The sequence below is a fragment of the Podarcis melisellensis genome (assembly GCF_964234715.1).
Source record: "Podarcis melisellensis genome assembly, chromosome: 12".
Classification (NCBI taxonomy): Eukaryota; Metazoa; Chordata; class Lepidosauria; order Squamata; family Lacertidae; genus Podarcis; species Podarcis melisellensis.
The window spans coordinates 15,766,117-15,837,950 of NC_138544.1; the positions used below are offsets into that span (position 1 = coordinate 15,766,117).

Consider the following 71,834-nt stretch of genomic DNA (forward strand, 5'->3'; position numbering starts at 1 on the left):
TTGTTTTCAAGGCTGCTGGTCCCTTATTTTCAAATCTGTAAGCTGACAGCTATGAATTAGGGTTTCCAGTGCGAGACTCCAAGCAGCCTTGAACTGCAGCCCTCTTCACTTTGAGAAATGCAGCAGCGGTGTGTACCTATCACACCCGGCAACGGTTTGTCACATGCTCAGCCCACCCTTCACCCAACAGCTCAAACCTGTTTGGTGGTTTTGGCGAAGATACAGCAAACCAGCCCAAGGTCACCCTGCGGGCCAACCCAAGCTCTGCAATGCAACCTCAACCCCTCCCCTCCCCCATACCAGTAAATACTTAATTACCACTACGTAAACCTGCTGTTTAAGAGTTGTCGCCTTCTCCCCCACCCCACCTTCTCTACCTTTAACAGTTGCCTGAAAGACAGATACTTTGGCTGTGAGCCCTAGAAGATCTGCTCCCTGCCTTACAGGCTTTTTTTCCCACCTGGCCTGGGAGGACAGAGCCCTGACTGACTCCAGCCACAAAAAAGAAGGCTGCTGAACAGACTCTTGGCCTGTCGTTATGGCTTCTATTGATCTTTTGTAACTTTATTTCAGCTCTTCTTATAAATGATGTGGAAATTGTTCAGTTGGGCTGTGCACTTTTTGATGTATGTTTCAGTTTGGCTGTGTGCTTTTTGATGTTTCCTTTATTGCTGTGAGATGAGCATAGCTGTCAACCTTCCCTTTTTTTGCGGGAAATTCCCTTATTCCAGCGCCGTTTCCCGCTGCTATCCCAGATTGTTAGATATCCCATAGACTGTCTCCGGGACAGGTGAGGCTGCTGATCCCTTATTTTCAAATCTGAAAGTTGACAGCTATGGAGATGAGTGCCACAACCCCAGAGTCGTCCGTGACTGGACCTAATGGCCAGGGGTCCCTTTACCTTATCTTTGGTTATGTTTGTATTGATGTGATTCCCACCCCCGCCTGCAAGTCTCCTTGAGCATGGGTTGAATTATGGAAAGGCGGCATACAAATAAAATGATGTATGTATATATGCCAGGGGTGCCAACTTTAATCAAATATTAAGGGAGGGGGACGACAAATAAGCCCTGCCCCTAATTGATCACATGACAGGGAACACACCCACAATTTGAATGACAATGTCCATCAACCTGGGGGAGGGCCCTCACATATTTTATTGGGAGGGGAGCAAAGGGACCTCAGCCTCCTAGGAGCTGGCTTTTATGTATACAGTGGTACCTCAGGTTAAGTACTTAATTCATTCCGGAAGTCTGTTCTTAACCTGCAACTGTTCTTAACCTGAAGCACCACTTTAGCTAATGGAGCCGCCGGAGCCCGATTTCTGTTCTCATCCTGAAGCAAAGTTCTTAACCTGAAGCACTATTTCTGGGTTAGCGGAGTCTGTAACCTGAAGCGTCTGTAACCTGAGGTACCAATGTATATTCCAGGGGTGCCAACTTGAACCAAATATTGGGTGGGGGGGCAGGTAAGCCCCGCCCTGCATAATTGATCACATGACAGGGAACACACCCACAATTTGAATGACAATGTCCATCAACTTGGTGGGGCAGCCCCCCCAAATTGGGAGCGGAGAGCAAAGGACCCCTAGGAATTGGCTCCTAGGTAGATATGCTAAGCATCTCTCTCTCTCTCCCCCCCCCCCTTTTATTGGGAGTTACTGAGTGGTTTTTGTTTTTATTTCGATTTTGTGTTTTGTGTGTTTGTGTCGAGATTTTATCCTGTGAACCAGCGGGTGTAGGGCGGTATAATAATAATAATAATAATAATAATAATAATAATAGTGATGATGATGAATTTGAGCACACGTCTGTGGCGGGAAAAGGCACGTCGGGAAGAGGACGTCCTCCTCAGCTCCGACAGGCCAACCAGCGGACCCAGCCGCCCTGGCGGCCCCTCAGAAGCGGGCGGCGCCTGTCACCTCCCGGCGCTGAACGGAGACAGGAGGCGGAGCGGGAGGCGGCGGCCCTGGAGCCTCCCTCCCGCCCCCTTCCCATGATGGCGGCGCGGCGGCGGCGGCGGCGGCGGCCGGGCCAGCGAGCGCGGGAGGCGCGGCTGCGCAGAGGTGCCGCCCCCCTCGCCTCACACTTGAGCGAGCGCGCGAGCGGCCTCTGAGGCGGGCGACGGGCCGCCGCTGCTTCTGCCTCCGCCGCCGCCTCTTTCCTCACACGGCGACCAGGGCGGCAGCGACGATGGCGGGAGCTCGGGCAGCGGCTGCGTTCCCCGGCAGAGCGGTACTGGCTTCCCCGTCGTCCTCTCCCTCGCCCGTCGTTCTTCTGAGGGACTCGCCGCGGCGGAGGCAGCGCCGCCTCAGCGCCGGGCCCGCCCGCTGAAAAGCCGCGGCGGCTCTTCTCCCTCAGCCGCCGGGTCCGGGGAAAGGAGCGAGGGCGGCGCGCTTTCGCCTACCCCGCCCCGCGCAGGGCAGCAGCCGAGCCTGAGAGGAACCGCAGCCAGACGGCGACGGCGAGGAAAGGCGGGCCATGGGCGCCAAGCAGAGCGGCCCGGCCGCCGCCAATGGCCGGACCCGGGCTTACTCCGGGGGGGACTTGCCTTCCAGTAGCGGCGGCGGCGGCGTCGGTGGCGCCAACGGGCGGCCGGCAGGCGGCGCGGCGAGGTACACGCACCTGGCCCCGGGAGGGCAGCACCACGCGGGGCCCGGCGGCTCGGCCAGCGGAGCGGTGGCGTCGGCGGCGCCCCGGAGCAGGTCTCTAGGCGGGCCGGGCGCGTCCGGGGCTCGCGCGGCTCATTCTGCCTTCAACATCCCCAACAGCAGCGGCCTCTACGGCTCGCAGGACTCGGTCAGCAGCACCCCCGAGGAAGGGGGCAGGGAACGGGCCGCGGCCGGAGGAGGAGGCGGCGGCGGCGGTGCTGGAGGAGGAGGACACGGCAGCGGCGGGCCCCGGCTCGTCATCGGCTCGCTGCCCGCCCACCTCTCGCCTCACCTGTTCGGAGGTAAAGAGAAGGCGGAGGAATGGCACACGTGTGGATGGGTGGATGCGTGAAAGAGAGGAGCGAAAAGGGGGTCGGTAGAGCGCGAGGCTCTAAAGGAGATCAGCGTCGTGGGTTCGAGCACATAGATGTTTGCACTGCAAAGGGGGTTGGGCTGGATGAGCCCCGAGGGCCCTTCCGACTCCTACGATTCTTACAAAATGAGAGTTGACAGGATCGTAGAGTTGGGCTGGACCCTGAGGATCAACTAGTCCAGTGCAGGAATATGCAGCTGCCCCGTACCGGGATCGAACCTGCAACCATGGATTTTTGTTGGGGGTGGGGCAGACCTTTGTTAGGAGTGCCAGAACCCAGTGGCGTAGTGTGGGGGGGTGCAGGGGGGGGCCGGGCGCAACATCTGGGGGTTAGGGTTAGGGGGCGCAAATCCACAGGTTAGGGGGCGCAAATCCACAGGTTAGGGGGCGCAAATCCACGGGTTAGGGGGCGCAAATTACTTGCCTTGCCCCGGGTGCTGACAACCCACGCTACACCACTGCCAGAACCTCAGTTAGTTAAGGATTTTTTCTTGATTTGGGGAGCAGCTGCCCCCCCCCCCATGTTTGCAACCTTGACTTCTCAGCACCATGCTCTAACCAACTGAGCTAGTGCTTAGTCTAGACCAGTGGTTCCCAATCTTTTTTTGGCCACGCCCCACCTAAGCATCTCTAAAATCCTGATGCCCCCCCATATAATTCTTATTATTCTAAAAGTGAACTCCTATTCACGTGGAGGAAGCCTAAAAGGCCATTCACTGTTAATAACTCATTCTCAAATTGCCCCCCCCTTAAAAATCAAATTGCCACCCTGTGTGCCCCATGTTGGGAACCAAGATTCTAGAGCGACATTTCTCACCCACCCATGCCGAAATGTGCTTTATTTTTGAGAGTGGGGGACTGCTAGTTTGGTGACTATTAGTTAGGGCTTCCTGTGACTTTGTGCTTGCTGTTTTGACTGTACATCTTCTCTCTAAACGCCTCTGGTGGTAGAGCCACCCTACGCACATGTGTGTTGTAGTGGATAAAGTGCTGAACCATGGACACCCAGGTTGAAATCCTTTATCAGCCATGAAGCTCACTGGGTGACTCACCGCCTGACCTACCACGCAGGGTTGTTGTGAGGAGGAAATGGAGAGGGGGAAAACCCCCATTGAGCTCTTGGGAGGAAAGGTGGGATATAAATGTAGCTGTCATAGGATTGTAGAGTTAGAAGGATCATCTAGTCCAACCACCGAATCTCAACCGAAGCATCAATGGCAGTTGGTCACCCAGCCTCTGCTTAGAAACTTCCAAGGAAGGAGAGTTCACCACCTCCTGAGTGAGTCTGTCCCACTGTTGAACAGCTCTTACTGTCAGAAAGGTCTTCCTCATGTTTAGTCGTAATCTCCTTTCTTCTAAAGTGAATCCGTTGGTTGGAGTTCCCAGCCTCCTAAGCAGAATAAAACAAGCTTACTCCCATCTTCCATGTGACAGCCCTTTAGATACTGGAAGGTGGTCTCCTCCGTCTCCTCATCATGTAAATGTATACAGAGGAGTTGTAAGTCCACTTGACAAACAGTAGCAAGGTTTCTATTGTGGGGGATAAGGCTGCTGCTGGTTCCATATATGGTTTGGAATAAAACCCACAGAAGTCAGTAGGGCTTGCTTCCTGTTAAGATTGGCCAGGTTTGCAGACTTAACAGCAGCACAGCTCTATGCATGTCTGCTTTGAAGTCTCACTGAGTTGAGAGAGACTCGCCCCCCAAGTAGGTGTGCCTAGGATTGCAGTTTAAGACAGTAATCCGAAGCATACATAGTAGGGAGCAAGGTCCATGGAATTTACTTCTCAGCAGATGTCTGGGGGGTTGTTTGTGTTCTCACCTAATGGCAAGGTGCTTTGCATGGATTTTGCTTGCTAACTTCATCTGAAGAATGCTGCAACGTTTCACTGTTTCATCGACTGATGTTCTCCTTTTTGTGCTTCACATATAACACAACGTTACAAAGTGGGCAGGGGTGTATCTCACAGATTTTTGCTGCTTCCCGCTTCTTTGAAGTAACTACTGAGAAGTTTTCTCTTAAATTCAGCAGATTAGGGAAATTCTTTTGCTCTCTGATCAGTGTGTTCTTCTGCTTTGTTGGTTTGGATTTTAAAATGCCCTTGAAACAGGAACTGGAAAAACTAACTTTCAGCACTATACAATACCGCAAGTATTTATTTGGCCCACAACTTCAATAGCTGTTAGTAGTTCTATAAATTTTCCTGCCAACCATTTATATAATTAGGACTTAATTGGATAATGTATTTGCACATCCATGCAGTGTATTTAAATCTGACCAAAGTCTCTATTTAGATGCTGATGCAAGAATAGAAGCAGTTTGTTTCTAATTTTATGTTAATGAATTTGGAGGGTGTTTACATTTTTTTTAAAAAAAAGGTTTTATTGGAGTTGCGGCAGATTTGAAACAAAGTTTCTGTTCATAGGCAAAAACATCCAGATGGGGTAAGAGCAGTTCTAGTGACAAAAGTTGTACACAGATCTAATTCTGTAGTGTAATTATATAGAAGTGTAAACTGTTGAAAAGAGGGTAAAATTGAAGATAGTGAAAGATAAAAACTAATTGTGCCATTTTACAACAAAATCTTATGTGCATATATACGGTACTTGGAACGAAATCCAATTGAGTTCAATAGGAATTCAGCTTAAAAAGAATATTGGTTTTAAAAATCTACAAGGTAGCTTGTTATAATTAATATGACATTAATAAGAATAGGGCAAATTTTGGTTCCGAATTCATGCAGAAATACTACATTTTCTTGCAGCCCTATCTTTATAACAGTTCACCTAGCCTGGGGATGGGTAACATGTTGAACCAGTGAATCTCTATTTGGTTGTGTCTCTGGCTTTTAATGGTGCTGACCTGTGTGAGGTCTCTAAAACCATGATTGTGTGTTGAGGAGTCTGTGAGAAGCCTGTATGATAGCAGTCTTGTGTAGGTTTGCATAGGAGAAGCAGCAAGGTGCTTGTTTCATCTTGTGAGCAAATAGGATGATGCAAAATTCATGAGACTGTGGGGTTCCTAGGATAAATGATGGTAGGTGCAACTGGCTGGGTCAGTGTTGCAGCTATGTTTTAGGAAAGACCCCTGATCAACATCCTAATGTCCAGAATGCTTTTCCTTTTTTTAGAAAGAGAAAATATATAACCAGAAAATTGATAATATAATATAAATACTTAACCCACCAAAATTGGGCAATCTGTATAGGTAGGCAGTCTTGCTCTGTGCATTGAGCTGCTTCGTATTGTAGTGCTTTGAATTTCAAGGTTTTCCTTCTAATAAAACTTTGGGATGTAATTCTGTACATGTATATGCAGAAGTGCCATTTTATTCAATAGGACTTACTCTCAGGTGAGAGGTATAGGACTGCAGACCGAGGGTTGCTTATTTTAATGTAGTATATCCTTTCCCTGTAGGCATAAAATAAACGATCAAAATGTAAGAGTTTCAGACAGCAGCTTTTATGCTTCTTAGCTATAATATAACTGTTTTCTTGTAGTTTTCTGGTGCATTGAACTGCTTTAATGATGTGTAAATAACTGCTTCTTAGGATATCTTGTTACAGGAGATATCCTTATTTTAAAGCTTTTGATAAGTGGGATAGGATTGTTCAAAAGTAGATCGGATGAAAAGCCTTTTCAACATCTGCTGACCACATACATGTGACATAGTTATTCAATAGATAGATTCTAACGTTGGCTGCCTGGCTGTATGAAGACAAGCAATTTAGAATTCCACTTGCGACTGTGTTGGTACATGAAGGCTCCAATCTGATACTTAGGAATAGAATTCAAAGTAGAAGCCTCATTGAACTCAATGGGGCTTCTGAAGCAACGTGTTTAGGATCTTACTGTAAGCCTATGTTCGAAGGAGCAGTTTTATACAAACCCTTCTATAATAAAGTGATAAGTGTGTAACTCGTATTAGAGTGTTTCTGTCAGATTATTATTTTCTGCATTGAATAAAAGTTCTATAATTTTCCTCAATGTGTGTGGAGCAGCTTTGCCATGAAGGATTCCCCATTTTGAGGGATGAGTGTAAGGATGTTTGTTTTTAAATTTGAGCTGGGAATGGAAAGGGCAGGGGGCACTACTTCTGACTACTTAGAATCAGCAGTATCTTGTATCAAGGGAAGTTGTAGTGCTTTCCTACATATTCACAGGTATTGTGATTACTGTATGAGTATAATTGTGCAAGTACCACAAGCATATGCTCATGCTTTTAATGGAACTTCACATCTTGCGATTTAGATGTTACAGCACCCATGTGAGCACTCTGAAAAGCACTTCCTTTTTGTGGAAACAGTAGCATTTTAATGAAACTGGTGCCCTAGTACTAATATTTGTACAATAGCATAGCAGTGCCTATTCCCTGCAAGGGAGTAAGAATGAAATAGGCCTTTAAGCCTAACTTAAAGAGAGCAAATAATTGAAGTTATGCAGGGCTTTTGGAAGAAATAGAATTGGAAAATTTTCTAACGCCCCAAAGAATGATCTAATTTAGCATGCTTATTTTACTTGTATTTTATCAACAAAGGCTACAAAGTTTGAAACTGCTAAGCTTTCCTAAAATTTATTTGCAGTTGGCATCTATTCATTGTTATAAGAATCAGAAAATTTTCCACAGAAAAGTAAAGGGCTGGAAAAAGTTTTCACTCCACCCCACTCCACGTCACAGAAAAAATGTATTCAAAATAGGATAAAACTGCAAGTTTTCCCAAAAGGTTTTAATTGAGTTCTTGTCATTCTAAAAAATAGTAGGATTTTAACTTTTTATTCTAATTAAACAGTACCTTTATTAAACTTTTGTTCCCTTGTGTAAAGGAGATGTGAAAGAATCCTAATGGGAATAATGCATTTTACACTTGTTCTGAATAATTTTCATCAATGTGTAAAATAAATCAGCACCTTATATCTCTTATTCTTTGGGACCAATATGATAAAAACAGTTTGTACTTTCAGTGAGTCAGAGGGCACAAGAGTGCTCTTTTAGTTAAGGTTCTGTCATCATAAGCCTCAAAATTCTATAGCTCATAAAAATGACATCTTGATTTAATAACTTGAAACTTGAAATATAGGGAATACCTGGTGAAGTGTACAAATGTTCCAAGGTTAAAACAGTTCCAATAAAAATTTCCAAAGGTACATCAAGTTTAAAGGTGCTGCAAACTGACAACTTACTGTTTACTCCAATTTTCAAACAGGCATATCATTACTTTCCAATTTTGGTGAAAACTGCTGACATTCAGGGCACTGAGGGAAGCACACTATTTCATTGGTTTGGTCAGGTTATTAAGCTTTTCCTGCTCCATTAAACCTATGGCAGCAACTGCTGGCAAAGTTGCAGTGCATGCTGAGATTAATTCTGAAGTGATTTCTCCCCCACCAGACTTCAGTGTTTGCAAACAGAGTCGTCTAGTGGATGCTATGTGCAATGCCTATTCTTTTATTTGTGGAGTGTGGCAAGGTGGTGCAGTGGTTAGACTGTAGTACACAAGGGAGAGACTTCCTGGCTTGCTGGAGCTGCTGGACATGTTCATGATTCTTTTCCGGTTTTTAGCATACAGTGGTACCTTGGGTTAAGTACTTAATTCGTTCCAGAGGTCCGTTCTTAAGCTGAAACTGTTCTTAACCTGAAGCACCACTTTAGTAAATGGGGCCTCCAGCTGCTGCCATGCCGCTGAAGCACGATTTCTGTTCCCATCCTGAAGCAAAGCTCTTAAGCAGAGGTACTATTTCTGGGTTAGCGGAGTCTAAAACCTGAAGCATATGTAACCTTAAGCGTATGTAACCGAGGTACCACTGTAACTGCAGGGATGGTGACTATGGCACTGTATCTCTCTGAGATGCATGCCACGCCATTCATTGTGGGTTAAACCACAGATCCTAGGGCTTGCCGATCGGAAGGTGGGCAGCTTCGAATCCCCACGATGGGGTGAGCTCCTGTTGCTCAGTCCCTGCTCCTGCCAACCTAGCAGTTTGAAAGCACATCAAAGTGCAAGTAGATAAATAGGTACCACTCCGGCGGGAAGGTAAATGGCGTTTCCGTGCGCTGCTCTGGTTTGCCAGAAGCGGCTTAGTCATGCTGGCCACATGACTCAGAAGCTGTATGCCGGTGGCCTCAGCCAGTAAAGCGAGATGAGCGCCACAACCCCAGAGTCGGCCACGACTGGACCTAACGGTCAGGGGTCTCTTTACCTTTAGAGCAGAATGAAGGCAGAAAGGGCAGCACAAAGTTTCAGGTCTCCAGGTTTGCTTTCCAGGTGGTGGGAGAAGGAAGTGGAGGGATCATTGCCTTACACTGCCTTTCTGCAATGTAAGGGCTCTCATTCCCACCCTATGTTTATGTTGGGGTAGGACAAGAAAGTATGGATTGGGGGCCTCATGCTGCCTTTCTGAAGGCATAAATGCAGTAGGTGCACCCTGCTCAGTGTTTCCTTCCACTGTGGTGGGGAAAACACGTGAAGGTCTTACACTTGGGCCTTACACTGTCAAGTTGTGATGCTCCATAAGGTGATACAGGACGAGGACAATGTGGAGCATCTTTGCTGGTCTCAGGCACTTGTACCTTCCCCTTTGGATTTCGGCCAGAAAGACCAAGAAGTGGTTTGTGCATGGAGACTAAGTTGTAAGCAAGCAAGCACAGTTCTTGACATTGCCCATCATCATTGATGATGAGGGAGCAAGTCTGTTAAAGCATTGCCTTTAGCTTCTGATTTACCAGCTTTTGGGGGCTTGGCCAGTGTCAGATACACTTAACTCTGGGTTTAAACTGACATATTTTTGAGTGACATTAGTTCTGCTGTTCAGAAGAGCTTCACCTTTCTCTCGACTTGGCTATACCGCTCTGTGTGCCCCCCAGATTTTTGTGAGGGAGAAGTCTTGCTGAGCAAGCAGATGTCACAACATTGTACGTTGGATTCTACCCTGCATCTTTTGCTTTAATAATTGCTTTGGGTTTGTGCTACAAGGTAGCGAACAGTAATGTGCTATTCAGCAGAGGACTGCAGCTTTAGAAATTTCATTTTCTTTAAAATGGAAATGGCACTTGACTATTCAGACTTGAGTTTTTCTTATTTTTGTGTCATTCCCTACATTACCTTTGCAGTACAATGTAAATAAGCAGTGTTGTAATTTTAATCACAGGATTTTATCGTACTGCTTGTTTTTTACATATGAGCTTGTAGTAATTCATATGGTAATGGTAATAAAATTTGTCTTGGTGGTGAGTGAGTTGGAGGGCTGCTTTTAACTCACCCAAGCTTGACTAGGTGGGGCTCCCAGCAGTTGCCTTGCGTACTGCGAACATACTTCTGGTACATACTGTTTTTGCAAGCTGGAGTCTTAAATTAAGTGTTCTTCTTATTTTTTAAAAAGGCGTTATGCGACTTGGACTTTGATTTGCATTGCAGCATTAAGTAAAAGGTTTGCTAATTAGACAGTTAACTTAAGTTGCTTATAGGGGTTGGTGCTGAATTAATTGTTTCTGCAGTTAATGTTGAGTTTGACTGCAGTTAATTTGTGGTTTACTTTCTGTAATTACTGTATAAGAAGATGATTTAAAAACCAATATTTAAGCCTATATGTAATTGAAACTATATGAGTAGCTACTCATGAGAGTTAATCTACAATTATTTTCATGATATATAGGGTTTTTTAAAATAGAATCCGTACAGTTATTCTTGTAACTTTATTTTATTTCTGCCTTGTCATGTTCTGAGACTTTAAGAGGATAACTACAGCACTATTTTAAAATGTGACTATTTCAAGTCTCCAAATTATTTGAGTTTTATGAGAAGATATGGATGGAAGACCTGGAGGAATCAAGCAAGATAGTATTCAAATTATAGCAGTGATCCAAAGCATTGCGGGAAGTGTGGTGCGTCCCCCCCCCCCCACCTTTTTAAATTGAATTTAAAAAGGCAAAATAGACATGCTTGCCCTAAGGGAGGAATTATTCTTGTTGACTTGGGGGAGAGTGTGATGTCTTCTTCACCTCCTCCTTGTTCATATAAAGGGCAGCATGGCAACAGTGGCTAGATTCCCACTCAGCCCTAAAACTTGCTTAAAATGACCCCGGATAATGCTGACCTAGTCCACTATCTTTCAGCTTAATATACCTTTCAGAGCTGTTGAATAAAATAGGGGGCAATATATATGCTGCCTAGAGCTCCTTGGAGGAAAGGAAGGATATAAATTTAATAAGTTATTTTAAAACAAAATGAGTTAATGTTTTTCCTTTATTAAAATAGTCTTGATTTCATACATTGAGAGTGCTACTGTAGAAAGAGCTCCAGATGGATTTTGTCATATTGACTATCCTGGCTCTCATTCTAAGTGGCTTTGGCAGACCATGATGTGTTAAAAGATCTGTTAAGGTAACACTTTTCTCCTTTCACCAAATTTCCTGTTCTTCTCTTCCCCCTTAAAAAAATATCCATGTCTGCTAAAACTGCTTATTTCAAAAACTAAAAATCCCAGGAGGTGGAGACAGAAGCACTCCTAAAATATTTTTTACATTTTATCTAATGGGATTTGAGTTACTTGGCAGTGCAGATATTTCGAGAAGTTAGAAGTCAACTACTTTCATCCCAATCAGAAGAAATACAGGTGCCTATCTATGAGTGTGGGAAAAGTCATGGAGATGTTAGATTCTTCCCCAGTGGTTGCTATACAGGTGGTTGGGTTCATGTATGTGTAGGTATTACGGTACCTTCTTTGTTGGCCTAGAGTCTAAATTAGAGAAGTGTTCTAATAGTGTGGCAGCTTTGGGGAAATGCAAAAACCTCATAAGCTTGCCCTAGAGCATAAAAAGCACATTTTCAGTTCTGGTGTCCTCTCTGTGGAATCAACCCTGCTCCACCCTTGTATTAAGGCAAGCAATAACACTGAAATCATTTCTGTCCTTGCCAAAAACTCTCTTATTTTTTCAAGCCTTTGCTGGCCATTTAATACCAGTTTGTTAATGTCATGTCTGCCCTGGCCAATTGGCTGCTTTTTTGGTATTGTTTTTTTAAAAACAGTTCACTGCCTTGTGATTTCAAATGAAATGTTGTATATAGAATACACAAGCACAAACGGATGTTGACACTATGTGTTTGTCTCTATTCCTGCCTTTTATTGTATGAAATGAAAATAATAGAATACATAAATGCTGTTTCAGACAGTAAAATCACAATTTAAGATGGCAGCAAATGCTATCATACATACCTTGATCTAAAGAATGGAAGAATCCCTACCTACTCTCAAAAGCCTACAGAAGTGAGTGTAACAATTTTGCCAGCAGGACTCACACTAATTTAAGAAATGGAGATGCAGGGAGAAAGCATATACCTGTCTTTATGTGTGCCTGTTTGTTCCCTGTGAGCTATGAATGAAGGTCCTTGTTGGAGCTAGGAGTGCCACTTCCTTTATACTCAAATTTTAGGCTTCCTTTCTACTCCTTGGGTCAAGTCATGCCAATGGAGAGGGGAAGTGGAGACCTTGTGATAATGAAAGCCCTTCAATAAGCAGCTAGTTTATCTCAGAATTCCCTGCCTGCTTGCTTTTCACCTCACCCATCTTGCAAATTAAGTGTTTGAATGAAAGTGTTTGAATGAAAGGCTGTGGCTGGAGTGGCTATCTTGTGTCCTCTCTGCCTGACCATTACCTAGATGGGCCTCCATTTGCAAAACAAGAAATATCCTTCAACAAATAAGAACTTTCTATGTGCATACAAAGACTTAAGTTTGGAAATAAGTTGTGTGAGGAAGAGGTTTTGTGCGCCTCCTTGCGAGTTTTCACACCAGTGTACTTGCCTATGTATTCTCAGTTAGACGTTCAAGAAAAATCCTGCAATCTTTTAAAGTTGAAATGTTCCAGGATATTGTTCTGAGAACTCAAGGTAGACCAATGAAGAAAAGGAGTGGAGCTGAAATTAAATTATTTAAATAGATAAGCAGATGTGTTAGGAATTCAAATAGATAAGACTATGTGTGGTAGAAAGGAAAGAGACAGGGCCTTAGTTTTTAACTATGTAAGAATGTTATTTTTGCAATTGGCCTGGCTGTTTAAAGGCACAGTTACATAAATCCTAATAAGTGAATTTATATTTTGTGAATATGTTGTGTTTTAAAGAACATTGTGTATAGGGTGGAGTGGGACTGGAAACATGAAGGCCATGAAACCATTGTTCATTTTTTACATCTGGAATTCCTGATAAATTCTTTAAAATTAGGTTTTTTTCCCTATTTAATGTTACTCCTTAAGACATGGTTGAAGACCCAAGCTAAATTCCTTTTAAATACATTTTTTATCTCACTTGACATAAATTAGAATAATTCCCACAAAATTGTAGTTCATGAAAGAGCATTTAGCCTAATTTATGTCCAAAGTGCTTCATATTTTGCCTGTCGCTGCTTTCAGCATATGCTCAATATGCTGTGCAGTTCTGAGTCACTATTTTTACAATACTGTATTCAAAGTTATTTTTTCCTTCTATGGAAGCTTCTGTTGGAGACAATTAATTGAGTTGCTTTGGGAAACTGTACTCCCAAACCATCAAATAGTAGATTATTGTCTCTGCACAAGAAAATCTGTTTCTAGTAAAAAATGATGTAATGAAAATATTAATATGGGCATGCTTAGGTTTCTGTGGGCTCCTAAAACCTGTAAGACCTCACACTGGTTTGTCAGAAGCTTTCCTTAAATTAGTAAACGTTTGTGCCATTTACTTAAGCACATCTTTGTATGTTTGAGAAAAGCTAAAGTAAACCTGGTTTGTAACCTAAATTGAAGCACTGCTGCTGAAACCAGTATTTCTGGAAAAGACAGGAAATGTACTGGAAAATACTCTGGGGTGTGGGAGCTTTGATCCTGGGTTCCTCTTGTGTCAGATAGAAACTATTGCACCATATTTGAGTGCTTCATCTCTCCTGTCATCTTAGAAATGGACTTGCTTGGGAGTGGTTCTCTTCTTTCTTCCATATGCAGCCCAGATACCTATTAAGTCTTGAATAGTTCAGTGTAAATAGGCTTTGGAGGGGTAGGAGCTGAACTTTCTTAAGGCCTTATTCACATGTTGTTTTATAGGGTCCTCAAAACAGTAGTTATTATGATTATAACTGTCGTTAACATCAGTCTCTCTGAAGTTTCCATCAATTTCTCTAGGTTTAAGATGCTTTTGCAGGGACCACTTTTATCCTTCACTGAGTTGTTAAACTCTTGTGTTTTAATATTGATCCTTCTGGGCTTTTGTTCTTACACCGGTAAAGAAGTATCAATTAAAAGAACTGTTCTCATACAACTTTCTGTCCTGGTGTGCACTCTTCTTAGACTAGTAGGAAAGAAGGATAGGTGTAGTTTAGGAGCCAAGAACTAATGTACCCATCTTTCTTTGTCCGCTGCTGTGGCTGATAGACTGCCAATGCCCATTTTGTGTTTCTGCTTCTTTCATATCTACTTTCTCCATACGTACTGATCCCCATGCTGGAAAAGGGCAATAAGGCAGACTATCTATCCTACTGGGTTGTAGCAAAACTCCATGGATGTTGGAGACAGGGTGAGAGAGTTGGCTTTGGTCTCTTACTATCAGCAGTGTTGCTTGCTGTCACTCTGTAGTAAGAAGGAGAACTTTCTAATTTCAGAACCCAACATTTTTGCTATGTCCTGGCCGAAGGGAATCCTGCACACAGATCCTCCTCTCCCATTCTGGTATCTACCTTCATCGGGAACTGAAGTAAATATCATAAATAGTGTGTTATAGTGCTATATTTCAAACTGTTTGAATTCCTCCATGTGGATAAGGCAGAACATCACGTGCATACTTTCCGGTTACAACCTCTTTAACTGGTTCTTCACAGTACAGTAGGTCCACATCTTACGCTTCTTTTTCTTACATAATCACAGTTTTAGATGAATCACAAATAAATACATAGTAAAGAGGAGGGAGACCTTAGCTTATCGGGCTCTGGAGGCTCTCGCAAGATATTGCGGGGCCATCTGAAGGGTTTTCATTCACAGAAACAGCTTTTTAAGCCATGCGCTTTGCCTACGGGGCTCTCAAGTGGTAGTACAAAGCCCTTGTGGGGCTGTCCAAGACATTGTGAGATCTCAAATGGCCGGGACGGTTCCTGGGTTCATTCTGACTTTGCATGCTTTTGCCTTTGTGGACTCCCGGATATAACCCCAGTGCTCTCCAGGTGTTGTTGGACTGAAGCTCTTGTTGGCTCCATCCAGCATGGTCCAGTGGTTAAGGATGGTGGGAGATACATAGTCCAACAACATCTGGGGCCCCCCGCGATGGGGTGGTTGGTCTGCAGATTGAACTTGCAAGCCTTCTAAGCACCCTTGCAGCTATATTATGAGGAAGTCACTGTGGGCACTTCCTGGCTGTATGTTTATGCATGGAATGTGGCAGAGGATAAGGATTGTGGAAAACATTCTGCATCTTGGGTTACCAGAGACCTAATGGTCATGAAACAAACTGGATGATAAGTAGAGTGCAGGATGTAGAAGATGTGCTGCAAAACTGACTGAACATGAGTGAGAACACAGGGCCGTGCCTACTGCATAACAGTGTAGATGGTGAAGAACACCCACTTTTCTGCTTTCTTTGCATCCTCAGTGGAATTTTGTTTTGTTTGTTTGTTTGTATTCTTTGGGGTCTGCTTACTTCTGATCTAGGCAGTGGAATTCTAGATCCTGTGGGATCCTGCTGTTATTTGTTTGCAAGACAATTCGAGGACTGCCCTTGAGGCTGACCCAGAAGCTGCAGTTATTGCAAAATGTGATGGCTCGACTGCTCACTGGAGTGGAATATCACCATCATATTACGCTACTGCTGAAAGAATTGCACTGGCTGTCGTTTAGCTACCAGACTATTCAAGGTGGCAACATTGGTGTACAAAGCCCTATGCAGCCTGGTACCAGAATATCTAAAAGATTATTTCATCCCCTACATACTCAACCTATCACTGTGTTCTGCAGGAGAGGGCATCCTTCAGATATCATCCTTATCAAGAGGTCCATTCTGCACAATGTCTGAATCAGGCTTTTAGTGTGGGCACACCTACCTTCCCATTGTATATCAGACAGGTGATATGTCTCTTTGGTGCCTGCTAAATACATTCCTCTTTCAAGAAAGCTTAAAAAACACCCAAGTTGGCATCTCTCTTGGATTTGAATTGATTTTATGTATGTGCTATTTCTAGTTCAATCTGTTTTGAATATGTTATACTGCCCTGCAAATTGCTGCTGAATGCCTCATGGGAAATGAGTAAAAAAATGAAATAATAAGGATTTGGCTCTATGACATTGTCAATGTGGTTTCTGATTAGTTCCATTTATGCCTGGATAATGTGTAAAATGATCCATTATAAGAAAACTTTTTTTTTAAGCCAAACACAACAGAATAAGAATGTGTCATGTGCAAGAGAGTAAAGGATTAAGATGTGTGCTCTGATACAAGGGTTTGTCAGCATTAAGAGAAGAACTGCTTATTAAAATCTGCTGAAGGGCAGTACCACAGAAGTATTGAAGTAATTGCTTCTGCTAATGACTAAAATGAAAAGGAGAATAAATTTCTTCCTTTAGGATGTTTCATTTCGGGGGAGAGTTAAATATTTTTCCTGCTGTGAACAAGAGCAGACATAACTTCTTTGCAACCTCTAGCCCACCCTTCCCTCCAGTGCCACAAAGCATTTCCTTCCTCTGCTATTTGCTTTGGTTGTGTTAGGGCTTCTGTGCCATCTATTTCATGACAACCACAATACCAGCTAGATTATTAAAAGTTCTGATTACGAATATCATTAGCCTTTTCTTTTGAATCATAGCGAAACTAAGGGAGCTGTATAACAGAACTGTCTTATTTCAAGAGAATGCCGTGAAACGTCTGAGTCCAGTTCCAGTCAACAGTAGAAGGGTGCATTGTCATTTTCCAGAATACTTATGTCCATAGACCAAATCAAAAGAAAACTGAAAGTTTTAATTTGTGCAACTAGGAAAGTAAGGGAGGAAGCTGAAGCACTGGAAGTGGTGCATGCAAGCTATCGACATATATTTCTGTCTGTCATGGCAGGAAGAATGAAAGCTGTCAAACAGATTGGTATCACATACAGCAGTGGTGTCCAAATTTTTTTCAAAGAGGGCCAGATTTGATGAAGTGAAGGGCCGTGAGGGCTGACCAAGGGGCAGACCTTTTTTTAGGATTGAAGTTGTTGAGGGTTTTTTAAGGATTTTACCCTAGGAGAAACACTGCGACAGGGGCCGGATTAAACCGACCGGCAGGCCAGATTATGCCTCCAAAATGGACTTTGGACATGCCATACAGGGACTGTATCTCCAGATGGCATAGAATCCCAGCCATGAAACAATGGTGCTGGACTGCTGTTTACATCTTATCGAAGCTAGGAGTGAATCGCTTATTCGGATTGCCCTAGAAAACATCCCAAATGCATTTGAAAGCATGGCAATTGGCACAGATGGTCAGATGCAATCTAAAAAAAGTCACCACTTTTCTGGCATAAGACGGAATAGCAAAGCAGAATACCGTATTTTTCGCACCATAGGGCGCACCGGACCATAGGGCGCACCCATTTTTTTGGGGGGAAATAAAGGGGAAAAAATTATTTTCCCCCCCCCAGGCGCGGGGCTGGGGCGGGGGAAGCTCGAGCTTCCCCCGACCCCAGCCCGCAAACAGGCAGCTCTCTGCAAGCCATGGGAGCACTCCCGCTGCTTGTGGAGAGGTCCGCGAAGCCTGGGCGCGCTGAGCTCAGCGCGCGCAGGCTTCGGCATGCTGGCAACTCCCCGCAAGGAGCCGGAGCGCTCCGGCTCCTTGCGGAGAGGTCCGCGAAGCCTGGGCGCGCTGAGCTCAGCGCGCGCAGGCTTCGGCATGCTGGCAACTCTCCGCAAGGAGCCGGAGTGCTCCCGCTCCTTGCGAAGAGGTCCGCGAAGCCTGGAGAGCGTGAGGGGTCGGTGCGCACCGACCCCTCTCACTCTCCAGGCTTCAGCGAAAGCCTGCATTCGCACCATAGGACGCACACACATTTCCCCTTCATTTTTGGAGGGGAAAAAGTGCGTCCTATGGTGCGAAAAATACGGTAGTTGACTACAGTACGTGGAAGTTCCTTGTGTTTACACCTACAGAGACTACAATAAAGCTGAAGCGTAAATAATGCTAACCTCAGTTTGCTTCTGTTTATGGAGGAAGCTGTGTAACCTTGCTGAGTTTCTTATTCTACACTTTAAAAACCTGGAGATGATCTCCATTCATGTTCTATTTTCCAAGCTTCATAAGTAAAATCCTTCCTAATTAAAATTACTGCTTTAGAAGGCTGGCTTGGCATGATTCAGAATGGTGAGGTTTGTCCCTGTGCAATCCCTGCCTATTTAAAGCGCTCTCAATCTTATCTATACAAAACCTTACAGGGAAAAATGCAGACATAATTTAAAAAATAAAATTATTATACTGCATTTATATAGCTGTTCCTTAACAGTTTTGCTCTTCATTATTTTGTTCATTTTTGTAGGTCTTGTACTTATACATTTTCTTATTGTGTACTCTGGGGGGCGGGGGGGGAATCATCTTGTTGTTAAAACATATATACCCGAATGGTATGGAAAAATTGCACATATGCAGCGTTCTGGCCTGTCATTTTTTTGATTGAGGGGCATTGTTTTCAAAATCTTTTTCCTGCAGAAGCCCTCTTCTAATCCTACAAGTGCCCTACCCTTTTCATTTCATGCCTCCGCACGTTGACAAGGGAGTAACAAATAGTTTATACCACTCAAATTACATTTGACTAAGATTTCTTTTAGGCAAAAGTTTTGCAGCACAAAATATTTCTCATGCAAAATGCAGCACTGGAAGAAAAAGTGAGCCCTGACACAACTCAAGGGACAAGTGCTGACTGACTCACACTCTCTCTCTCTCTCTCTCTCTCTCTCTCTCTCTCTCTCTCTCTCTCTCTCTCTCACCACTGAAGTTCATGTGTTCAAAGTCCAGTGGGGTTTACTGATCCGTAGAGCATAAACAGAAGGTGGAAAGCAGTCAGTAAAGCACATCCTTAACCTGTAAGTCTTTAACTTTGTTTCGCAAGGAGTGCATCAGTTTTTTATACTACTGGCCTCTGTACGTATTTGCATTGGTGCTTTTCCAATAATACTGCTGTGCCGGTTCCACCTATGTTTATAAATAGTTACTGTAGGGAATGACTAGATAAAGCAGGTGCTCTGTTCCTGCATTTCAGATACTTGTGGTTGATTGAAATATGTATGTTAGTTATTGGCCAGAAAGCCTGTATCTGTAGGCACTGATGGAGACTGGCATGGGATGTGTGTTCCAGAAGCTGATTGTTTCATTGTATGTGATGAGAGGTGGTTTTGAGACTTCATGACCAAGTCGTACCTTGGAAGTCAAACGGAATCCATTCCGGAAGTCTGTTTGACTTCCAAAACATTCGGAAACCTAAGCTTCTGATTGGCTGCAAGATGCTTTTAGCTGCTTGGAAGCAGGTGAACTAGCAAGGTGTGTGGGTATTTTTGGGCAGTGTTGTTGTTGTTGTTAGAATTAATACTACCCAGAGGTCTTAGGGAAAGACTCCAAAGGTCTCTGGTTATTTCATGGTCGGATTGCTAGCTCCTGAAAGCTAATTCTATGTTGCTAATTCTATGTTCCACTTGCTTGCATTAGTTAAACTGGTCACTTCACCAGGCAGACAGAATATTCAACAATATCAAGTGGAACACTTTAAGAGGTGTCCCACTTAATGTCCCTTCTCCCCCCTAAAAAGTTGTGACATGGAGATTTTCTGGTTGTCTTACACTTTAATAGGAAAATATATGCAGAATACACACACACACAGAGAGAGAGAGAGAGAGAGAGAGAGAGAAAATATCAATATATATTTTGAGATGAATTTTTAAAATCTGCACTTTGAGTCTACATTGGCTTACAAGGCTTTTTTTGTGTTTGTTCTGCTGCCTCACCCCCATATAGCCTACCTGGCACTGAAATAAAAGCCAAGAAAACGTATTGTCACTGCACCTAGAGCAATTGCTGTACCATATGCTTCACCAACACAATGCTTCAGTTTCAGTGAAATATGTTCGCTGCTTTTTGCAACCAGGTACCAGGGAACAAAATGCAGGCATATCGGGTCTGTTATGAATGGGACAGTTATGTGATTTGTAGCTTTTTCTCTTCAAAACATTTGCAGTTAGGAGCTGGAATGTCTTAGTTGTCACTCTGTTTTGAACAGAATAGTTTCATGCATAGGATCTCTGACAGAGGTTTCCTCTGACTTCTATTTAAGATCTTTTAGTTGGTAATGTTAAGGAGTGATTCTGAAACCCCTTGGATGCCAAGCATAAGATTTTATCACTGAGGATTACGTGTGCTTGTCCTTCATAACAAGCTGCAGTAAGTTTGTGTGTCAACAAGGTACAAAATGTATTGTTCAAAATGGGCCTTTGGTGAAAGCCAGACTCTGGGTGTTTTCCTCAGAGGTCTGCCCTTTGCTTCTCTGTAGTGAGCTTCCAAGCACTAGAAAGTATTCTGAAATGCATTTAATGGGTTCTGAACCAAGTTATTTCCAAGTATACTTTTCAGCTGATTGGGATAACAACTGATGTTACTTTTTCTCATGGCTAATTCTTCTGTGCTTGGGGAAAGCACATTATTAATGAGGTGTTGGTAAGATAGACCTCTTGAAAACCCAGTCAGATGCATTTGATGCTAAAGTCAGTTTAATGTATACATACTTTAATACATTCTTTAATAAGAGTTAATTCCTCTCAATACAGGGGTATAGCTATACAAAGAAGTCCAATAGAATCTTCAGTGACCACAGCGTTAAAAAAAAAAATCTACCAAACATCAGAGGTCATCCTTTGGGCCATCTATATTCCAAAAATGCAGAAACTGTATAAGGACAGCTATAATATTGCAAAAGCAGTGTTAAACTTTTATCTGTTAATTTTTTTCTCATGCTTCTTTGAGTTATGAAATCAGATGCATAAATTAGTTAAATAAGCAAATAAGAAACGGTCACATTGTAAATTAAGTGGGAAAACACTCAAATGGCTGAGGAGTTGAGCAGGTTAAAATACCACAAAATAATTTAAAGTTATCTATTTCTTTTTTTGACCTGAAATGGATTAAAATTCTGATTTCCCACAGGAGCCAGTTCTTCAACATTTTTAAAGTAGTTGTGTTGACACTCCTTAAGCACTTGTATGAGAAAATTAATTGATCCTTATATAGTACACGTCTGCTTCCTCCCCCCCCCCGCCCCCGGCCAATAAATTTGGTCTCAAACTATTGTTATTGAAGATTGCATTTGCATCGGGTACCTGATGCTGTTTTCCTGCTTAGCATTTGCCTTTAGCTCAGCGGCAACCACAAGATGAAGTAGGCCTTATTTGCATTTTGGCCCTGCTCCATTCAGAACTCTTTTACTCTGTGTTGTGCTTTACATATTCTGCACCAACGCACGTAACGAAATAGTGAATGTAAAGCGGTCAAGTGCTGCATTTTGTAGCTGCTTCGTACCTTTGCTGGTATAAAATGAAACATGCTAGCCTAAGGGCCAGCCTTACCATTAGTCATAGTGAGGCAATTACCAGTGTGCACAGAAACACAGGGCCGATCACCTGAACTCCTTGGCTATTCGCTTCTGTTAAAGATCAGAACTATGTGTGCCACGAGCTTGTCATGCACTCTCTAAGCTAGCCTGCTTCCCTTGGGTGCACTGAAGGATGCTGTCCCATTGCCAGTGTTGAATCAAGATTCAGCTGCCAGCCCAGTCAGCTTCTGTCCATGGAATGGAAGGGGCAGCTTCTTGTTCTTTGCCTCAGGCAACCAAATGTTTTAGGCCAGCCCTGTGCAGTCAGACTGTTCTACTGCATGTAGTAATGACGTTAAGTGGGATAACATTTCTTAAGAAATAAAGGTATAATGCTAAATACATTTTCAAGTGACCTTGGTTCTCTTTTATTTCTGAATAACTTTCAACAGAGTTTTGTGGTACCTTAAAACTAACAATTTCCCCCCCTGGTGTAAGCATTCATGGCTTAGGGTCAATTTCAGTAGGCAAATATTTTGTTTGCTGAAGCAAACAAATAGAGCAGCCCCTCTGGTAAATAAATACAGTACTTTACCAACTTTCACTAGCGTATGTTTTTTCTTTGTTGCGTTAGCTAAAACTTGCTGCGGGCTCTGACAGTTCCGTTTCCTCTTTCCCTTTAGCGATCAAAGTTGGTACAAAAAACAACTGCTATCAGTGGAGATGCTTGATTCTTAACTGTCAGTTTTACTGTTGTTTGTTACAACTTACTTAAAAATAATCTATGTAGTGCTTGGTTATAAGGGAACCTTAAAGAGGTTTACACAAAATACAAAGTGAAACATTAAAATTATCAATAGATATTCAAAAGATGATTAAAATCAATAGTAACTGAAAAGAAATAAAACACATGAAACGCATAAATGTCTTCGATTTAAGCAAGGGCCAAAAAAAGAAAAGAAAAATACTGCAAAGGGGCTGTTTTCTGGGTGGAATGGGAGGAAACTGGTGGAAAAGCACTGTTAGGCCGATTTGTTCATTAGTTAGGGAGCTGTTTCCTAATAGGCTCGAGTAATGCGAGACCTGATTATCTTTAAGAGGAGCCATTTGGTGTGGGACCAGGCAGGGGGGGAGGGGCTTCCATGCCATCCTGGTAGTGCATGATCCAGCTGTTCTTCCTTTACTCACCAGATAGAGAGTGCAAGTTGGCACTCTGTTGACTGTGCAGTTCAAATGGATGAGTGTGCATCTTACCTTGTGTAGATGGCTTTTTCTCAGGTAACCCCATCTCCCCCCCCTTTTTGCCCCCTTTTTCTTCCTCAAGGTTCTTTCTTTAGAGACATCAGCATTGCCCTGATACGCTGTTTCTGCTCTTCTTGTTTCTAGGCAGCATGCTGATGGACCATCTGTTTTTTGTTTGGGAACTATTCTCCCCCCCTTGCATGACAGCTGTGGCTTTATGGTTAGACTGGCTTTTAGATACCTCACATTAAAGTAGATAACATATCTATTTTAGATACCAATATGGACCTTTGGGTAATTAAAGAATATTGGATTGATTTACAAATAATTGCCAAGAAGGAGCGGGAAAGAAATGCATTATCATCTGTCTCACCTATGTGATCAGCTATGAAATATTGTGTTTTGATTCGACTTTAAAAGTAAGGTTAATTAAAGTTCTTGTTTAACCTACCCTATAGTTGTTGTTGGCATCTGTCTCAAGAGACTATGGATCACACCTCCGGGGTGGGAGGTCAAAACTCTGGAGAATCACAGCGGCTGCTGTGACTGCAAAGACCCATAACTTGTAACGGGTGTGTCTCACATTATTTTTGCTGTATTAGCAGCACCAAAGTGACCCCTTTGGGCCACAAGCCTTGACAGTGTGTATGGAGGTCTGGGGCTGCCCAGACAACAAGACGCCCCCTAGCCTTGCTAATGTCCAAAAGAAAGCAGAGCAATACATTTGGCACCAGCTTAGCAACTATTGAAAAGGCCAACCTTGGAACAAGTGGATTGTAACAACTATCACCCAGTTGCAAATACATCCTTCCTGAGGAAGGGATTGAAAGAGTTGTGGCAGAACAACTGCAGACATACCTGCATGAGACTGCCTATCTGGATCCATGCCAGTCTGGGTTCAGGCCTGGGTTTGGGATCAAATCTGCTTCGGTCACTCTGATGGGTGACCTTTATAGAGAGAAGGACAGTGGGAGTGCAATCCTACTCCTGCTCATTCTCTCAACTGTCTTTGATACCATGGTTGAAAACGGTATCCTTTTGGACTGACTCTGTGGGATGGATATTGGTCTCACGGTGCTACCTTGGTTCCATTGCTAGCTGAAGGGTCATTAACAAAGTGTAGCATTGGGATACTGCTCTTCAGCCCCTTGATGCAGTGGCGTAGTGTGGGGGGTGCAGGGGGGGCCAGCTGCACCGGGCGCAACATCTGAGGGTTAGGGTTAGGGGGCGCAAATCCACGGGTTAGGGGGTGCAAATTACTTGCCTTGCCCCGGGTGCTGACAACCCACGCTACGCCACTGCCTTGATGTTTGCGTTCTGAGGTGTCGCAGGGCACTATTTTGTCCCCAATGCTATTCAACATCTGTATGAAGTCTTTGGGAGCAGTCATGAGGAGTTTGGAGACAAGTATCAGCAGTATGCTGATGATACCCAACTCTACTTATCCATTTCATCTGAATCAGGAGAGGCTGGATTACTGTAACACACTTTTTGTGGGATTTCCCTTGTATCTGGTCCATAGACTGCAACCAGTGCAGAATGCATTGGCCAGGCTCCTCACGGGAGCAAATTACAGACAACATGTTACTCTACTGCTGAGAGAACTGCACTGTTTGCCAATTTGCTCTCGGACCAATTCCAAGGCTCCTTTGTGAATTCACAAAGCCCTGAACAACTTAGGCGTGAAGTACCACTTCATCTCTTGTACTCCACCTCAGTCACGGAGATCTTCTGGGGGTTCTCCATGACCTTGAAGTTTAGTTGGCCTTCATTAGGAACCAATCCTGTAGTGTGGCAGATCCTTTTCAACAGGTTTTCACAATATGTTTTTAATATGTTCATTGATTATTATTTTTTGTATTTTATGTTGTAAGCTGCCTTCATATATTTTATGAATAGTCATAGTCAAAATTCAGCACGTTCCCTTCTAAACCAGAATTTGCACACCCACTAAACAGTAGTTTCACATTTTTGTTAAGAAGTGAGTCTGGATGCTATTGACCATTTTTAGCATTGGTGCAGGTATAAGATTAAACTATGGTTAAACTGGACAAGGGGAGGAATTGCATGTTCCTGAGCATGATTTCTAACTCACAAACCCAAGTAAGTCTGCAGGAGCTAGCACTATTTCTGCACTAGGCCTGAAGCAAAAAGTTGCATCAGAACCTGACCTTCGCATTTATCTAACGGAAATTTCCATCACATATGTATGTATTACATTCTGACTTTTTTTGTCATTGATAAGGTTTTCCTTTCTTTCTTTATTGCTGCTGTGTTCCTCCAGGAACCATTAGCTATTGGTAAGTATTTCAATTAAATCAGATTTTACAAAGTTTTGCCTAGTGAGGACATTAGACCCTCGCTGATTTCAGTGAAAACTTTGTATCCGATGGACATGTCTGTTACCTTCAGTGCTTTCTCAGGTAGTTGCTATTACCCAGTTGAAGAAATTGTTGGAAGTAAGAACAATCAGGACACTGAAGTCTGTGTTTGGACTTCATGGTAGACCATGGTTTATTGTGAAGGGAACAAGCAGCCCTGAGCTTTGGGCTTGCATGCTCCCCCATCCCCTCTCCTCCTTCACTTCCTCTTGGTGTCCATTAGGAGAAGAGATTGGAAGCTTTTGCTTCCGTTTTTGATTAACTTCAGTTTAGTGTGTGTGTGTGTGTGTATATATATATATATATATATATATATATATATATATATATATATGGAAACAGTACAAACAGTATTGTGAGCATCTTAAATTATGCAAACTGTAGCCGTGGCAGAAATGGAAGGCTGTGCTATTTGTGTCAAGCTTTTCATAATGAAAGGGGATGTCCTGCTTGATTCTCAGTAACAGTTTTTAAAGTACTTTTTAAACTATTTGTTAGGGTGCTGAGAGTTCCCAAGCAGTGTTCACAACCAGCGTGTCCCCCCCCCCCCCGTGGGATAGCAAAGCCAGTAGCAGCGCATCCTAACTGATCTTTCTTTACCCCATATCCAGTGCAAAAGAAGCCAGTCTAGGCTATTGATAGAAAATTCTTGGCAAGCAAAGAGAGATAAAAATAGTAATTAATCCCTGAAGTCTCAAGCATCTCCATGTGTATAGTGTGTTTGTATGCTTTTCTCCTTTAGCATCCGACTGAAGGAAGTGATTTATTGTGCATTTTTAATCCCTGTGGCACTTTGGTGAATACTGGTGGCATGTTATGTGGCAAAGGCTGCAGTTACTTGTGTTTGAAATTGCACAAATGGCTTTAGTGTCTCAATTAAACTCAACATCTTATATTTTATTCTGTGAACCACCCTGAGATCTTGTGACAAAGGGTGGTATACAAATTTAATAAATAAGATTGAAATAAGAATACTAACATAAACATACTGAATGCCTGAACATATCCATTAAACTTATTACATTCTTTTTTTGTATTGCCACTTAATAAGCTTCTGGGTGAAGAGAGAAAATGGAGGTTATTAGGATGATCTGGAAACAAGAATGTAGCCCATCTGTTGAGAAGGCCTGCACTTATATAATGCAAAACCATGGTTTGTTCAGGCCATAGTTTAACAAACCACAAGTTAACCATGAGTCAAACAATGACTTTTCCCTCCATTTGCTTTATAGCTGCTCTTGCCAGATGCCGTTATGGCTTGATGAACATTTGGGCTGGGGTAGGCAACTGTCAGATGGCTGTTGCAGTTGCTCGAGAGTAATCAGGCAGGACTCCAACCTGTCTTTTACAGGCTTTATTTTGGTGCAAACTACTTACAGTGAAAAGCCCCAAAGCTCATGTCTGGCTCAATCGCTAGCAGAATCCGGGAGTGGTCATCTTTTGGACCTCCCCCAACATAAGAGTTTCATTACCGCCAGCCTTCTCCTTCCCTCTTTGCGACTTAGACTACTGCGTAGGATGGGCGATGGCAAGGGCGTGTTTCCCTCCTGTCCGGCTTGCCCAGGAGTGGTGTTAAGGCTCCCACCAGCATCCTCTGGTCCTTGTACCTCTTCCCCACCTGAGGGGGGGCTTTCCTCCTCACTGGAAGAAGAACTGCTTCACAAGATTTTCAGAGGCTCCCTGTAACACAACTGCCCTTCTATTTCTTGCCTCTGAGCCAATGGCAGTTCCCTGACAGCAATTAACAGTGGTTAAGGAAGAATGCTGTGTTAACTTGGCTTGTAAAACAGCAAACTGTGGCTCCAGAAAATGGTTTGTTGGCAATAAGCAAACTTTAGTTAAGCTGCTGTGCTCGGCTTGCATATAATGCTAAGCCACAGTATGATTTAGTGGCTTAGTGTTTTTGTGAAAACCAGGCCATTCTTGCAAGTTTTTAGTTGTGTAAGTAGGAAGAACCACCTTTATAAACCACTTGGAGGTTTTATTCACAGTTAAGCAGTATACCGATTTTGTTAAATTAAAATAAAATGCTGCAATACATTCCTCAAAACTAGCTGTGACACTCTGCTCTCATCAGGTGTGTTCTGAACCAAATGATCCTTTGAAAACCAAGGGGTGAAATTTGAAGCTGAGTTTTTGAAGAAGCTAATGGGTCTGTTTGTGTGTGCGCGCACACGCCTGATCTCACTTTAACCATCTTCTGGTTTTTGGGTGAGCAGGATACACTGCTCTATATACCCCTCTTCTTCTTCTTTTCTCTATAAGGGTTTAAACCTTCTCTTTTTAAATGAAAACTAAATTATCTAAATCGCCTGTGTAACTTTATCTAGAAGGCTTTTGTTTTATTGAAGGTACAGGATGACCATATTCACACGTAATGCTAAGCCATACTACTGGCTCCAGGAGGAAGAATGTGCCCACTTTCCTCCTCCCGGGCCCCTTTAGCTCTGTGTGGTGTGGCAGGTTTGGCTCAGTGTGTTATCCAAACCCAGGGTTGTGCTTGAACTCTCTCCCTAACCACAATCTGTACTCAGGGTTTGTTTTTGGGTTCGCTGCCAAGATGCACTGCCTCTCCCCAAATGAACTGACTCAGACCCTGCAATCATCACCTGAGGCCCTTCTTCGTACGCCTCCTCTGAGAGAGGTCCGGATGGTGGCAGCACGAGCATGGGCCTTTTCGGTGGTGGCTCCCTGTTTTGGAATGCTCTCTCCAGTGAGGCTCGCCTGGCGCCTTCATTATATATCTTTAGGTGCCAGGCAAAAACATTCCTCTTCTCTCAGGCCTTTGACTATCTATGGCCTTTTAAACTGTGTGTGCGCAAGTTAATGTTTTTGTTTATTATTATGATGTGTATTTTTGTGGTTTATATTGTAAGCTACCATGTGATCCTTGGATGATGGGTTGTATAGAAATTTAACTGATGATGTTGATGATGTTAGGACCAGGGAGTAGCAAGTTCCTCTCTGGGTTTAGCACATTTTCAGTAAGCCTACAGTTTTCAGCATGTAATAAATACTACTTCCCACTTTGAGTTTTGTTTGTATATTGCTCTGTTCTCATTCTGGTTCTGTTCCTGTTACTAGTATAGAATAAGTATACTGGTCAAGTGATGTTCCTCTTTTGACAAGAAGGCTTTCTGGATTTGTTGGTTAGGCAAGGGGGCTGTTCACTTAAAGGAAATGTTGCCTTATTGTACCAGTTTTCAGATTAGGCATTCAGAAGACTTTGCCAATGTACACCTTCAGTGTATCTTATGTACCTGCTTGGTTTTTTCAAATGAAAAAGACACTTCCCTCTTTATTACATTGGTCAAAATTGTGGGAGTTATTTTCATAAGCTAAACTAGAACAAAACTAGACATCAATTCAAAACATCAAGGAGCTGGGTTCAGGAGATACTCAGGGGTCATTCTCTGCCATTTTTCACACATCATATCCCCCCCACCCCACAATACAGAACTTATATCAATGTATCATCATATCTGAACTACAACACAAGTAGATCAAAAAGCTATTGCAAGAACGTCCATGAATGTTCCCTTCAGCCAGGGATGGGGGAACAGGTGGCCCTTCAGAGGTTGTCAAACCCCAATGAGCCCCAGCCAGCAGGACCAAAAGTCAGAGATGATGGGAGTTGTAGTCCGGCAACATCTAAAGGACCCCAGGTTGCCCCGGCATCTTGCACTTTTTGTGTAAAATAAAATGCTCGTTTCTTCTTTTTCCTTCATGAAAAGTGGATTTGTTTAGAGTTCAGTAGCATGTTGCCTGAAACAAAATTAATTCCGGAGTAGTATTTTATTGTCTCTCATCCTGGTTTGTACTTTGTAGTTTCCTTGACCTCATGCAGTGACTAAAAACGGAGGTTTTGCCTTGATTGCCGGATTTATCTCAAACTGTAGCTTACTATGACCATGCAAACATGCTGACTTCCAGCAGAAGCTTGTACTCATCTAAAATATTCCCTGGTCCTTTTAATGCTAACAATATGTAAGTGTAAAATCACAATTGTACAATTGTTGGTTGGTTGGTTGGTTGGTTTATTCCATTATTTTGTTTGATAATGGGGTTTGCCATGGTATCTAGACTTACAGTAACATTGCCATATCAATAATGCAGGATCATAGTATTTAACTTCTTTTCTATTTCTATGGCAAACGTGTTTTCTGTGGATCTCCAAGTCAGTATTTCTGATTTAACAGGAGAGGGGGAGCAATGGTGAATTTCATCTATTCCAATATTGGGGTTGTCAGACTTTTCTTGAACTTTTGTGTAACATTCAAAACAGCCTAATCTGGTGGACAGAAAGTCTTAAGCATATAGAAATATTTACATCTTCATAAAAATAGTTAGCATTTATTGGACATCTCACAAGTTTTAATTTGTGCATTTTTAATGTAAAAGTGGAGCTGTCTGTCTCATATTCATTTTATAAAGCCAGAAGAGGTTATTACTTGCTGATATTGTTCTTAAACAAAGCTAAGATTATCAGAAGTGAAGTATACAACAGATGCTGTACTGGAAATCAGACACCACAATTCACTGTGCAATTGTGGTCATGCAGATGTCTAGCCTCTCTGACCTAGTTTCATGCAAAACTGATTTAATCCTTCCTAGTCCTAATTATGGGGTTGCTAGTATGTGACAGGGATAGAGAGATTCCTACATATGTAGGGTAAGGTCACAACAAGGATTTTCAGAGACTACATTGTGATGAACTGGTTCCTTGGGCAGAGTCGTAGCTATGGGGCATCTAGCTGGGTTTTTTACCCCTGGTGAAGCCGCCAGAGGAGGGCCATTGATGCTCCCAACCTGTGTGTGTGTGCGTGCGTGCGTGCGCAAATGTGCATGGGGGGGTACCAAACTGGGTTTTTGACCCATGTAAAATAAAGCCTAGTTTTGTCCCTGCCTTGGGCAATGTGAATCTGCAGTCATATAGTCCAGCTTTACATGAATCTTGATTCATTCTCTCTCACATTGGAAGTGAATATTGGCTAGGTTGCCATCTCTTGTCGTAGGCCACTACCAGATTTCACAAGGTGAAGTTTTTTGAGCTGAGAGCCAACTTAGTTTAGCCCAGAACTGAACTGCTTCCACACACTCTCTTTTCCCAGTTTGTATCAAAATGAATTTGCAAAGAATAAAGTATGCCTGCATCATTAACTTGTATTAAGCGCAAAGCACCTGTCCTCTAAAGCAGTGTTGTCCTTTAATACCTGTGTATAATGACACTTCCATAAACCAAAGAAATATTTTGATTTACATATCATGAAAAGATGAGCTATACAAAAGTTCCAGTTACAGATAGGTAGCCGTGTTGGTCTGCCATAGTCAAAACAAAAAAAATTCCTTCCAGTAGCACCTTAAAGACCAACTAAGTTAGTTCTTGGTATGAGCTTTCGTGTGCATGCACACTTCTTCAGATACAAAAGTTGTCACACTTCTCAATATTTTTCTCTCCTTTTTTCTTTTTGCTTTAGGATTCAAGTGCCCTGTTTGTTCCAAGTTTGTCTCTTCGGATGAAATGGATTTACATCTTGTGATGTGTTTGACAAAACCAAGGATAACCTACAATGGTAAGAAAGTAAGCTAATTACTGCTTGTAGTACGTAACTGAATTAAGATCAGCTGTGAACTAAGTTGATACAATTATTTAAACCAGCAGATACAAAGAACTATTTACTAATGCTTACTTGACACTGATAAAAAACCTCACATTTCTGCTGACCCATTCTGTTAATTAATTCATCCATTTCATTTCTAGTCTGCCCTTGATGCCTCTCTTAAATGTTTTTGTTTTCATTTCATTCTTCAAGAGCCATAATCATTCTAGTTGGGAAACTAGTTGGGATACAATTATTGTTTGGACATAAAATCTTGGTATTTCAGTCGTGCAAGTCAGTCTTTTCTAGTTTCCTTTTTGGTGTTGTCTGAATGGGGCACAAAAATATCTCCTTCCTCTGGAGTAGAGTACTGAAAATGAAAATTGGTTATATCAGAAATCCTGGCAATAATTGACCATCAAGGCTAAAACAAAAAATTGTGTCAATATAGCAGGTCATTGAAGAGCAGATACATTTGTGGGTCACAAACAGCAGATTTAAGTTAGTAAACCAGGAGTTGGTGGTTCTGTCTGTTTTGTTCCCAGATTCTTTTATCCAGATGCACACTTACTTAACTTCTCGTAAGAGTACAGAAATAATATAATTAACAAATAACATTTTAGCACTGAGCAATCCTGAGCAAAACATTGGGTTCAGATACACCCCTCTCCTTTTGCCCTCTTTTTCCTGTGTGGCAAGAAGAACAACTTCTACTGAGTTTACTTTCAATTTAAAAGGATCTCTTCGTAATGTTATTTGGAAACCAGGAATCCTGGTTTAATACAAACAGTAGCTGCCAAACAATATAACTTGCATCACCCATGGTTTGAATTTGGTTTGTTTAGGAATTAATCATTGCTTTAAACTAGGATTCCTTGTTCACATAATGCCAAGTTGAGAATATTTGGAAATAAAAGTAAGCACTACAGAAGTCTTTCTTGTGGCTGCGTGGAAGGAATAAGGGGGGCTATGTGAGCCCAATACTTGCTTGGGTTCAGTGTGTCTCATCCATATAATGTCAAACTATGGTTTAGCATTTTGTGTGATCCAGTGAGTCCTATTGTATGTACTTTTTACTTTCTGTGGTCAGACATTGGGTCCCTATCTTTTCCTTAAAACTACAATGTGGAGAAGTGTGTAGGCTTGAGGGTATAGATACTATATAGTATCTATACTATATAGATACAGGAATATTTCTGTTGCATAGAACATGGGTTAGAACATGTGACAAGTGGTTCCTTTTTATAACATCAGAAGTTCTCAGACCACACAAAATGTTGTGTTTTAGTTAAGTATTATATGTTTGTTTAATTTTGGGATACTTTCTGTTGTAATGTACTGTGATGGGACGATGAGCTGCTTGTGCGTAAAATGCAAGTCCCTCAGAGTTTGATCAGGTTTTCAAACCTCTGCCTGTGACGGAGCCCCTCCAGCATGGCTGCGTCAATCACTAGTAGAATCCGAAAGTGGCTGCTTTCGGAATCGTTTCCAACATAAAAGCTCTTTAACGGAAACACGTCGTCTGGCCTCTCGGCGTGACAGTTTCCGGCGAGGTGTGGGTGTCCCTATAGGAGGTCCTGAGACCTCCCCACTGTTTTCGCTGGAAGCGTCTCTGAGCCATCCCTCCGACTCACTTTCCCTTGGAGTTCTTGCTCGCCCTCTACTGGTTCCCTCTTCCGCTGCTACTCCTCTCTCAACCTCAGTGAGCCTTTGCGCCCCCGGCGCTTTAGATGGCAGTTCCCTGACATCCACCTCCCCTCCAGGGCCCCCTTCACCCCCTCCCGTCTCCTCCCCTACTGGCGGTGAGGAGGTAAAACCCCTGAAAGAACCTCCTTCATCTTCCGACGTCGCGAACACTTCCCTCCACTTGTTGCTGTTCCTACTCTCTCGGTAATCTTCGTCATCGGAGTCCACTCCCTCTTCCAACTCCGACTCCGCGAACCCTTCCATTTCCTCTTCCTCATCGGTGGTGCCGAAATACTCCCTCCTAAACCTTGCTATCGGCTGAGGTTTCCTCAGGAACCTTTGGTGGAACGTTTCTGTTAAAACCTCGTCATTGACTTCCTCTGCATTCACCCAGGTGTTTTCTGACTCCGGTTCCCCTTCCCACGCCACCAAATACTCCACCTGATTTCCCTTCCACCTGGAATCGAGGATTTCCGCTACATGGTTGCGGCGTTCCCTCTCTTCCAAGGCTGGTCCCCTGACGTACTCCCCTTCACGTCCCCCCCTGTATGGTGACAGTAACGACCTGTGGAACACTGGGTGCAATTTCATGTGGTTGGGTAATCGGAGTTTGAAAGCTACCGGGTTGACCTGCTGAATGACCTCAAAGGGTCCCAATCTTCTGGGCCTCAATTTCTTACAACCCCCTTTGAACGGCAACCCTTGGGTTGACAACCACACTTGATCCCCCACCCTTATGGTTTCACCTTCCCTTCTGTTCTTGTCTGCCTGCTTCTTATATTGTGCCTTAGCCCTTTCTAAGTTGAGCTGGAGCTGATGATGGATCGCTTCCATCTCTTCTACAAAATGTTCAGCCGCTGGGACGCTCCATCTCTCCCCTCCTTCCCCTGGAAATGCCCTGGGGTGACACCCGTAATTAGCCAAAAAGGGACTCATCCCTGTGGACACATTCTCCGCATTATTGTAGGCAAATTCTGCCAAAGCCAACTTTTCGACCCAATCGTTCTCTCTGTCATTGACATAACACCTCAGATATTGTTGAAGAATGCCATTTGCTCTTTCCGCCTGCCCGTTGGTTTCAGGGTGCTGGGCAGTTGAAAAATTGACTTCCACGTGCAGCAAGCTCATGAGCTTCCTCCAGAACCTGGAAGTAAATTGTTTGCCGCGATCTGAGATCACCCTCAAGGGAGCCCCGTGCAACCTAAAGATGTGTTCTACAAACAACTTCGCTGTTTCTTCCGCTGTGACTGCATGTGAGCATGCTACCAAGTGGCACATCTTAGTTAACAGGTCTACTACTACCATGATGGCTGTTTTCCCCTTGGACTTTGGCAGATCCGTCATAAAATCTATTGATATTGCTTCCCAAGGCCGTTCTGGTGTGGGTAATGGTTCTAATAACCCTGCCGGCGCCCTTCTTTCCCCTTTGGCTCGCTGACATTGGTCACACCCTCTTACATACTCCCTTACATCTTCCCTCACCTTAGGCCACCAAAATTCCCTGGTAACCAACCACATGGTCTTGTGTTGTCCAAAATGTCCCGCCGTGGGGCTATCATGCAACTGCTTGAGTACTCTCCCCCTCAATTCACCTTCGGGTATATACAGTGCCCCTTTGTAATACAATGCCCCATTTCTTTCCTCAAAACCTCCGGGACTCTCGCCCTCCCCCCTGAGACCTCTGAGCTTATCCTGGGCATATTCATCATTTTCCGTTTCCTCTACCAGTTCTCGTTGCCCCACCAGCGCCGCCCCACACACCCAGCGGTCCTCAGGGATGACATGTCTCTCTTCGATCACCCCCTCCCCTTCCCAATACTCTGGTTTGCGTGAGAGCGCGTCCGCCCTGACGTTTTCTGGGCCTGGCACATAACAAATTTCAAAGTTGAATTTGGAGAATTCCTGTGCCCATCTCACTTGTCGTTGGTTGAGCACTCGAGCTGTTCTCCAATACTCTAAATTCTTGTGGTCGGTGCACACTTGCACCTTGTGTTGTGCCCCAATTAATAAATGTCTCCACCTCCGGAATGCTTCGTGAATGGCAAGTAGTTCCCTGTCATACACCGTGTAATTCCTCTCGGATTTGTTCAGCTTCCGCGAGAAGAAGGCACACGGTCTCCACTCCGACGCACTCCTCCCCGGTTGAAGAAGGACCGCCCCTACCGCCCGGTCGGATGCATCGGTTTCCACTCTCATGGGTTTTCGTAAATCCACATGCAGAAGTTGTTCTTCCGAGGCGAAAGCCCTTTTCAGTTCTTCAAAGGCTCGATCCGCCTCTACCGTCCAAACAAATTTCTTCTTGCTGCTGAGGCAGTCGGTGATGGGCGCCGTCAAGTGGGCAAAGTTCTTGATGAACTTCCGATAAAAGTTCCCAAACCCCAAGAATCTTTGCACGTCCTTCTTGGTCTTCGGTGTCTTCCATTCCAGTACCGCTTGGACCTTGCCTGGATCCATGGCCAATCCCTTGTCTGACAAGCGGTACCCCAGGAATTCCACCTCCTTGGTATGAAACTGGCACTTCTCCAGTTTCACCCACAGCTGGTTGGCTTGCAGCCTGCCCAACACTTCTCGAACGTCCCTCACATGCTGTTCCTCATCTTCCGAATACACCAACACGTCGTCTAAAAAGGCCACACAATTCTTGTAGAGCAAAGGTCCCAGAACGTGGTTTATAAAAGCTTGAAAACACGCGGAGCCCCCTTGTAGACCGAAGGGCATAACGAGGTATTCAAAGGCTCCCAAAGGGGTAAACATGGTGGTCTTCCATTCATCTCCCTTCCTTATGCGTATCAGATTGTACGCCCCCCGCAGGTCCAGCTTTGTAAAAATCTTTCCCTTCCTTACTCTGGTCAAAATGTCATCAATTCGGGGCATAGGGAAAGCCAGGGGCTCCGACACTGCATTGAGGGCCCTAAAGTCACACACCAGTCTCGGTTTGTCTGTGTTCTTTTTGTCCACAAAAAACACTGGGCTGCCCCCCACCGCTCGGGACTCTCTGATGAAACCTCGCTTCAGGTTTTTGTCAATGAACTCCCTCAGCTCCTGCATCTCCCTGTCTGACATGGCGTACAGCTTGCCTACTGGGAGTTGGGCCCCAGGGAGTAGGTTGATTTGACAGTCAAAGGGTCTATGCGGTGGCAGTTTGTCTGCTTCCCTTTCGCTGAATACGTTGCTCAGATCTGCGTATTGCGGGGGCACCTTCCCTTTGCCCATCACTTCCATCCCGGCTAGGGTGACTCTGTCTCCTCCCGAGACCTTCCCCTCCTTGCAGTGTTCTAGGCAATGCGCTGACCCAAAGGAGACCACCCTCTGATGCCAGCCCACTAGCGGATCGTGTAGCGCCAGCCAGCTCATCCCCAAAATGATGGGCGCTCCTCCCAGGATGGCCACATTAAACGCTATCTGTTCGGTGTGCCTTGCCACCCTCATTATCATCGGGACAGTCTGTTGGCTAACTTCTCCCCCCAACAGCTCTCTGCCGTCAATCGTAGTCACCTGCAAGGGGTTACTTAAAGGGATGGTCTGTATCTGGTGCTCAGCTGCAAACTCCTTACTCATGAAATTACAGGAGCTGCCTGAATCCAAAAGCGCCTTGATCTTTAGTGGGTGTCCGTTTGGCAGTTCTAGTAACACCTCTATCACTAAAGCGGGTCTGGGAGGTTCCGGCATGGGCACTTTCACTGCTCTTTGGCCTGGCTGCTGTGCCCCGACGGTGGCAGCCAGGCGTTGGCTTTTACTTGCTCCTTGCCTTCCTCTTCCTTTCCCCCAACAGCTCCTGCCATCCCTTGCCATTCCTTTCTTTGTGGGCAGACTCTGGCAAAGTGCCCTGGCTGTTGGCAGAGATAACATCTCTTGGCGCTCCTTCCCTCCTTCTTCCGCCCTTCACTGGGATTTGAAACTGCGCGCGCCCGCGCTGTTCCAACTTCCATCGGCTCTGCCGGCGGGAAAGGTGGCTCTGGAATGTCTGGAATGCGGAACTCCCTCCAACGGTCTCCTTTCCCTTCCCGCTTTTCCAAAGCCCTCGCCTCCTGGCGCGCTCCTATGCACAGCGCAGATTTGGTTAACTGATCCATAGACTCCGCCCTGGGCCCCCGGGAAAGCTCATCTTTGACGATTGAAGAAAGCCCCTCTTCGAAAAGCATTTGGATGGGCTCCGCCGATAGGTCCCACCCCAATTTATGAATCAGCATAGTAAACTCAGTCCAGTACTCACGGACAGATCTGCTTCCTTGCTGGCAAGCCATTAACTGCCTTCGCACCACCCCCTGCTCAATATCGCTGGAAAACATCAGGTCCATGGCACGAAAAAACTTCCTCGTGTCCTTTAGGATCTCATTATTCGCTGCCATCAGGGGTCTAACCCAATCCTTCGCCCCGGATTCGAGATGGCCAATCACAAAAGCCACTCGCGATTCCTCGTCGGGGAAGTCATCAAACTGCAAGTTTAGAGCGTATTGCATCTCTGTTCTAAAGGCATGATAGTTCCTGGGATCCCCCCCGAATTTCTGCACCAATCCTGGCACCTTTCTGGCGAGCGGGGTGGTTTTCTCCTTTCCCTTTTCTGCATCCTGAGCCCTCCTCTCCTCAAGCCTCGCCGTTTGCAGCGCCAACTGGATCTCCAACGCCCTGTACCTTTCTTCCAGGCTTGGACCCCCTCCAGCTGCTCCTGCTCCTCCGGTTCCGGCTGGGTTGCTCATGATGCTTCTCCCTGCACAAGCTGGCTTTCGGTGACTTTCGGATTGCTGTGATGGGACGATGAGCTGCTTGTGCGTAAAATGCAAGTCCCTCAGAGTTTGATCAGGTTTTCAAACCTCTGCCTGTGACGGAGCCCCTCCAGCATGGCTGCGTCAATCACTAGTAGAATCCGAAAGTGGCTGCTTTCGGAATCGTTTCCAACATAAAAGCTCTTTAACGGAAACACGTCGTCTGGCCTCTCGGCGTGACAGTTTCCGGCGAGGTGTGGGTGTCCCTATAGGAGGTCCTGAGACCTCCCCACTGTTTTCGCTGGAAGCGTCTCTGAGCCATCCCTCCGACTCACTTTCCCTTGGAGTTCTTGCTCGCCCTCTACTGGTTCCCTCTTCCGCTGCTACTCCTCTCTCAACCTCAGTGAGCCTTTGCGCCCCCGGCGCTTTAGATGGCAGTTCCCTGACATGTACATAAAGGTTTTTACTTATATTTGATAGTTTTCTAACATGCTGGTTAATCGGTGCAATTCATTCTCTCCCACAACTATTAAATTTCCATATTTTCCACTACACTCAATGATGTTTGCAGCCTTTTACAACTATGCTAAGATAATGTTTCGGGTCTCTTGCTGTCTTGCCCAGTATGTAAAACATGCTATTTTACAGGGTTTTAAAATTATTATTCCATTGGTGAAGGCATTTAGTCTAGAGAGAGCCTTGTCCTATTTGACTCTTTGAGAACTGTTGTGATCTTTTTAGATGGTTAGATATTAAATAAGCCATTGTGTGACGTGGATTTTAAAACAGATTAGAAATGTAAAGCTATTACAGTAAGGAAGTTTGTAAAGCTACTGTACAACCACAACAGTGTTTAGTATGATATTCATAGAAGACAGATCAAACCTGTTGGTGCTAGCAGTTCATGCAGAACACCAGCCGTATCTATTTAGCCTCATTGTTGCCCCATGTGAAGTATAAAGCCACACTGGAAAGAAGTTATCCACCTCTGCTGCTGTTGATTGCAAGGGAAGATGGACAGAGCAGCCTTTTCTAAGGAAGATTGCGACTTAGCTTTTTGTCCATATAGCCAGGCATCTACAAATACATGTGTGGATTCATAATACATCTTTCCAATGTCGAATGCTTCAAGCAGAGAAGCAGTGAGGGTTGGAGAAGGTTAAAAAATGGCACAAATCCATAAGGCTCTTTTATTTCCTTTTTTTGTGCCACACTGCAAATGAGAGGAATCCTGTCTCTTCCCCAAGCTCTCTGCGCATCCTGGAGATCCTGGGATGGGGAAAGATATGTGGGCAACCACACACCCAGGCTGGCTCATAAGCCAAGACTACCTTGGTCAATTGTTGCATGTAACCACCTCATTATTGCACTAACATACCTGATAAGAAATCTGAGAAAGTAGGAGGGTGCTTCATGTATCTTCACCACCCTGGAGGAGGATTTGAACAACTGGGTTACTGAGTAGCTGCACATCATGGAAAGTTTCTATCTGGTCCTCCATATCCCCCAGTCTCAGAGCCTGAAGCATGACACTTGCTACAAGGTATATTGTGCTGAAACTTTGGTTTCAGACTGCTTCTCTTCTTTCTTTTCCTTGTTCCTCACAAAAAATATGACCCTGAAAATGACCTTTACTTAGCAGTACGGAAAGACTGTAGCCCAGCTTCCACTCAACATCAAAAACAATGGCTTCATGATTCACTATGTTCTATGAACAGACAGCTGATCACTGCTCCTAAAGTGGCAATTCAGATGTCAAGTATGATACCAGTAACAAGGTTCCCTATTTGGAGAATGCACCCCCCTTGCTTCCTTATTATACTGTGTGTAGCTATAATCTGTATAGCTTGTGCAATTCTCAAGAGTTTTCTACTTGCATATTACCCTTCTGATATGCCTACCTTGTGCTATTTCTGGCTTCTGAGGTAATGGCCTTTTAACTACAGCCTGGAGCTGAGGAGTTAAAACTATTAGTGATACACTCGGTACTGAAGAGATGGAATAGAGGGCAGGAATAGCTTTTCATTTCTACTCTGTTCGAGACACTGGTGTATAGTTGTGCTGAATTTCATTTTCTTTAAATGACATGGTGGTTATACTCTCTGCAATTTTTTTTTTAAGTCAGTACTCAGAAATGCTGAGCTCCATGACCCTCATAAATAATAGAAATTGAGCATGTGTGCATAGTTTTTCTTGATTTACATAATTGTTTCTACTGTTGCAAATCAAAGGAGGGGCTAACACAGCACACTGAGTCCTTCTCAGTCAGTTTTCTTCATTCTGAGATTTTAGCTGGCACACTTTGCTACATTTGCTAAAGTTCTAGAAACTTTTATTTTTTTAAAAAGAAAAAGCTGAGATTTGCAGGAAGCTGCTTTCTGCACACTCTACCACATTGTAGAATTGCACCATATGGAGTTCTGACTGAGGGTGCGACACACATGTAGTAGTAATTCAATTGGAGGCATTCCTTCCTTCTTTAGGCCTATATTTAATTTTATTTCCTGATAGTGGGGAGTGCCCAGTGCTGCCCAGGAATTTTTCAAAAGCAAAAAATATTGGAGACCAGCATCCAAGTATCTTTAAAAGCTGCTGTCCCCACCTTGGGAACCCTTGTACTTAGTTAGTGATGCTCTCTAAAGATGTGTCCGAATTGAAAAGAGAATGAACAGACAGACAAACCACTTTCCAAAATCCATAGTAGATGACATACTAATGTTGTGCCGTGCAGTGATGACCCACAAAGGGTTAGAGCCCCCAGAAGACTACATAGGCTCCTGTGAAGGTTGGAATAATGCACATCATATTGTGCTGGTTTGGATGATGTTTTCCACGTAGAACCTAGGTCCTACTAACTAATGATTGCCCTAAAAAGTAGAGAATTGGCCAGATGATTTCTATTATCTAGGATTTTGAAATGGATTATTTAGAGGAGAAACTGCCTTTTGAACTCTGGAGCGGCTAGTTACCTTTTTGTGCCTTACTGAAAGCTGTTTCAGTCTCTGTCTAAGCGATATCTCAAGCAGCTCTGTCGTGTGGTCTCTTGCCTTAGTGTAGTAAATGTTCTTGAGCATGATATGCTATACAGCATGACAGAAAACAGCACAAAACTCAAAAGAGAAAGCTCTAGGGCAGCTTGCTGTCTTGTTCAATTTGGAATGTTAATTCACTCACAGGCAAGGATTCAAGGTTATAAAAACCTGAGCACTGTGCTTTGTACCCCTGCAAGTGAAGGTCCAACATGCCTACACCAAATGTTGGCAGTCCAGGAATCACAAAATGTTGTACTTTATCCTTTGACTCTTGGAATAATAACAACTTCTCCTCCTCCTCCTCCTCCTTCTTCTTCTTCATACCCTGCCCATCTGACTGGGTTTCCCCAACCACTCTGGGCTGCTTCCAACAAAATATTAAAATACAGTGATCTGTTAAAAGCTTCCCTAAACAGGGCTGCCTTCAGATGTCTTCTAAAAGTCTGGTAGTTATTCTTTTTGACATCTGGTGGGAGGGCATTCCACAGGGCGGGTGCCACTACTGAGGAGACACTCTGCCTGGTTCCCTGTAACTTGGCTTCTCGCAGCAAGGGAACCGCCAGAAGGCCCTTGGCTCTGGACCTCAGTGTCCGGGCAAAATGATGGGGGTGGAGACGCTCCTTCAGGTATACTGGGCCATTTAGGGCTTTAAAGGTCAGCACCAACACTTTGAATTGTGCTCGGAAACGTACTGGAAGCCAATGTAGATCTTTCAAGAGCGGTGTTATGTAGTCTTGGCGGCCGCTCCCAGTCACCAGTCCAGCTGCTGCATTCTGGATCAGTTGTAGTTTCCGGGTCACCTTCAAAGGTAGCCCCACATAGAGTGCATTGCAGTAATCCAAGCGAGAGATAACTAGAGCATGCACCACTCTGGCGAGACAGTCCATGGGCAGATAGGGTCTCAGCCTGCGTACCAGATGGAGCTGGTAAACAGCTGCCCTGGACACAGAATTGACCTGTGCCTCCATGGAGAGCTGTGAGTCCATAATGACTCCCAGGCTGCACACCTGGTCCTACAGGGGCACAGTTACCCGATTCAGGACCGGGGAGTCCTCCACACCTGCCCGCCTCCTGTCCCTCAAAAAAAGTACTTCAGTCTTCTCAGGATTCAACCTCAATCTGTTAGCCACCATCCATCCTCCAACCACCTCCAGACACTCACACAGGGACTTCACCGCCTTCACTGGTTCTGATTTGAAAGAGGTAGAGCTGGGTATCATCCTCATATTGATGAACACCCAGCCCAAACCCCCTGATGATCTCTCCCAATGGCTGCATGTAGATGTTGAAAAGCATGGGGGAGAGGACAGAACCCTGAGACACCCCACAAGTGAGAGCCCAGGGGTCTGAACACTCATCCCCCACCACAACTTTCTGAACACGGCCCAGGAGGAAGGAGCGGAACCAATGTATAGCAGTGCCCCCAGCTCCCAGCCCCTCTAGACGGTCCAGAAGGATGTTATGGTCGATGGTATCAAAAGCCTCTAAGAGATCCAGCAGAACTAGAAAACAGCTCTCACCTTTGTCCCTAGCCCACTGGGACCAAGGCAGTTTCAGTCCCATGATGAGGCCTGAATCCAGACTGGAAGGGATCCAAATGGTCTGCTTCTTCCAGGCGTGCCTGGAGTTGTTCAGCAACCACTCGCTCAATCACCTTGCCCAAGAATGGAAGATTTGAGACTGGGTGATAGTTGGCCATATTGGCAGCATCTAAAGATGGTTTTTTAAGAAGCGGTTTGATAACCGCCTCTTTCAGCAGGTCTGGGAAGGCTCCCTCACAGAGAGAAGCATTCACCACCCTGCGAAGCCCATCGCCCAGCTAGCTTTTATAAGCCAGGATGGGCAAGGATCAAGGAGACAGCTGGTTGGTTTCACTCGTCCAAGCAGCCTGTCCACATCCTCAGAGGTAACAGATTGGAATTGATCCCACGCAACTTGTGTAGACAGGACTCTAGCACTCTCCCGCCCCGGCCCTGCTCCCATGGTGGAGTCTACTTCTTCCCAAATCTGAGTGACTTTATCAGCAAAAAAACTTTGCAAAATCATTGCAGGAGATCATGTGGCCCGTACTGGGCCCCGATGTAGCAGGTGGTTCCGCTAAATTGAGAGCCACCTGAAAGAGTCTCCTGCTGCTGTTTTCTGCAGATGCAATAGAGGCAGTGAAGAAAGTCTTTGACGTCGCTGTCGCCACTTGGTAGGCTCGACATTGAGCTCTAACCCATGTCTGGTCAGCTTCAAAATGAGTTATCCGCCACCAGCACTCTAGCCATCTCAGCGATTGTTTCATTGCCCTCAGATCCATGGAAAACCACGGGGCTGTCTGGGCTCCATGCAATCGGAGAGGGCGCTTCGGAGCCAAACAGTCAGTAGCCCTGGTTAACTCCACATTCCAGCGGGCCACCAGGGAATCAGCTGAAAGGCCATCAACATGGGATAAAGCATCCCCTACCACTCTTTGGAAACCATTTGGATCCATTAAGTGGCGGGGGCGGACCATCCAAATCGGTCCCACCTCCCTGCAGAGGGAAAGGGTCGCGGAGAAGTCCAGCTGCACCAGGAAGCGATCAGGCCATGGCACTTCTTTAGTTTCACTTTTACTTAGTGTCAGATCACTAACATCCATAGAAGTGAACACCAGGTCTAAGGCATGTCCGTGACTATGAGTTGGGCCAGACTTATTCAGGGACAGCCCCATGGAGGCCATGCTTTCCACGAAATCCCAAGCAGCCCCTCCAGGAGAACATCCGCCATGACCTGAAGCAGCTCGGATTCCTCCTTGGTGCAGCAGGGAGGTTGGTACACCAAAAGGAATCCTGTACTTCCCCTATTGCCCAACTTCAGAACATGCACTCAGAGAACTAGGTCTTCCCAATAGGACGCCTGGTGCAAACTAATGACTTCCTAAAAATCTCTGCAAACCCCTCCCCCCAAGGCATGGGTTGCTGTGCGTAAGAGAAACCTGGTAGACAAGCAGCGGCAAGGACAGGCCCATCTGCTTCATCCAACCTAGTCTCTGTTACACATGCCAGGTCACGTCCTCCATCCATGATCAAGTCATGGATGGCAATAGCCTTATGAATCATTGACCTGGCATTGCACAGCAGCACCTTCAGGTCATGTGGGTATCCCTTGCTGATTCCAGTATCCGTCCGGACAAGACCAGACCCGGAGTAAGGGATAGTCCTCAAATAACGACTAAACCTGCCTCCTTGGTAATGACATGGTCTCGTCTTAGCGTAACGCCTCCTCCAACCCATGATCACTGAGATCAGTTGTCCCAGTTGGAACCTATTTTGATGGGCATTGTGAACAACAGGGCCCATTATGAGCAACAGCTCATGCACACATAAATCAAGCAAAATAACAGTTGCAATTCTGGATCATTGGTGCTGGAGAAATGTTTTATATACTTAGGCAGCAGCATCCATATTTTGGAGCCAATATAATACATTTAGAGGCAAGCTCTCTGAAGACAGAACAAACGTTCTGAACTTTCTGGCACCAGCACAACATTTCTAGGAATCTGAGCAACTAGGCGCCTAGGAGTTTTCTTCGGGTGCTGCATCTGATGTCTTGCAATTAGTTGAGTCCTTGGAAAGGCATTACACATGCTATAAACAACCTGAATGAAACTGCATTTTGCATTTTATAAATTTATATTTTGTAAGATGGAGCATGGTTGGGTTCTGCTGCAATTGGGAGCTTTGGGGTGCTTTGTATTCATGCCAGATGCAAACCTTAGGTTAGGATGGTCTAAAATGTACACATGCAGTCGTGCATTCCACATGCTCTTAAAATATGCTAAGAGAAAGAAGTGGAGCCAAATACAAGATTAATTTAACAAGGTTTGAATGTCGCTACTTCTATTTCTTTTAAAGCTGTCACATGGGTAAATGCAACTGATTTAAGTTAGCTGCAGTCTCTGACCCATTATTTTCTGCTTTGACTGTTCTTGAGGTTCTTATCAGAGCCATTAGGCTTAGTTTGGTTTTCCTTTCTCCTCATTCTCCAGTTGATTGTCTTGTTGTAGTTCTTGCCCCTCACAAGATCCATTCTTTGAAATTTTCCTGCTTCTGTTTTCATATAACAGTATCTAATCTCTAGACTCTAAGGCAGACTTCAGCCATCATGCAGACTAAAGTACAGTATTACAAATATGTAATTGGGCGATATGCATATTCATTAGTTGGGTGAGTCACCCCTGACCTTGCTGCCCTGCTTTCCAATGACACTTGCTTCTTCCACTGTTTGCTAACCCTAGTTTCTTGTCTTGCAGTGTCTTCTATAATAACTCTTAGATTTGATTTCACCATAATCATGTAACCAGTTTTTAAAATTGCACCTTTATAGGGTGATATTCAACTATGTTTTATTCGGAGATGTTTCTACATCTACACAACAAAAGCCAGAGTAGCTGGTCTGGTCTGTTAAGACTATTCCACGCAGGAATAGTAAAACAGTTGTATTAGAATTAACTGAAAAACCACAAGCTTGCACAAGTACATTGTGGTTTTGGTTGGTACCAGTAAAGCTTTTGATTTACTAACCCTAGGTAGAATCCCACACATTAAGCAAATAATAAGCCCTTGAGCAAATGTTTTACTTTTGCCATTAACTGAAATGCTTCTGCCATTGGAATTGATAATCTCACAAATACGAATGAGTTGCTAAGAAAGCTATGCAAAAAGTCACTAAAAACAGTTCAGAGAAAAAAGGGTGTGGAGCTTTTGCACGTGTAGATTTACAATACAGTATGCGTACATTTTCTTATGAGAAATGCACAGGGATTGTTTTCTGTACCTCGTGATTCTGCTGGATAAGAACTACCTGGAATGTCCTACACTTAATCAGTTTCTAACTTTAAAGGTCATTCCGAGGATGTCATAAATTGTGTCTGCAACTGCTGCAGTCTTATGACTGCTAGGAACTGTACCTGAGGGCAAACCCTGAGCCTTATCTTTCACTATGTTTATGGAGCGATTTTATTTGATTGACCATATAAGCATCTCACAAGAGACCACAATTATTTTGTTGATGTAGCTCTTTGAATCAATAAAAGCAGTTTTCTTTTTCAGGGTTTCTCTGTCCTTATGACTGTATTTTGTAGGTTTGCAGTTCTTCTACCTTACATTGCAGCCCTATGTATGTCTGCTCAGAAATCTGCTTAATGGGGCTTACTCCCAGTTAAGTGTGTATCAGATTGCAGCTTTAATCAACATTAGTCATAATTGGAGCAGACCTATCGAAAGCAATAGGTTTAAGTTTAGGTCTGTTGCTTTCAAAGGGTCTAAGCTGAGTGTGAGTTTTTGGTATACTGTTAGCTAAAGTGTTTTGGTGTTTTTTAAAAATAAATAAATCCTAAAGCTGTAATTGATCTCTCACAATGTGGATTTTGTTTGAAATATGATGTGGTATGAGTCAGTAGCAAAGGAAGTTCTTGACTTCAGCATTTTCTGCAACAGCTTAGACACCAGATAGGGTTGCAATTTATGCCTGCCTCAGTCTTTTCCAGGGTTGCGACTCTGTGACAGAGTTACGCATACTGGAATGATCTTTTCTATTTCAGATGAAAATATAGTACTGTTAATTTATACCTATTTTTGTTTTTTAAATCAATTTTTATTGCAGGAAGTGGTGTGTATGTGTTGCTGGTTTGATTATGTTAAGATCCAAGTAGGAATTTCTGAACTATTGAGAAGGATTTTTGATTGGAAAATGCTTGCTGCGCCAAGACGGAGCATTGTGACATTGTTTAACATTGTAGCTTATTTCATACAGTGTTGACTGTTTACATTTTTTACACTGGAAACACCCAGTGTTTCCATAATTTGTATAACAGTGTCATCTTACTTACAGGGGTTTAAGCTAATGTGTTAATCTTACCTTTGAAATGCTTATATAAGGGCGCTGGTTGCATCCTGTTGAGGAATTGTGTACAAAATGTCAGGCTGAGAGATATGGTGGAATACAGAACCTAACATCCACAATAACAATGGAAGGGGTGCCTGAACAGTTGTGTATACATGCAACTCAACTGGAGTGGTCTCCTAATGGATGTGGCTATGCAGGTTTTTACCATAGCAAGTCTACATCCAAATACTACAGAACTTGCAGGATTACATTTATTCCTATTGGTCCCCATTTTCAACAAAACAACTTCAAAGGGGAAGCTCCATTGTGAAATTTTTAAACTACAGTGGTACCTCTAGTTACAAACTAAATTCATTCCGGAGGTCCGTTCTTAACCTGAAACTGTTCTTAACTAGAGGCGTGCTTTCACTAATGGGGCCTCTTGCTGCTGCGCCGCCAGCACATGATTTCTGTTCTCATCCTGGGGCAAAGTTCTCAACTTGAGGTAACTCCTCCAGGTTAGCGGAGTTTGTAACCTGAAGCGTTTGTAACCTGAGGTGTTTGTAACTCGAGGTACCACTGTATAATGCATTAACAACTTTTTTGTGGCACCTTACATTTTACTTGGGTGACAAGTAGCATTCATTTCCCTCTTCTAGGTCTGCTCTGTAGTAGATTTATTTCTGGCTGGAACTTTTATTTCACTGGATGGGTATTGTAGACTGAAACACCTGGTGTAAATCCTTTAGTTGTGAGTCAGAACAGAGGCAGTTCTACACAAAAACATGTAGATATATAGTTGTCAGTAGGTTTCCAACAGAGCGTGCTTATGTCCATAACGTTTTTCCACCGTAGTGTCTAGAAAATTGCTTGTTGATAAACTGGTCCAGGCTCACAACGATGGTGGGTTGAATTCCTAGTTGAGTTTCCCAAGTCTTTCCTTTCCATTAGTCAATCTGAGCCTGGACTAGTTCATTCAATGGGACACTCTGGTGCTACTGCTTTCATTTTGTTTAATCACCTTCCGCAGACATACCTTAAGGTGATATACAAAATACAATAAAAACAACACAAGCAAATCCTAAGCAGCCAGAGAGCTGTCCATCTAGCTGCAAAGCTTCCTTGAACAAGAATATATTCAATAGCTTCCAGAAAGTACAGTGTGCATTTGTCATATAACGCGACAGGAATACCGCTCTACAAAACTGGTGCAGCCTGCTCCAAGTTACTGTGGAGTGGGCTTCTGATATCTTTGGAACTTGAAGGAGAAGCTCTTCTGAAGTCAGCAGCGACCCACTTAGTATATACGGCATGAGGTTGTCTCTCAAGTAACCTGGTCCTGAGTTGTAAAGGATCTGACAGTGGCAATGCCTTGAATTTGATCCAGTGGCGGAGTGGCGGTTGGCGAAAATCCTACAAGCCAGGTTTTATGTCCTGGCAGCAGTTTGCCCCCACAAGCCACCATATTCTGCAACAGATGAAGCAGAGTCCAGACCAAGGGGAACCCCGCATGTACCTCCATTTGTTGGAAACCTTCTGATTACTACACACACACACACACACACACACACACACACACACACACCACTATCTTCCACTACTGCAATTACTCAGTATTTCCCCTTATATTGAGGAGCCCCACACCTGTCTGTGAGGGACATGACTGTCATGGACATTGGGTGTGGGAGCGGACTAGCTAGCATGGATCCCTTGTGCATGTTTTCAGTGCTTTTGGTTTCCTGTAAACACCCCCAAAAGTCTCTCTAGGAGGTTCAGATCACCCCGGTGTCAGTATCTTAGTAGTTAGGACTCTGAACATGGGTGCTGCCTTAGCTTCTGCCTTCGTAGCTACTTCCCCTCACAGATGTATATTGGCTTGGTTTCCGTGCAACGCTGAATCAAACCATGACTTGGTGCAGGCTCCCAGAGAGGAGATTGTGGCTCACAGCTGCTTTGCTCTTCCTTTGGTCTCACTGCTCTGAACCAAGCCATGGTTTGGTTTGGTTTGGTTTGGTTTAGTGCATTATCTGAACCCAGGCATGTGATTTGTCTCCAGGCAAGCCACAAGTTGTAAACCGAGAATAAATCTTGGCTACAGCTCATGACAAACCACTAGCCTGGGCCCAGATGACATGCTAAGCCAAACTTTGGTGTAACTCTCACAGTGAAGACAGCTATGACACCTGAGGGCTTAACAGTGCCTACCAAGTGACAGTGAAGAGGGGTTATTTCAAACTACAAAAACCTGTTCTGCAAGTACACTGGTTTGTCTATAAGGTGCTAGAACTGTTTTGCCCTGAATCAGCCCAATGATGTATGTAGCTCAGTATTGTCTAACCTGGCAGGCCCTCCAAGGTCTAAGGTAGAGGCATTATTCAGACCTGCCTGGACCCTTAATTGGAGATGCTAAGGTTTGAATTTTGGTCTTCATGTACGCAAACCATTTTTCTTTTGTGAAGTGATTTAGTGATTTATTTGTTGAGGTCTAAAACTTTCAGGGAAGTCATATGTCTTTTATATTGGTATTCCCGTTTTCATTGTGGCTCTATGTAAGCACTCAGAATGGGTAAACATCCTCAGAACAATGGTTACATGCAGCATTGGCCACCTCCTGGAGTCCACCCTACTCTGCTCTCCATTAGTTTGCTGTAAATGTCTGCTTTGGATGTGTGCTTATAGGACCCCTCAAATGAAAACGTAAGATCCTAACTTAGGGTCATTTGATTGAAAGGCAAGAATAAATAACACCCTATTTTGAGAGGTACGGTTCTACAGGTACACATGCCAACAAAGAGAGGTTGAGGCAAGCATGACCGTATTAACTCATCACAATCCTTTGACTTACCAGGAAGAAACTGCATTGTTAACAGCCATATTGAAGTCTTGCTAAATGTGTAAAAATAAAGCTACAGACAGGTTTGAAGCTTGTCCTTTGTTAAGAGGAAAATCAAAACATCCAGAGCTTCTTGCCATATCTTGGTTGGAGACAGAATGCTGCTGAATCCCAATTGTTGGAAATTTCAGGAGGAGAGAGTGTTCTTTTCCTTGGGTCCTGCTTGTGGGCTTCCGATAGGTATCACTTTGGCACTCTGAGCACAGGCTACCGGACTGGAAGTGCCATTTGCCTGTTGCAGCAGGCTCTTCTTAGATTCTTCCGTATGTTATAACTTTCATTAGGCTATGCCACTTGCATTGTTTTACATTTTACTAATGTATCAGATTTTAAGACTGGTTTGATCATTGTCAAATTATATTTGTATGAAATCAACTTGACATACAAGATGTTTGCTTAATTTACCAGTATCAGTGACTGCAGTACATAATTAAAAAAAAAACAAGCTTTCTCACTAATTTTACACACACTTTATTAAGCGTCTCTCTTTTCTTTGCATGCAATAGAGTTCTGCTTTGAGGACTTAAGCACTGGAGTCCATTGTTGCTTGCCCTGGCATGTAAAAAAGCACAAAGGAGATGAAGTTTTTTTCGGGGGGGGGGAATCAAAATGTCAGGCACTTTAAAAAAATCTACATGTTACGGAAATTAGAAGTATCTCTGCAACTTAGGGCAACTGTCACTGGCCAAGGAATAGCATTTTATTTTCGGTGGCTTCTGTACTATTACTAAAATAAAATCTATTATCACTCTTGATTTTTCTAGGGGAGTGCACATTGTGTGCTGCTTTTGTGATGGTCTGCTATCATTGAGGGTTCAAGAACAAAAAAGTATTCAGGTAACATGCCTGATCTTTCATCAGTCAAGTTGTAGTGCTTGTCTGTCTCTCTCCTTCCCTCCCCCTTTCCGCCCCCATTTCCACTGAAACAGATGAATTGTTTTGGATGCTTCGTCTGAATGGCAAATATTTCTGTTATGAAGCAGAGCATGGAATCCTGTTGGATGCTTTCATTAAAACCAATATATATTGCAGATAACAGGCTTTTGTTTTGCTGTCTGCTTTACTCATGCTGCCTTGACCTACATTAGTATAGACGTTTACTAAGAAGAGCTTTTTATTTTGCATTTTGGGTGCATGAAAGCTACTGATTCCAGACTTGATATAAATGTCTACAGAAGCACCTAGTATATTGAGTTCACTGACGCACAAGCAGCATTTAATTGATTGGCCTTTAAATAGCTATCTCCTTTTCTCCAGTGGTAAAATCTTTACATACCCAACTACTAAGTATCAAACCATATAATAAGTTATGCCTAACTAGCCTCCACCGTAAGCAGCTGAACCTGAAGTTGGTTTGAGCAAGGCCAGGTCAGATGTAGGAGAGAACTCTGGGGTTTCTATTTCTTGATCATAGATCTTGCTAAACAAGGGTGTGACTAAGTGTTGTCTGCACAGTCTGGGTTGCCTTGTGGCAGCAGGTAGTGATATCATGGCAGTTATGGAAACCTCCACAGCAGTACAAATTGGTTTGCTCCAAGGTTAATGTACGACTTTGTTCTCTCTGTGTGTCATGTTCTCTTTGCATTTATCATGCCACACTGGTGATAAACCAGGGATGATTGGGTTGTGCTCAGAATCTGGCATTGATTCACTCCAAGCAGTTGCTTAGGGTATAGTTTCTCTACGTCAAGGTTACGGTGACAGCATTTGCTATGCAGAAGAGGAGACTGAGGAGAGCCTTGTGGTATGTGAGTCTTAGTTTATCTGGCCGCCGTGGAGACTGTAGAGTAGACTTGTGGAAATGGCTCTTTGTGGGAAAGTCTGTAAATGCATTAGGCGCTTACATCAATTTGATCTGAAACAAGACTTGAATTTTAAAGTTGCTTCTAAATATTATGCCTTCATAACAGTGGATTGTGCAAACTCAAAGCCTGCCAGGATGAGGCTCAGAGGTGATTGGGGATTGGACAGAAAATTCAGCATCTTTTATCTTGTGAACAGCTCTGAGATCTTGTGATGTAGGACGGCATATAAATTAGATAAATAAATATTTAGAGAAGATGCCTTTAAAGTGGCAAGTGAATCAATCGGTAAAACAAAGTGAGCTTCTTCATAGTGTAGGCATAAGACACTTAGGCCTCGCTGTCCAAGCCAATCAGGTTTCCCTTGGTTTTTAAGTATCCCACAAAAGCTTGGAGTTCATACCCTGCTAACTGGCTGGATTGCCATAATTTTAGGTCATGGCTGAGTGCAAGGGGGTGGGGAACCTTTTTGACCTGGTGGACCAGATTTTTATCTGTCTCCATCACCACAGTCCAACTTTACCAGGCCAATAGCCAAACAACTGGCTGTTGGGTGCTTGGGAAATGCTGTGCAAAGCACATTGCAAGCTCTGTGTTTCCCAAGAGTTGAGCAAAGGGCCAGAAAAGCTGCTTTCTGCAGGGATCGGCTGCACAATCAGGTTTCCCCATGGGAAGTTAGATTGCACAGCCATTCCAGCCACATCTGTACCCATGAGCATGATGGGCGTGGTTTTAGGAAAACAGCTTAGTTGGCCAATTTGGGATGTAGGCCAAATTTGGCCTGCGGTCTGGAGGTTCCTCACCCCTGCTTTAGTGTTAGATGATTGGGGCAAGCACAAGTGAACTGCCAGGGTTGTGTGTTCCTTCTCCTATAGGGCCAGGGTTACTTTGGCAGAGTTTAGTTATGCTTTAATTAACCCCAGCCTTACTGTGTATTCAAACAAATAATCTAATTACAGTTGTACCTTGGAAGTCGAATGGAATCCGTTCCGGAAGTCCGTTCGACTTCCAAAACGTTCGGAAACCAAAGCACAGCTTCTGATTGGCTGCAGGAACCTCCTGCAGCCAATCGGAAACCTCAGAAGCACCGTTGGACATTTGGCTTCCAAAAATAGTTCACAAACCGGAACAGTCACTTCGGTGTTTGCGATGTTCGGAAGCCAAAACGTTTGAGTACTAAGCTTTTCGAAAACCAAGATACGACTGTGTTGTAATAAGCTAACTTGGTTTCAAGTTGGCATAGTATGAAACTTACCAACCTGTATGTTTAAACCAGGATCCTACCAACTAAAACGAAACACTACCAAAATTATTATCTTAGCTATTTGGGAAGAGGAGTACAGAATGGAGCATGTAAACCCAGTGCTTGGCTCGGGCCCATTCAGGCATGTTGACATAGTGCTAAATTGTGGTTTAGTGTTACTTGTGAATGCAATCCATGTTTTAATTATTGACTAGAAACAGGAGGTTCATAAAACCATGCCAGTATAGGTAGAACTTGCTTCTTAAAAACTGAGGACATTTTAATTTGACCAGCTTCTGCGAATTCTTCATACTGTGGAAATAGGAAGATCTGTTACCTTTCATGTAGCATACTGAAATTGCCTGAAAAGTATTTCATAAAGATTTCGCAGGAACAAATAAGAATTTGTTTCAAGCCCTAGTTCTGTGGAGAGAATTAGCAATTCTGATTTTTCCTTACTGATTTGTATCTCAACACAGAGAGATCAGTTTATAGTAAATCTTGACATTAATTCAAAGGATTCATCACAGAATTGTTGTCGCATTGGTATTACAGCTTCGTCACCTACAAAAATATCCCCGTTTGGGGGATCATTGTCTCCACTACTAGTAGTAAATTACTAAGAAAATGCTCAATTTGGGTGGGAGGAACCTCTTCTTGGCTGTTTTTGTCTGGTCAAATAGAGAGCATGCTTGAAAGGTTATTCAGTTGAATGAATAACTTACAAACTTTTTACTCTTTCATTAGTTAAGAAGTTGTAAACTTCCAGTTTCTGCTTCTTCAGTGGAAGAAAACCATTTAAGGTATCTATGTGCCATCATTCATAACCTACTTTGAAATTAAATTATGGCGTGTTGTCACATGCCTTTGGTTTTACACCATCAGAACTCATTTTCACTCCACAAAAAGAGATGCCTCCAAATTCTGAAGCTGGTTTTGAACTTCTAATCAAGTGGAAATGGACATGGATTGCAAGGGAAAAGGGAGGGCACACTGGTTCTGGAATATCCTTGTTCTTTAGATATGGCAGGCATAGATTTAGCCATCCCTAGCTTGCAAAGGCAGAAGGCAAGGCCAGTCCACTTCTTGTAAGAGACAGTTTCTAGGTGCAGCATACATGGATAGGCACTCAGCACAATTTAATCCAAAATTGGCAATGCTGTGCAGAATTTAAACCTCTTTCACATTCATCAGCTGCTTCGAAAGCCTGGCAGGTGGTGTCCATGGAACACTGCTTTCTAGGTTCAGCGCAGGAGTAGTGCTTGGCTTTGGCAAACCTCTGCCAGTTTGAGCGAACTCTGGTGAGGTAAAGCTACAGAAATCAAACGCATGGGCTTATTTTGCAGAAATTCTGCCTCAGGTTTTGTCCAACCCTATGCCATCTGGAAACCATATTGCACCACTTGCAATCTGGAAGCGAATGGGTGTATCTAGTGTTGATGTTTAATTACTTTTTATGATCGCCACTTCAGCAGTAGGGATGTACAGAATCTAGTATGTCAGAGGTGCTTCTTTTCCATGTTCAGGCTTCAGGTGATAAAGGTCTCTGTTCCGTAAGGAGGTATATACTATAAATATTGATCTTTGAATTATGGGGAAGGCTGAGAGAGCATTTATATTATTTTCTGTCTATATCTGAGTTGAAATATATTTTATACCATCATAAATAACTCATTTTCCAAGTGTGGATTCTTAGTAGCCAAGTGGGTCCCATCAATTTAGAACACAAAGGTTGGTAGGCTTGGGGAGAAACCCCCAAGCAACACTGCCCCAGACACAAAAAGGCTTTGGAAGAAATCCCTAAGAGGTGGAAAACCCCAAAAGAGCCTGTGAGGAGCAAGCATGCTTAGTGGTCACAGAATGCTGTCTAACTGTTCAAGGGTGGAAAACTGGGAGAGCGTGGGATGCATTGGAGTTTACTGGAAGAGGGCATGGCTGGCTGACTGGCTGGAAAGCTTTGATGCAAGTCTTCCTTGTTGTTTTCTATCTGCACAAGCATGTGAGGTATTGTAATCTTTAGCCCTACATTCCAGTAGCTTGTTTCACAACAGTATTCCATTAGACTAAATCAAACCACAGTATGATTTGATTTTGTGACCGTTAACTTCGTTGAATGTTAAACGTGATAGATCTCATCTTCCTTGCCATTTCTTTAAAGGATATTGTCAATACTGGGAATGAAATATATATATATTTTGTCTCTGTTGTGTTTTGCCTGTGCCTGTAGAGGATGTGCTGAGTAAAGATGCTGGGGAGTGTGCAATATGCCTGGAAGAGCTGCAGCAAGGGGATACAATAGCACGATTGCCTTGTCTATGCATATATCATAAAGGGTAAGTACACGCGAAACAGAATTCAGCAGCTGGGACTTGGAATCATAGAATTGTGGAGTTGGCAGGGACCCAAAGGGTCATGTAGTTCAACCCCCTGCAAGGCAGGAAGCTCAACTAAAGTATCCATCACAGGTTAGAAACCTGCTTAGAAACCTCCAAGGAAGGAGAGTCCACAACCTCCCGGGGGAATCTGTAACACTTAACCATTCTAATAATTCACTGAAATAATTTTAATAGGTTTGCATTTAAAAACTGTCAAAAATGAGATTTGACAAGGTGGAATTTCTAGAGCTTATCCCCTCCGCATATTTACTTTTCCTGTTAATTGTTTTTCTTTTGAAATCTTACTTCATAGTATGCAAGGACCCTCAAAAAGACACCTTTACTGAGGTTTTCCAATATATAGCTTTTTGATTGATTAATCAATTACAAGTCTGTTAACTGTAATGGAAAAACCATTTCTGAATGAGTGCCCTAGTTAACATGATACTTTCATTATAACGAAAGCATTTACTTGAAAGTAATTTTTTTCTGTTTCCGTGGAGCTGACTGATAAGCAAACTTCTCTTTGTGTTTCAGCTGCAGTAAAGAAATAATTCTTCTCTCTCTCTCGCTTTCTCGTAGATGCATAGACGAATGGTTTGAAGTAAACAGATCTTGTCCTGAGCATCCCTCAGATTAACGTCAGAGTTTCCTGTTTCGTGTAGGTAACTACTGTCATATAGATTGCTGTCCCCAAAGACCAATATATATAGCTGAGTAGCTTTCAATATCTGGCTGTAGCACAATGTGAGTTCTAACGCTCCAATAACCTTTTGCTCCAGCTACTTTTCTTAATGGTACATTGGCACAATAACTTCTGGGATTGGACGCAGTTGTTAAGTGTATTTGATTCTTGCACATGCTAGAGACTTCAGACCATCGATCCTGTCACTGATGATGGGGATGAATGCTGAATCCTTGCAGCCTGAACCATCTGCTCCCTACTCTTGTCATGGGGATTTTTGTGTCATGAAATTCCTGCCTTTACCCGATAAACCACCTTTGTTACTACTTTAGGCTTAGGGCCCTCGTATTTACGGGACCGCCTCTCCTGATATGCCCTGCAGAGGACGCTAAGGTCCATGAATAACCATAGTTTAGAGGTCTCGGGCCCTAAGGAAGTCAGACTATCCTCCACCAGGGCCAGGGCCTTTTCAGTGATGGCTCTGACCTGGTGGAATGCTCTGTCCCATGAAACTAGGGCCCTACAGGATTTAACCTCCTTTCGCTGAGCCTGTAAGACAGAGCTATTCCGCCTGGCCTTTAATTTGAATTCAGCCTGATCTTTTCCTTCTCTTCCCTCCTCTTTTATGAAGATTACCCACTCTGGCCTCCTCACTGGCCCAAGTAGGACTAATTCAGCCAGCTAGCCCTGGTGACTATCTAATGTTTATTGGATGGATTTCCCCCAAATTGATTTTTGAACTTTGAATTTTATTGTCATTCATGCTTTTATACTGTATTTTATGCTGCTTCTATGTCGTATTATAATTAAGTGTTTTAAATTTGTTAGCTGCCCTGAGTCCCGCTTTCTGAACTGGGAAGGTTGGGGTATAAATAAATAATAATAATAATAATAATAATAATAATAATAATAATTATTATTATTATTATTATTATTATTATTATTCCAATTCTGCCAGAGCCATCTTACCATTCTGGGCAGCAGTGCTGGCCCAAGACATTTTGCTGCCTGAAGTGGCATGTAAATAAATGGCGGCCCTGCTATGGCAAACACTTTATAAAGGCATTATCTGCGCCATTCAGACACCAGTTCTTACCCTGTGTCTTCCCAGATGTAGCACTTAGCATCTTGGTGCCTCATGCTTAGTAAGTGGTAGGCTGTTTTCACCAGGCATTCATAAATGTGGAACAAGACAGTCTGGCTTGCCCTTTGTAGACCAGCAATCGGTGCCATTTGAGATGCTCTTTAAAGAGTTGTCTCTTAGCATATTCAGTTCTGACTTGCTGGAACTAGACATGTATTCAGTAACATCTATTTCATGACTTTATCCCCACAAGGAAAAAATATTGTGTGTCATATTTCAGGCATATTTTTTTTAAACTTGAAAACCACAACTGTGTTAGAGCAGGGTGGAGGGGGCAGCAATACTTTCTAAACTTTCTATTTTTAAATGCCTGTTGGCATTTGTGTCAAGTTATTTGAGTTGGCGCACAATACAAATAATTCCTTTAGGCTCGCAGGTACCAGGAAGGCTTTCCTCTCTACACACACCCTGAACAACAGCCCTCACATGCTGTATCAAAAATTGCTCTTGAAGCATGATTAATTTTTCAGAAATGTTTTTTTGTGACCCACAATGAATGTCTGTTTAATGGAAATGTATAGTGAAAAGTCTCACTGTGCCCATAGCGTTACTCATGTGGTCTCTTGATTGTTAATCACCATAGCCTTGATCAAAGAAGGCCCTTTTTTTTCCCTTTCTCCCCCACCCCTTTTACCATTTACCAGGTTTCATCTACTATTTCTGCATTCTTCGGTCATCTTAGAAACCACAATACAGATGTGGTGGGAGTGAGGAGGAGTTATGGCACTGAATGATGGGTGTTGCCATTTAAAAATACTCCCTGCACCTCAAGCCTTTTCTGTTGCTAACATGTTAATACAGTATTGAAAAACTAGCATTGTGACAAAAGGCTGTTGCTGTACTTCCAGAAGCTGAACTATGGTTTGACTTAGCTATACAAGCCCAGGCTTGTAGCTGGTCTTGCTCCAAACAAACCATGAACAGTAAGCCGAGAGCTAACTCCGATTACAGCTTGTGGTTTGCTTGAACCACGACAAACCACAAGCCTGGGCTCACATATAGCACTAAGATGGCAACCGCAGGACCAGCAGGAGGGACAAATTTTCTAAATTTGCAACAACTCACTTGGGCATAGTTTGGCTTGGCATTACTTGCAGAGCAGGTTTCTCTCCTGTTTAGGTAGTCCAAGAATAAAAGAAGAAGTTTTCACGCCCAAATGAGTTATGGAGATCACTACCTTTTGGCCAAGCCCAGAGACATCATATGGGCTCTGAGAAAATGGCGGGCAATAGTGGGGAGAATTTGCGTGGCTGCTTCCCTCTTATTTCTCCTTCCTCCTGCCATCATGTGAAACGCAGAAGGGTTTGGCTTCCTGCTGCTCTGTACAGTGGTACCCCAGGTTACATACGCTTCAGGTTACATACACTTCAGGCTACAGACTCCGCTAACCCAGAAATAGTCCCTCCTGAACTTTGCTTCAGGCTGAGAACAGAAATCGTGCTCCGGCAGCGCGGCGGCAGCAGGAGGCCCCCTTAGCTAAAGTGGTGCTTCAGGTTAAGAACAGTTTCAGGTTAAGAATGGACCTCCGGAACAAATTAAGTACTTAGCCTGAGGTACCACTGTATGTGGGATGGGGTAGCACATCTTGGTGGTAAATTATGGGAAATGCCAAGGAGAAAAGTATTCCTTCTCAAAATCCCCACTACACCACTATTACAGGATAAATACAAGTGAATAGTTTTCTCAGTATCAGCTGGTTCTTATGGCTGTTTATACACACAAGGGCAATTTATTTTTAAGTGGTGTCCAGAGAGACTCATTCTTTCTCCCTCCCCAACCCCTCCCCCCAAAAAACCCTGCAGTTTATAGAACACACTCCATTTCCAAGAAAGTTAACTTCCTTCTCTGTGAATTTCTTTCTAGTCTCTCACACTGATCATCACGTGTAAAGGATTTGGCGTTCCGTCTTCAGATGCCGACGTGAGACTGGACTTCTGTTCACTTTGTACTGGAAAGTTAAGAGGGAGATGGAACACGACACGGGACAAGTGATGCGAAGCTGGAAGCTCAGTGTACCGACACTCAGCTTAAAGGAGACACAGGGATTCTTGAAAATGCTGCACATCCTGGAAAAGTCCTCTTCCCACAGACTTTACGGACAACATTTTGTATCTACAGGCCAAAGTTACTAACTTTCATTTTAATTTTTTTTTAAAAAAAGAAAACTGTCTACCGAAGCAGTTTGTTCTCACATTCTTTCTTGAATGGAAGCTGTGTGCTCCGGATCAAGATTCTGGGACATTGTACAAGGAAAATGCCATTTTGGAGTTGGAATCCGCCCCACTCCCACTGTGTACCATGAGCTTGGGACTGGGGGTAAAGGCAATCTATGAAGTACATACAGTTCAGCGGTGTGAACTTCCTCATGAGATTTTGCACCCTTTATGCTGTTCACATTTTTTCTGTGAAAGAATGCAACATTCCTTGACTTAGGATTTTTATTTTTATTTTTTAAGTAAAGCTTTGCCAGAGTGCAGCCCAAAGAGCAAAATGTAATCAAGGCAGATCATTAATTGACGTTGTTGATCAGGCTGTAGAGTTAATTGAAATCCGCATACTGTGTTCATTTACTAAAATTCACCTTTACTGCTTGTGGATATCAATGCAGCAGCAAAACTTAAAAAAAGAAAAAAGAGAGAGCATAATTTAGCAGCTATGCAATATTTTTAAAAATAAATTATAGGGAAATAAGAATTACCATCTCAAGTGCTGCCAGTTAAGGTAATTTAACGGGTATTTTTTAAACATGTTTCAGGTAGTTATTTTCTTGTACTACTTTAATCTCCAGGCTGTTTCTCCCTAGCTGAGTAGTCACAAAGGTGGACAAAGTGAGACATTTCATGGGGGTGGGACCTGGATTGACTTTTGTGTGGTTTTTTTAATGATTATTATTCAAGGTTGTCTCAGTGGCAGATCATAGTAGTTCACGTTCAGTGCTGTTAGCCAGGCTTTTGACAGTAGCTATAATTCTGTACCCAATTGCTCATCCTTCATCCCATTGATATAAGTGGGTTTAAACATACATAACTGTGAGCATACGTTTGAAGGAACCACCTATATATTTCTTGAACCAATAAAACTTTACACTAGTGTGGCTTACCCTAAATTGAAAAAGGAGGGGTATGGGATAGGGAAGAAGCTCATTAAGTAAAATTGTGAGCTGTTAATAATATATCTGTTTCCACCAAAAAAAAGGGACCCGTTTTGGAAGCTGTTAAAAGTACCTTGTAAAGTTTGTAACAAAAGCGTTAAATAAAGGTGATTGAAACTTTTCACATGTTTATATAGCAAAAAATAAGATGTATTTCACATTATTTTCTTCTTAAGAATTAAATTATGCTTCTGTTAAGGACCCCCCCCCCCAAAAAAAGTGGCAAATGGAGAAGGGTTCAGTAGCCCACTTCTATGTCTGCCCTGCAAATGTCTCCCTAACCCCACCTTGCAAGGCAACCTGTCTTTGCAACCCAATACCTACTTCTGTCAAATGAAAGGAAGCAATATGGTGGTTTCTTGTAGCTTTAGGATATTGGATAGAGAGAAAAGAGTTTTATTAGCCTGTAGGCAGCCTGTTACTCCTTCCTGGTATCTCAAGTTCTTTTTACCTTCTGACAGTAAAGACTTGCATTCATTGGCTTTAAACTATGTCTCCATCTCATGTAATAGCACTGTGTCGTACCGTTCAGGGACTTTTCCCTCCCTTGAACTTAAATCAGATCTTCTGCTGCAGCTGCTGGGATTCAATGATTTTTTTCCCAGGGATCATTACTGCTGGTACCAGACACTGAGGTTGGGACAATATAAGCAAGGCAGTAATTTAAATGTAAATGTACTTGCGATTTTCTGCACTAACTTATCGTTCTCCACCTTTCCCAGTGTCCTGTTGGTACTTTACATTTTTAGATTTACATGTAACACTGGTATACAGGAGCTCTTAGGAGGAAGAGTTAATCAATATACCTATTCATATATCAGGGAGCCAGGATTGGCTGTGACTCTTGAGCAACCTGGAGTTTGATTCCATGTAATTTGTAAATGGCCCTGGAATGTGAATATTTCAGAATGGGCACTTTTCAGTCGGGTTTCTTCACGTGTCTTATTAATTGAAGTACCTTTTTCCTTTGAGGCCTCAAAAGCTTTTATTCTATTCAGTCTCCTTACACACACACAAAGGCAGGTGAGTCCAGAAATATATGTTTATATTGCTTGCTACTCCAGTACACTTAAAAAAAGAAAAGGAAGAAACCTGTCTTTTACTGTCATTTATTCCCTTGGCTGGTTTTGAGCCAAAGTGGGATTTTCCAGATGATTTTGCTTTGTCAAGCAGACATGCTGGTATGGAAAGTCCCCACTCTGCATTGCCAATGAGCTAATCTCAGTGCTGATCTTCTTGATAGCATAACTTGCTATTTATACTTCCTTGTCTTAGACTTTAAGCTTCAAATCTCTTTCCTCCTTACTTCCTCCTTCTAAGACATTGCACACTGCAGTCTTGAGCCTTATTCTGCCCTGCTTCTTTTATTTGAGCAAACTCTTTTGTTGACCTCAATTAGCACTCCATTATACAGATTTCACCAGAGGAGGAGCTTTTCCCATCATTTTGGCCCAACCACTTCCTTGTGTCAAGTAGTAGCAGCTTTCTTTAGATGGCTCCCGCTTCTGATCCAGCCCTGTGCAATGAAACTGAAAAGCTCCAAAGTGCAGCCAGCCAGGTTCAGTTCTTAAGTATGGTGTCTGCTCTGTGTTCTGCTGGATATATTGAAAAGACAGAAGTGCATTGTTCTAAATTAACTCAGTCAGGAGGCCAAATTTGCGGTTGCAGTTCAGAAGCAGAACAATGTAAGTTGCTGCTGTTGGAAAATTCTCAGGCTGCTGGAAGGCATTCTCTAGAGTACATTGGTATGTTTCGTGCCACAGTGGTGGAAACTGCAAAAGTAATGCAAAGCAGTGCTAAAGACTCAAAGCTGCCCGTGTGTCCAGCATTTATTTGGAAAATTGACTTGCTTTTGGTACTACTTTTTTGTGTCTCTGAGTTGCAAATAGGCAAGAACCCCTATCTGAAAGAAATGGCATCAATGATGTGCAGACTTTGCTTGCTGTCAGTCTAGTTCTTTATATATGTGGCATCTGTTTAAGTGTTTCAGAAGTTGCTTCAGCAAAGATTTTGCTTTGCATTCCAGCCTGCAAACATGAATTGCCAGATTAGTTGGCTACAATATTAGTTGACTGATTGATGGAGGTAAATGTTAGATCTACTGGAACAAACGTTAAGCAGAGATGCAGAGGGTTAAGGCTACTGTTGCTCATTTTTGAGGCTATTTTTCATTCTGGAGTGTGATAGGGGGGAAAGGGAAATATTTTAAAGATGGCCTTCTAATAAGTCGAGGCTTTTTAAATGAAGTAGTTGGTTACTTTGCACTTCCCTTAAACATCTCAAAAGATACCCAATACTGAATTTTTCATGTTTCCAGATTCTGTGGATTTATCATTCAGAAGGCATCAAACAACTAGCAAACTGCTTGCCCTTGTTCCTACACACAGCGACATACAGAGTGAATCCTCATTGAATCCCTAAACCCCTTTTTGTTAGGCAAAACATTTGCACTTTTTCTCTTTTAAGTGTTGCCAGTGGCAAACTATTGTTCATGCAAGCTGCAAAAAGTGGCTCCTTCACAAATTGTATGGTCTGCGGTTTCAAACTCAAAACCTTCAGGGAATCCTTTTTCTGTTGTCTTTTTCCCCCCTTTTCTTTGCCACCAAGGAGCCACTGTGCCTTGGAAAGAATTCTGAAAGAGTGTACTAAGACAGTTCACATGAGGTACTGGCCAGAATCCTCGGGCCTCACCACACCTTCTGACGAACTGAGGGAATGTCCTCTAACACACCCAGAACTTCATGGTAGGGCAGGATTTATAGTGGGTGGTAGCAGTGTCTGAACAGAACTTCTCTGCCCATATCTTCTCATTGTAGAACATCTAACAGACTTCCCAGGGACGCGGGTGGCGCTGTGGGTTAAAGCCTCAGCGCCTAGGAGTTGCCGATCGAAAGGTCGGCGGTTCGAATCCCCGCGGCGGGGTGCGCTCCCGTTGCTCGGTCCCAGCGCCTGCCAACCTAGCAGTTCGAAAGCACCTCCGGGTGCAAGTAGATAAATAGGAACCGCCTTCTAGCGGGAAGGTAAACGGCGTTTCCGTGTGCAGCTCTGGCTCGACAGAGCAGCGATGTCACGCTGGCCACGTGACCCGGAAGTGTCTCCGGACAGCGCTGGCCCCTGGCCTCTTGAGTGAGATGGGCGCACAACCCCAGAGTCTGGCAAGACTGGCCCGTACGGGCAGGGGTACCTTTACCTTTACCTTTAACAGACTTCCCAGTATTTTCTGAAGCATAGCATGCAAGCCACCGGGATAAGGGATGCACTCATTAAACAGGGACTGAAATATTTTATTTTGATGTATGAAGCAAGATTGTACCTCCCACCATCTCCCCAGCTTTGAGAAGATGCAAGAATAATTTGAAGAATGGCGAGGGGGGAACTAAGCAATTAGAAGGCTCATTTGAGCATAGATAAGTCGGAAGGCTATCTTTTTACCAAGCAACGATTCAGGACTATCTGTACTGACCAAGAGTGTGTGCTCTTCAAACCATTAGATTCACGCTATGAATCAGCTGTTTGGACTAACTCATTTCCACAACACGTTAGATGGAACTGTGAGCAGGACGCAGCTTAACGTTTGGTAGTGGCAGTGGGCAAGAAGTCTTCCTTCCTTACCCTGCTAATAAACCAGAATGCAATTAGCGACGTCTAATGTAACACGTTTGTAACTTTTTAAATTGAGCTTGTATGGTTGGGGAAATGAGGATTTTTTAAAAGGTTCATCATGTACTTGGTCTGCCGGTAAATGATAAGTGATTCCACACCCCCCCCCTTTTTTTAACTGATCTAGGTTGTATGTTTTAACATTCCATTTGTGTAAAATAATGTACAAGAAGTTAATAAAAAAAATTGAAGCACACTTTCCATTATGACTGGGTGTCTTCTGGGCTTTTTAAAACAGGAAACTGAACTCTCTGATTTTCTGTTGTGTTTCTGGATTTTCGCTGTTAGAAAAACATGTCATGAAAGAAAAGTGGGGTGTATCTTCAACTGCGCCCTAATTCATTCTGGTCCCTATTCACCAGCTGCTATGGGGCAATGGCTTAGTTGTAATTACTATTACTATTTATTACATTTGTATACCTCACTATACCGACAGGTCTCAGGGCAGCTCACAACATAAAAGCACAATATAAAAACACAAAATAATCCCTCCAAAGCATTTTTAAAGGGCATTGGATGTCAGTCAGCCAAAGCCAAGGTTAAAGAGGAACATTTTTGCCTGGCACCTAGAGATGTATAATGAAGGCGGCAGACAAACCTCCTGGGGGGAGAGCATTTCAGAAATGGGGAGCCACTGTAGAAAAGGCCTGTTCTCGTGTTGCCACCCTCGGGATCTCTTGTGGAGGAGGAACATGCAGAAGGACCTCAGACGATGATCTCAGGGTAGGTTCATATGGAGAGATTCAGTCCCTATAATTATCCTCCATTTCTGCCGTCGGTTCCAGGTGATCAAATCCTGCCTTCACCCCATGCCAAGGGCCCACAGTGTCTAGTACAGGGGTTAGCAAGGCTTACTGGGCATGGGCCGGATCACTCCCACAGAGATCCTCCGTGGGGCGGGCCATGCAGTACAATGCTGGAAATCATGTCTGCGCATGCCCAGATGCCGGAAATTGCACCTGTGCAGAAGCAATTTCTGGCGATGCGGACATGCGCAGACGCAATTTCCGATGTCTGGGCTTGCACAGAAGCAATTTCCGGAGCCGCGGAAGAGTCGCCACACTGCGCCGGTTTAGTGCAGTGCATGGGGACTTGCTGAGCGGGCGGCTTGGTTCGGGGGCAGCTCGTGGGCCAGTTAAAACAGTCTCTGTGGGCCGGTTCTGGCCCATGGGCCTTAGGTTGCCGACCTCTGGTCTAGTACCTTTGGGGGACAGCCCTATTTAGGGAAGTTTTTAATGTCTGATGTTTTATTGTGTTTTAATATTCTGTTGGGAGCCACTCAGAGTGGCTGTGGAAACTCAGCCAGATAGGCAGGGTATAAATAAATCATCATCATCATCATCATCATCATCATAGCTCAGTAGCAGAGCACATGTTTTAGCAGTGTAATCCTATGCATGTTTATTAAATCAGTAAGCATTGTGGTTTTAGGATCGCAGCCTAATCCTGGATTAAGGCCCCAGATTCACTTCCTAGTGTCTGATTTAAATATATGAGAGAGAGAGAGCTGGGAAAGAACATGAAGAGGAGTTAGAACAGGTGCTTAGCAACCTGGTCCAACTTGGTAGAAGGCAGTTTGGAACAGAAGACCTTTGAGATCCCTTCCAACTCTCTATGTTCTATAATTTTGAATCTGTTCTGATAAATTAAAAGCTTTGCAAACCTTGCTCAGCAGTTTTGCTAGACACCTTCCAAGTTTGCTGACCATAACTTTTTGCTCTAGGCTCTGTTGTCAAGGAGGCAATGTGATCACACAAGAACCGAATCCGATTGGAGCTGGATGGGTGGAGCTAGGAGCTGGCTGGGGATTAGTGAGGAATGTTACACAATCTCCAGTTCATCTGCCTCATCTGTGCCTCTGATCTCTCCCCTGTTGTCTGTCCAAACAGAGTCCTAGCAGAAAATAATTCATTGAAGAGCGTTCTGTGTGAACGGGGCCAACTCGTTAAGATTCACTCCCTGTCTGTTTGTTAAATGCAAGCCTGCAAATGTTCAGTCTCTGTACCACTTGAAGAAAGGTAATATGAAAACTGTCGCAAGGCAACTTAGCATAATTAGAAATTAATTTTTTTAATTGCATTTGGATAAAACAAACCCTTTCGTTTGCTCGACTGGCTGACTTCTGATCTTTAAATTCCCCTCCTTGCTGAAAATGCCACAACCCCACCACAGTTCTTCAGACAATGCAGAGGCAGGGGAGGAACCTATTGCAACAACATAGAAAAATAAAATTGTAGAGTTGGAAGGGATGCATTTGTCCCACACAAAGATGGAACATGCATTGTTGGCACCACACTCTTAACTCCCACAGTTCTAATGCTGCATGCATTGAATTCACCCTTATATCCTCAAAAGAAAACTTACCTCTTAGCCTATGGCTACTGTGAAACCTTTTGAAGCTACTAGCTTCCGCTGGCAGCCAACATTTTTTATTTATGTATTGAATTTGTATAGGGCATAAGTGGGCGTTGTTGTAAACAAAAAATGCCCTTTTCCCTTATGGGGTATCCAAGAGCCCATATAGAGTCCTTACATAGGTTCCCTATTGGTAGGAGAGAATAACAGAGGCCAACCAGAGAATACTGAGAAGCAAAGCAGCTAGTAAGCTTTATTGATCCGCAGGAGAGAGGAGGAACCCAGAAAAATGGCATGCAAGGCCTTATAAAGACTTTTGAAATTGCCACCCTGTAGATCAAGACCACCCCCGGAAACATCATACATACATCACAGAAGGGGTGTAACCTAAGACCTCCCCTCAGATACATCATACCTACATCACACAAAAGGTGGTCTTAAAACAGAAATTTGAATGTTGTTTTTCTCCTGTCATTGTTTATCTCCTGTCTGGCAGGTTACTTGACTGGATACCCTGGGGAGCCTGGCCAGTCTTTTGTAATGATAAATACTTAGTTCCTGGGCCAGGTCACAGGCTCACACCCTATTCATATCTTAAATGTGCCCTTCAGACAGGATTTGTGAGGAAAGAGACAATGGGGAGGTTTCCCACTTTGACCTTGTAGAGAAAACATTTACTCAGTTTAGGAATCAAAATGGTTCCAGGTTTGGTCTTCCTGTGCTGATCTATGTATGTGCTTGTTTGGTACACTTCTGAACATTACCATATATCTAAGACCATAAAATTCCTATCACAGTGTCTTCTATTGCCACTGGTTATGGTTCCCCGTGAAAATCAACTGTGGGCACCCTCTGTAGTCGGGAGTAGCCACGTTCCGACTGTGCAAAAGGAAATTATTCCGGTCTAGTAGGTGCAGAAGTTCATGTGTGGAATTTAAATGAGCACCTGTGGCCTCCGCACCATCTCTCTCTCTCCTCTATGTATTGGCTCTGCCTTCAAATTACAAGGGTTGTGCTTCATTGGTCTAATGTAGTGTACGTGCCTGTAGACTTGCTTAGATATTACATTCCTTATCCCAGGGATGGAACATGGCCTGTTGGCTGGACTTAATCTGCATATAACGGGAAACCAGGGACGGATGAATAATATCGCTCGGGGTGCAGTCAGCCGGAGAGTTTCCTGCCTTCTCTATCAAGAGGGGAAGATCAACAAGCTATCCTTCTAGGCCTGATGGGATATGGGAGAATCTTGTGTCAACATCATAACTTTTTTCGGTGCAACTTGCCCACCCCTCCTGCCTGCCCTCAAGCAAACTATGGCATGCAAAACCAAAGAACTTCAAACGGCTTGCAAATTGCTGTTCAGCAAAAGCGCTCCTGAACAAGCACAGATGTGCCAAAGCCACAAAGGTTTTCTACCCTTTGCTGTCTGTGTGCAGCACTTTGGAACGGCAACCAATCCGGGTTGCACCCTCCGAATTGCGCTGCCCGCTTTTTGTGAATTGGGTGGGACCTGGAGATGTGCTCAGGTGTTTTACACATCACCTGGAAAGACAGGCGAACTAATGCCAGTGTATGTGGGTGGCACTAGGACTTGCCGATCAGAAGGTCGGCGGTTCAAATCCCCGCAACAGGGTGAGCTCCCGTTGCTCGGTCCCAGCTCCTGCCCACCTAGCAGTTCAAAAGCACACCAAAGTGCAAGTAGATAAATAGCTACCACTCCGGTGGGAAGGTAAACGGCGTTTCCGTGCACTGCTCTGGTTTGCCATAGTCATGCTGGCCACATGTCCTGGAAGCTGTACGCCGGCTCCCTCGGCCAATAAAGCAAGATGAGCGCCGCAACCCCAGAGTCGGCCACAACTGGACCCTTTACCTTTTTTTACTGGAAGAAGCAAAGATCACCAATGTCGAAACACTGATTCTTCAACATCAACTTCGTTGGACTGGTCATGTTGTGTGGATGCCTGATGATCGTCTTCCAAAGCAACTACTCTGTTCCGAATTTAAAAATGGAAAGCGTAATGCTGGTGGTCAACAAAAGAGGTTTGAAGAGTCAAGGCAAATCTAAAAAAAAAAAGGAGTATAAACACCAACAGCTGGGAAACACTGGCCTGCAAGCACTCCAATTGGAGAACAGCCTTTACCAAAGGTGTCATGGACTTTGAAGACACTCGAATTAGGGACATAAGGGAGAAATGTGCTAAGAGGAAGGCACACTTGGCAAACCTTCACTGTGATCAACTCCCGCCCGGAAACCAATGTCACCACTGTGGAAGAACCTGTGAATCTGGAACTGGCCTCCACAGTCACTTACAGACTCACTTTTAAAACCGTGTTTATGGAAGACCATCTTACCATGTGAATTGTTTGAAGGCTATCATATCAGCTTTGGCTGTGCAGCTTAACTATCCTGACCAACCTGTTGTGCGGTTTAACTCCACGCAAAATCAACACTTTATCTCCAGGAACAAACTCCCTCAAGGTAGAATTTCTACCATGAAGAAGTCATGGTATTCTCACCAGACTTTGCCAAGGAAATTTCTGCTGGCTCACAAACTTCATCAAACTGATTTACATTTCCAATGACAGGAACTCAATTCCTCGACACATTGGCTAGACATTCACCAAAAAGTTAACCCTTTAGGGTCAGGCGACAGCTCTTTTTGCTGCTGAGCTAAATGCTGTCTAAAAGCGAGATCATTGTCTATAAGGCAAGGCGCAAACATATCATTTTCATGTACTAAAACTGGTAAGGACCCTTTAAAATCTTTGTTTTCACAATCCACCTGGGCTAGACTGGTTTTTACTGCTTGGCTCCCATAGGGAGATTAGACACAACCCACAGTTCTGCTACTCCTTAATTGCCTAGCTACTTACAAGGGTTGGGTGCTGAGGAGCATGTTGAAGAATGATTAGCTTTGAGCAAGTGGTTTTGAATCTGTCCTAATCCCTCTGTTGGTTACTAAGTAATGGGTAAAAGTGTAGCTGTGTTTCAGGTTTGAGTGTGGAGCAAAGTGGCTTGATGCTTTTTCTCCACAAGGCCACGCAAAGGATTTGGGGTGGAGGTGGGGGTTAGGGGTGCCCTGTCATTTGTCTTGGCCACACCACTTCCTGTGCCTCTCTAGGAGACTGGAACTTTAAACTAGCTAGAACTGTTGGTTTGCAGGAGATGCCTTGATGTAGGACAGTGGTACCTCGGGTTACATACGCTTCAGGGTACAGACTCCGCTAACCCAGAAATAGTACCGCAGGTTAAGAACTTTGCTTCAGGATAAGAACAGAAATTGTGCTGCGGCGCAGCAGCAGCGGGAGGCCCCCATTAGCTAAAGTGGTGCTTCAGGTTAAGAACAGTTTCAGGTTAAGAACGGACCTCCGGAACGAATTAAGTACTTAACCCAAGGTACCACTGTACATGTGTCAGGGGACTGCCATCGAAACAGGGGAGGGAGGCAGGGGGGCCATTGGGATATAGAGTGCCTCCAAAATTCCTGAGGAGCAGTTCCTCCAGCGGTGGGCAAAGCCACACCTCCAGTGAAGGAGAGAGGGAAGGGGCCAGCCAAGCGGGGAAAGGGCTTGAGGATGCTGCTGAGAGCCCCAGCGCCTCACCTAGCCAGGCTGGCCAGGAGGGACGCACACCCCTTCCGTCGCCCAGCTTGCGCAGAGAGGTGAAACATAAGGAGGGGAGGAGGCGGCTTGGGGTGCCGAAGTTCTTATGTTGGGGGAGAAACCGGAAGGGGCCACTCCCGGATTCTGCAAGTGACTAAGACAGACATGAACTTTGTGGTTCTGCACTGTAAATAGTTTGCACAATAAAACCTGCAAAAGACAGGTCGGAGTCCTGCCTGGTTACTCACGAGCAACCACCACCCGCATCTGACAACATGTTTTGTTCCATTTCAGACTTTGGATCAAAGCACGGTGTCTTTCTTCCCGTGACCTGTCTGTGTGTACAGTGGTACCTTGGCTCTCAAATGTCTTGGTACTCAAAACAACTTGGAACCCAAACACTGCAAACCTGGAAGTAAGTTTTCCGGTTTGCGAACTTTATTCAGAACCCAAACGTGCTCCATTTTGAGTGTTACACTTTCAATTTGAGTGCCACACTTGTCTGTTTTTGCTATTTATTTTGCATTTTTGCTTTTGCAGCTCTTTTGTTTTGTTTGTGTGACTGTGTGGAACCCAGTTCGGCTACTGATTGATTGATTGATTGATTGATTGATTGTGCTTTCATTTTATGGAACAATGGTCTTGTTAGATAGTAAAATCCATGTTAAATTGCTGTTTTAGGAGTTGTCTTTAAAAGTCTGGAACGGATTAATCCATTTTGCATTACTTTCTATGGGAAAGTGTGCCTTGGTTTTTGAATGCTTTGGTTTTGGAACGGACTTCTGAAACGGATTAAGTTTGGGAACCAAGGTACCACTGTATGTGACTGGTTCTTTTTGAAGCCCTTTTCTCCCTCCCCTAGCCGGTCCCAATGACAGTTGTATCACTTTGCCTTCCTGCCCACCCTGGAGCAAAATGCTCCCGTTTTAGGCTATGCTAGCTGAATTTCTTTAACACGATGTTTCAGAATGACTCCTCTCCCTCCCTCCACCACCCGGGTGAAACACAAACGCATCACGCCTGTCGTCATTGCGCCGTTTCCCAGCAAGAGCACGCAACTTACAAGTGTGATAAATGGTTGTTCTGTGGGTCTTGACATTTCCTGCCAAGGCAGAATTTCAGAAGCCACATCGCCTCCCTGCCAGTGTGATAGGAGTTCTATCACACAGTTATCAGCACTTTGAGGATCTGATGGTGAGGTTTGCAGAGGGCTCTTTTCATCAGCAAACGGAATATGGAATTTGCTGACTTGGGTAGTTCTGCATTAACCTGGTAGCTTTATTTTGTTTTTGAATGCTTTCTTCAGAAAACTGCTTTGTGGATTTGTGCGGCATACTGGATTGGGGTGAAGGAGGAGCTAGTAGTGCAAGTTCTTAAAAGGATTGGGAGGGCATCAAATCAGAGGAAATGTGGGGCATTTATTGTACTTTTGCTCCAAGGAGCTCAAGGTGTCATGCGTGATTTTGACCTATAAAGTCTTAAACTGCTCAGGACCGCAATACCTCAAGGACTGCCTCTTTCCATATGAACCTACCCGGACCCTGAGATCACCTTCTGAGGCCCTCGTTTGTGTGCCTCCTCCTCAAGAGGTCTGGAGGGTAGCAACACAATAACAGGGCCTTCTCTGCAGTGGGTCCCCGACTGTGGAATGCTCTCCCCAGGGAAGTTCGCCTGGCGCCTTCATTATACACCTTTAGGCGCTAGGCAAAATTTTTCCTTTTTAACCAGGCCTTTGGTTGATCTGTTTGACATCCTATACAAAAAATAATAATAAGGGATGTGGGTGGCGCTGTGGGTTAAACCACAGAGCCTAGGACTTGCTGATCAGAAGGTTGGCGGTTCGAATCCCTGCGACGGGGTGAACTCCCGTTGCTCGGTCCCTGCTCCTCCCAACCTAGCAGTTCGAAAGCACGTCAAAGTGCAAGTAGATAAATAAGTACTGCTCTGGCGGGAAAGTAAACGGTGTTTCCGTGCGCTGCTCTGGTTCGCCAGAAGCGGCTTATGCTGGCCTCATGACCTGGAAGCTGTACGCCGGCTCCCTCGGCCAATAAAGCGAGATGAGCACCACAACCCCAGAGTCAGCCACGATTGGACCTAATAGTCAGGGGTCCCTTTACCTTATACCCTTTAAAATTGTGGCTCTGTTTGGGGGGGGGGTGTTATTGGGTTGTTGTTTTTATTCTGGTTATATATTGTCAGGGGTTCAGGAGCAGAGACACAGGAGGGGGAGCAAATGGAGAGCGAGGAGGAGGAATCCGAGGGGGGAGTAGGCAGTGACAGTGGTCAGAGAGATTCCTCGAGTCTCACCAGCGAATCGGAAGACTCGCAGAAGGGAGCGCCTGTGGCCAGGGGGAGGGGGGTGCCAAAGGGGAAGCCCCAGAAGCAAGGGGCCAGCGGGGACTCATTGAGCAGCAGCTGGAAATCAGGACCAGCTTCCCCACCAGAGCACAGTAGGGGGGAGGAGTCCCAGGAATCGGGAACAGTGTTCTCGCCACCAGCGAGAGGAGATGAGTCAGGGTTGACCACGCCCACATCGGAGAGCGGGGGAACGGTCAGGAGGAAGGTTACCGGCTGGGCGCGCGCGCCAAGTTCAAATGTACAGGCGAGCGGCACAGCAGGTAGCCCGGATGAGGAGCCAGGTCCTAAAGCCCGCCGGAAGGAAGGGCAAGACTCAGGAGGGTCAGCGTCAGAAGAGTCCAGGAAGGAGGAAACCCCAGGGGGCAGAAGGACCCAGCGAAGAAAGGAACAGCGCAGGAGGTGGAGCCGGGCTAGGATCTTAAACTGGTGCGGAAGGGGTAGTGAGTCAGAGGGGACTTCGCCGGTCTGAAGTCAAGACGTAGGATTGCACGCTCTGGGGTTTGA

The 71,834-nt window shown here is 44.0% G+C and overlaps 1 protein-coding gene across 3 annotated transcripts; it reads left to right on the plus strand.

Moving 5' to 3' along the window:
- Window positions 1-2,037: 2,037 nt before the first annotated feature.
- Window positions 2,038-59,472, plus strand: ZNRF2 (zinc and ring finger 2). 3 transcript variants are annotated; one of them, XM_081883067.1, is made up of 5 exons: window positions 2,059-2,952; window positions 30,665-30,760; window positions 54,224-54,329; window positions 54,954-55,036; window positions 58,064-59,472. In XM_081883067.1, the coding sequence occupies exons 1-4, from the start codon at window positions 2,481-2,483 to the stop codon at window positions 55,009-55,011; spliced, it is 732 nt and encodes a 243-aa protein (XP_081739193.1). In that variant the 5' UTR covers window positions 2,059-2,480; the 3' UTR covers window positions 55,012-55,036; window positions 58,064-59,472. The 3 variants fall into 3 exon arrangements, with proteins under 3 accessions (XP_081739194.1, XP_081739193.1, XP_081739192.1); XM_081883066.1 differs by having other exon boundaries at window positions 2,061-2,952; window positions 54,954-55,032; XM_081883068.1 differs by lacking the exons at window positions 54,954-55,036; window positions 58,064-59,472 and adding an exon at window positions 49,716-49,788 and having other exon boundaries at window positions 2,038-2,952.
- The last annotated feature ends 12,362 nt before the right edge of the window (window positions 59,473-71,834 follow it).

Bases quoted from the DNA above. Each gene is read 5' to 3' on its own strand.
- ZNRF2 (XM_081883067.1), top strand. From the start codon at position 2,481: ATGGGCGCCAAGCAGAGCGGCCCGGCCGCCGCCAATGGCCGGACCCGG. The intron at 2,953-30,664 runs GTAAAGAGAAGG...TTTTTGCTTTAG, and splicing joins CTCGCCTCACCTGTTCGGAG to GATTCAAGTGCCCTGTTTGT. The intron at 30,761-54,223 runs GTAAGAAAGTAA...CTGTGCCTGTAG, and splicing joins ACCAAGGATAACCTACAATG to AGGATGTGCTGAGTAAAGAT.